This window comes from Falco rusticolus, chromosome 3 (genome assembly GCF_015220075.1).
Source record: "Falco rusticolus isolate bFalRus1 chromosome 3, bFalRus1.pri, whole genome shotgun sequence".
In the NCBI taxonomy this organism is placed as follows: domain Eukaryota; kingdom Metazoa; phylum Chordata; class Aves; order Falconiformes; family Falconidae; genus Falco; species Falco rusticolus.
Window position 1 is genome coordinate 26,796,393 of NC_051189.1, and position 55,468 is coordinate 26,851,860.

The window sequence follows — 55,468 nt, forward strand, 5'->3', positions numbered from 1 at the left end:
GGCCCCCACCTTGTGAAGGAGTGTAGTGATACATCCAGCCGACTTTGTAAAACAGCTAGTAAACAATAATGGTTCCCTAAACCAGTTGGGAAAATTTATGGAATGATGTAAATCTTTAATTATAACAATTGCTTCTGTGACAGCCTCAGTGAGCATCCACGAATATGCACACGCAGATGCTTCACTGTGTAATTGTGTGCTGCTGTCAGCGAAACCCCTCCTGCCTCGGGTCCAGGTTGGGGGCAATACTGAGAGATGGTAATGTCTGAATTCTGTGTAACATGCATGTTCAGAGAGGCATCATTACCAAGTGGCTGGGGTAATAAAAATACCAACAGCATCAGCACGGGCTGTTGCTAAGGCTCGTCCCTTCCCACATTGCCAGACTCCTGTATTATAGAATTAACTTCTTCAGGCAAGGCGCCACAGCTGCAGCACACAGCACAGCAGCACTGTACACCTTCCTGATACTCGGTATTTTAGCTAACAATTTGCACAGACTTCCGTATGCATTTTTCTGCCTGGGTTTGCTCACCATTAGAGTTCGGGTCTGAGTGAGAAGCTTTTAAATCCCAAACGGCTGGCTTTGCCAGCCGAAGCAAGCTAAGGAACGCTGTAAGAGAAGGTCTTAGCAAATAATGGTGGGACATCTGCTTTGAGCTCTAGTAAGTGTATTGTGCCGTTCCCAATGCTCATTTGACCTGCAGCCTGGAAAACAGAAATATCAACATCGTCCTTAGCCTGCTTTGGTCCGAGCAAGCCTTGCCACCTGCTAGGCTTATGCTCGGTGGGCTTCTGATGTATTTAAATGCTTCTGAGGACAGCACCCATTGCTGAATGCTGGTGAGACATTCGAACTGAATCAGAACTACTGACCTACTTTGCCCTAAATATTTCCCAGACAAAAGGAGCTGCTGTAATAAGCCTGCCTGAGCATCTTCAGGATCTGTACTACATCAGCTAGTGGATTCCTTCATCTTACCCATACTACCATATGATATAGAATTTATCTTTTATGGGTGGCAAACATATCAGCACAGATGTTGAGGTACACACATCCGTCCTTTAAATGACACTACAATCTTCCACATGTCCAGTCTGCTGCTGCACAACCTAGGCAGGCTCATGCAAGGTCACTGTGGCGCTGCCACCTGCACCACACGTAGCAGATGCTCACACCATGAGTCTGGTGCCAGAAGCATGTTCTCCCCACAGCCATTTGAGCTGCTTTCTCCCCTCACATTGCCTCTCAGCATCCCAAAAAAAAACCAGCCACACAAGCCTGGAGAAGAGAAAGTGCTCATACACCCATGTCTTTCCATTCGCCTCAGCTATAAAATGTCTAAATTCAAGGGGCTGCCCACTGGGTCGCTGGGTCTCTCCACCTTTCTGGTGAAAACTCTTCCAGTTTATGAATACCGTTTATTAGAGCACTGGTATGAATTCAATCAGTAAGTAATTGCTATTCACTCCTTGGTCTTCACAAAGTGAAACAACTGCGATAGGAAAGATTAGGAGCATTTTATCAAGGGAACCCATGGCTCATGGTTAATGCAGAGCCTGGGAATGAAAGACCCGGTCCATATTCCAAACCTGGCAGAACAGACCCAGGTCTGGTAGAAGAGTCTCCTTATACAGGGAGGAGATGCTTTAACTGCTCAGAAACAGATTCTTCTCAGATGGGAACTACATTACTTGCAGCTTTTCACAACCAGGAAAACCAGACTTTGTCTAAATATTGCAGAAGGTTCAGGGCTGAGCATCCTGAGCCAAAAGAGGCCCAGTAACGTGAGTGCCAAGACCTGGACTTTTCAACTGCTGTTAACTCTTATCGCTTTGTACGTCTCTCTGTTCTGGTGACGCCTGGGGATTTTGACTGTGATTGGCAGTCCTACCTGCCGTGCGCTGGGGGATGCGTGCACGCCCCAGGGTAAGCAGCAGAGCGCTCAGGGTTAGCCCTGCCGTGCTCAGCATCGCAACGCTCGGGATCTTTGCTGATCTACCCTTGGTGCTTTTAATGGTGGAGTTCATCGTTTAGCTCTTGCTCACTTTAATTACTGATATTTTAGGGTAGGCTGCAAGTCAGTGTAAAAGGCTGAGATCAGAGGAGACTGCTGAATTTCTCAAATGGCTCTTTGCAGCCTGCCTGTCTGACGGAGGGGACAAAAGAGCCGTCTGTACTGCTGCAGGAGAAAACCAAAGTAAGAGCTCGCAAGGAAATTTATCACAGGTTTAAGAAACAGATTTCATTTTCTTCCACAAAATAAACTTTGGAACTGCATAAAAATCGATGGGATCGTGGCCTTGATCTCTTCTAATATCTTTTAATTTAAATATTTATATGGCATGCTTAATATTTTAAAATAATCCAAAACTTCTCTCCCTCTGTTTTGTTACTTTACTAGCACAGATATACCTGCTTAAGAAAAGCTTCCAGTAGCTTCTACATAAAATGATAAGGATGGCATTATAGTCACAGCAGTGCTTTGCAGGTACATATATGAACATTTGAATCTTAAAAACCACTTTGGGGCAGACTTTTTAGTGGATTATAATACCTAGTGATGTCTCTGCCTTTGAGGAAAGCTTAAAAGCGTAAGTCGTATCAATATTCTACTTGCTGAGGCTCTGCACCTCCAGGCGACAGCCCAGTCATGCTGACAGTTCACTACACAAGCCATGAAAAAAAATACATGTAGAATCTGAATGACAGCCCGAAAGGACTGGCAGAGGTCAGAGCATAACAACTGAGTCCATCACATTGAAGAAAGGCAAGAGGGGCACAGCTGTTAGGAAAGCATAAGCTAACCTGTCAGAGGCTTGTCTGCGGGAGAAGATTCCTGTGGCCGTATACAGGAGGGTGGCATTTTTTGAGTGTGCAAGAAAAATCCGGCAGCTAAGTGTTAATTCTTTACTTCTGAATAAGCCCGTGGCGGTTCTTAATGTTACTGTAGGTAACATTGTGGTTTTGCACAGTAGAAAACACTAGAGAAAGGATTAACACTTTTTTACTACTCAGATTAACCAAGTTTTCTATGGAGATAAATCTCTTAACATTGCTACCAACAAGTCAAGACCGGGACATACCTTGGACACCTCTTGTGGGAACAGCTCCTTTCACAGCCTGCTGGGGTTTCCAGGCATATATATTTTTTTTTTTCTGTCCGAGCCATCAGTTCATTTATAGTCACATTTCCCTATAGCTGTGGCTTTTACAATAATAATGGAAGCATCGAGTATCTGAAACTAAACGCCACTCGCCAATTGTCAGGCAGAGTTAGATAAACTTAATAAAACCATTTGGGAGAATTGCCTGCTTCACCAATAAAGGATAACTCGGGATACCCGGACGTTTCCTTAGTGTAAGCTTTATGATGAAAATCCCCCGCTGAGACCTGTTTTCCTTGACTGCTGGCTGCAGCCTTCTGACTCCGGAGGTGTCTGGTCTGTACCTCTGCAAGACTGTCTCCTGGGGTGGCCAGTGCAATCCTGGCTGCAGTCACGGAAACCTTTGGGTTGGAAGGGGCATCTGGAGCACATCTGGCCAAAGCGGGTCCAGTTAGATCGGATGGTTCAAGGACTCATGCACATGGTGGAATGGGAAAATTAATTCAGTCCAGCTTTAAGTGAAATTCACCAGGCCTCCGGTGAATCATCATGTGCAAGGGGAGAGCGGAGGCTTGGGAGAAACAATTGCTCATTAGAATGGCTGTGAATTAGTCAATGGCAGAAAAATGACTTGGCTGCCTCATTAGTTCTCTATGAATAGAAAGGCCTTTTGCAGAACTGAAAAGCTGACTTCCCTTGAATCCTGCACTAGTAAATAGTTACTAGGAGGTGAAATACAATGCTCCATTCAGATGGGAAAGCTTCTTCAATGAAGGGAACAATCTCGGGTTTTCTACACCATCCGTCACATGCACTGCCACAGGTCTGCCCTCCCAGTTTTGGAAGATAATAACTCAGATTAGTGATAACCCAAAAATTAAAGGAATGGGCTTGGACTTTGAAATTAATATTTTTATTTGTATCCAGCAAGCCCTTTGAAAAGGAGTTCCTCAGGATAAGCAGGGCAGCAATGAGGAGCGGGCTGCAGGCTACGGAAGGGCTGCGTAGCGCTTCAGGGCGGCTCACAGAAACCAGAGGTCGATAGCCACCATAGATAGCACGCACAAAATACACAGAAGCCTGTGGAAGCAAGAGGATTTGGTCACAGATAAAAATGAATTGGCCCAGGACACTCAACAGTTGCACAAAATTTCCTGTCTGAGAGGAGAGGCAGAGCGAGGGGGGCAGAGCCACAGCAGCAGTGATGTATCTGCACATGCATGGTTGCTGTGGCTCTGCCTGGTTGGCATGGTGGTGGAGCCTGCCTGGAGCCCGTGGCACTCCTGAGACCTGGTGCTTCTCACATCCACGCTGTCCCCCTCAGGTGACCTGACCTCAGTGAAGAGGCACCATGGCTTGCTGCAAGCAGGGCTGTGGATCTTCTGGGCAGCATCTGCCTTGTCTGTTTGCTGATAAGCCACTGTCACCAAAAGGCCGATGGATTTACAGGGGCTCCTGGCTCGGGCACAGTGAGGGAGGTTCACCATGAGCAGTTCAGTGGGGTCATCCCATAGTTAGCCCCAACGATACCTCAACAGACAAACTCTTGCATTAAAGTTATTTTATATGCTGAAAGAGAAATCTTATTTGACTTGCGTCAACAACTGACTCGTGCGATGGCGCTGGAAAGGATCAAGCACGACACTGACTCCCTGGCTCACATGGAGATGAAACTGTGTTTGGCCAGAACAGCAGAGGACCTACCAGGTTCCTGTAAAGAAAACTGTCTTTTCAAGTCCTTCTTTGAGTTACATTTTTTTACAGCAGGTGCTTCATCTAACTATGCTTTTGTGAGGCATGACTTCATTTCCAGCGTGGTTTCCTTCTGTCCTTGTGACTTTGCTGTAGTTACAGCACCTCTTGGTTGGTTTACAAATCTCATTCATGAATTCACAATTTCCCATTGCCAAGTAGAAAAACTTTCAGTACGTGGGCCCTAAAAATATCTAATGCTGTTGAGGCTATATGAGTTTAAAAGGCAAAGTCCTCTCTTCTTTTTTATTGGGCGTGCTTTCTTGGGTTTTCCTACTGGCTTGGTGACTTTCCGTTTCTCTCCATAGGGAACATCATCCTGACCATCAGCTTCTCTCACAGTATCCATTCTCAGGATGATCTTGCCTACTACTAACAGATTTTAAGAAAAATAGCTCCGGTTAATTTCCACAGTGAGTCCCAACTTCAGCCAGCCCAAAATATTTGCGTCTCATCCGCCCAGTGGCATGTCACATCTCTGTCAGCGCCAGCTCTTCATGTTTCACGGAATGATACCTGTCTGGACTGTTAAGCCCTGTAGCGCATCCACTCGTTCTTTAGTCGGAAGTCTGGATTGCAGCCCTGCGAATCTGGAAGGACAGCAAGTCCCAGAAAGGACTGTGTCCCGTGGGCAACATCGGTGACTCAAACCCAGTGCCAAGAAACCTGCACAGCTGCTTCAGCATCCTCAAACCCTCTGTCTTTGGCTGGGTCATTCAAGACTCGCATACACTCTCGGATAGTAGGTATGACGCTGCTAGAGTTGGGCCTGTAGAGCATGCAGCTTCCCAGCTAGCTTAAGACATCAACTAATTAGCTAACTTACAAGCCATTTCCTCCAGGACCTTATCTGGCAGTGCCTTATTTTTGTGCCCATTTAATTTCTTGTGATCCAGTTTCATGCGGTCAGGCAGAACATCGGGAAGATAAACTGGGATGCACCTTATCTTCATAAAAATCTAGATACTTTGATCGTCATTCATACATGACCAACACAGAATGTACTTTTTCCTGTTAAGATCCTTTTAGTGGCCACATCTAGTGATCCCATCATCACCTCCATAACTTACAAACCTACTTAATAGGAGTAAAATTCTTCTTGCTGTTTCTCTTCAACTTGTATGTCAAGAGCAAGACCTAAAATATCACTTAAAAGACCCGATGTAGTCTCCTGACTACACTGCCATCCCCAAGGCTACGCTCTCCAGCCTGGAGATCAGTGTCCCTCAGGTTCACCTCTGCCCAGTCCCGAGTGCTCATCCAGCTTCCACAACTGCTTTCTTCCACACCACTCTTCTCCCAGAAACTATTCTCTCCAGCTCCTGTCTGTGCTAAGAAACCAGCAGTGAGCCATTTAATGAAGACAGATCTTTGTATGTCTGAAGACATCTCATGTTTGTCATTATTTTAACTAGGAAGACCTGAAATAAAGCAAATTTTTATTTTATATTTAGTTTCTATAAACAAAGTTGAAATACAGGGAATAAACATTAATAAAGAGCTCAGATATAGATGTCCCGGCATGTTTTTAAGCTTTTAATTATACTTTGCATCTCAAGTGCTTCTTAACAGGAAGTAAAATCTATGAAACTGATTTCACAGATGTACACGAGAAAGATACTCTGAGCTCCACTTCTAGAGATACAAAGCAGAAAGCTCATGAAGGTGTGGTATAGGTTGCCCAACTTCTTCATTTTTAATTACAGTTAAACTCTAGCCCATTAAAAGAAATAATTAAGTATGGTAAGGGACAAAAATAAGAGTGAAAGAATAATCACAAAGAAAAAGGTAATGCACAGAAAATAACATTTATTCCCATGAACCTCTAAAATACCCTTGGTGCCAGCATCTGAATTGCTGCAAATACCAGTGGTTAACACTGGCAGAGATCTGTACCAGTGACCGCAGCCAAACAGAGAGCGCTCAGACACCTTCAAAGCCCGATTCCACAAGTGGCCAGCGTGAAGGGAGGGACATAGCACTTCTCCTTTGATGTGCAGCCTTCTGAAACCACACGTTGAGACTGGGTGGTCAATCTTCAAAGGGAAATACGATTCCTCATGCTATTCAGCTACTGCATTTTTCAGTGCTTTGCAGAATGCTGAACTTACTTTTATTAAAGAAGTTAAACTCTTCGTATTTTAATTTTGCTTCTGAAATTCAACAGGATTTGACCATCTTTAAACCTAGTATATTCTGTATCCTGCAAAGAAAAAGGACATACGGTTCTCTGTAAATCAGTTGAAAATTTGTCATAAAAACTATTCTTTTTCCCAAATACGTGCATAGATCATTTTATACTCTAGGTGACCTTTACCCCAGTTTTCACTAAAAGAATTTAGCAAAATAAGACAGTAAAATACAGTAGACACAACACATACCCTGTAAGTACTCTATTGGTAATTTCAGGTGCTGTTAATATCACCAGTCAAGTATGATTTAGCATGTTTAATCTATCTTGTCCTTCGAAGGGTTTCCTATGCAACATGAAAACTTAGTTTAACGCCTACTCTGAAGTGATTTATGACAGATCCATTAAGAGAAAGAAGAGAAGTAAAAGACCATTTGGCACACATTTTAGGGCTTGGAGAAATTGTCACTATCCTTTATTTTAGCTTTCTGCAAACAAAAGCAGCAAACAACTAAAATAGCTGGATCAATATTCTGAATTGTTGGATTTATAGTGAGTCTTCCAGAAGATAGCCAGTCTCAACTAAATTACTTCAGTTGATGGAGATGTTCCAGTAATAAGTTATTCTTTAAGAAAAGCCATTTTAATACGGATTGTCTATCTTCATTTTGAATTCTGGCCAGGTAAAAGACGAAAGCAAAGAAACCAAACACTTTTTGTTAAGAGAAACTGTTACGAGCTTCTCTATAGTCCATCACTGTAAGGCAGTCTTCCATACTTCAACTCATCTCCGTGTCTCTTCTTTCAGTTTCTTTCCCCCCATCAATTTTGTGGATGTCCAAATAGTTGTGTAACTTTCCAGTTACTGCTTGGGTAGTTCAGGGTTAAAGCATCCAGAGATCACAATCTTTTTAGCTATAAAGGTCACCTTGGGAATTCAGTCTGTACGTTATTTCTGGTACGGCAGGACTGGAACACACATGTGCTACAGTCTCAATCTACCACTGATGCATTTCACTTCCAATGAATGTTATGATTACCGTGGTATTTCACACATTTCTTTGAACACGTACCTATTTTTAAGCCCACAGCAATGCTGTAACTTCAAAATTACTTTGTATTTATCTCCTTTAGACCAGTTACCACGAAAGCATGACTTTTTCTGAACTACCTAAGAAAGGGAATAATATTAAATAAATAAAAAATGAGTATCAATACTTTTAAAGGGTTGCAGCAAGAGCATAGAGTGGAAACACATATTCTATGTAATATAAAGGAGGTCTTTAGAGGTCATGAAAGAAAGAATGCTCTAAATGTTAGGATGAAAGAACTAGTTCAAGTTTTTCACTCCTTCATAACTCTCCATGTTCACGTGAACAATTCTCAGTATTGTTCTGTCTCGGTTTCTCACTTACACAGGTGGGATAAAAACATTGCAATACTTATTACCTTCACACAGCTCTATAAAAAAATACATTAAAGTGTCTTAGGTGCAAAAATACTACAGTGATAAAGCAACTAACACGCTACACCTAGTTAATAAGAAATATCAACTCAGAAGCTCTTACTATACAACCGTGTATTTTATTACCAACAAAGACAGTAATAACAAAACTACTGAACATGTGTATAAAGTCACCCATTTACAAACATGACTACAAGAAAGAAGGGTAGTTAGTGTGCATTTTTCACAGGAGATTTGTCACGTCTTTCTCACTGGCCTTCTCAGCAGCAAGAATTTTGTGCATTTGTAATGGGGAAAATATAAAGGAAATTGCATCCTATTGAAGGCAGTAGTTTACAAATGCTAAAATGCAGATGCCACAATATAAAGGTAAATACATTCTATTTTTAACACATGATGGATAAAACAAGTAACTTCGGTTTATCAGAACTGTAGTTCCTGTTGATTCAGCATTTACACAACCTCTGTATTATGCAATTTTGCTTGACTGTTCAAAGCATCACCACAAATGCTGCCTAAATGGAACACAATAATTTCTCTGCATATCAAAATATTGAGAAATATTCTCATTAGTAATCAAATGCAGGGCAGTGCGCAGTCTTAAAAATGCATTAACATTTAGGTTTAGAAAACAGCGAAACCCTGGCTCCAAATTATCCCAAGTAATAAATCACATCGACTTCATTGGAGCCAGGATTTCTGAAGAGCCAAACAAAGAAATTCTTATCCACATCAGTAGTACTTGCTCTTGAGACCCACATTATCATAAGAAAAGCTATATGTATTAAGACCTTTTTAATTTAAAGAAAATATATTGCTGTAGCATATAGAAAATTAAGCTTTGTAGAAAAAGTATTAAAGTCTTCTTTTAAGTAAATATATTGTTAAACAACCCTGTATATTAATAACTCTGTTTTCTGCAAGCTGTTTCTCTACAGAATTAAAAAAAAATTAAATTACTTGCATAGAAACGAAGTGAAACATACACTTTCACCGCAGCTCAGTAAAGAAAAAAAAAAAAAAAAAAAAGCCTCAATATATACTTTAGATTCTGGCCCCCAAGCCGCCAGGGATCTGAAGCACGTTCTTCTTTGGCACAATGCACTGGAACACCACACCAGGAGGGGCTCCAAGAAGCATTTTTCTCAAGTAGTGCTGCCTCTAACATATTATCCCTGTAACAGGATGCACAGATGTCTGACCAGTCTTGCCCCAAATGCGCAGTGTATGGCGCACATTGCATATATATCTAAGGTACAATCTGCTTTACTCAGAACTAAGTAACATTATCTGATCACCACAGGACTGCTGACTTTAGTAACAACCTAACAGAAACATGTTAACTTTACCAAGTTTGTACAATACATACAAAACAGTAGTTCTAAACACTGACCTTATGCAGTCAGTTATTTACAAAATTCATTTTTATGTACAAAATAAATCACTGTAATCCCAGATTCCCTTTCATATTCGGTGTACAAGCTACCATAAACCAGTGCTATAATTGATACATCATGACACATAATTTAGAAAGTATTTATAATTTTGTGTATCGCTTATTCAAGTGATACTGCTGTTTAAGACACAGTAAACTAAGAGAAAAAAATGAACAAGTTTCGAAAAGCATCAAAAATGCAGATGGAACTTTTATGCCTTGAAAAGTAACAGTGCTTTCTAAACATTACTTTAATGCAATTCATTACAAAGTGTTCTTTATACTGGGCATAATACTTGTTTCTCTCATCTTTTTCTTAGATTACTGCTAGTCAATCCAGCTGTGTCCTACAGAGCTTCAATTTCCATTATTCCTGGATCGGATTAAATACAGTACATTATTGCTAGCTGTCCCCACAACAAAAGTTACATTTTTTAAGTGCAAAGCAAGATATGCGTGTTTTTTAATAAGGCACAGAATATCTGTTATTTCCAGTGTAACACAGAACCCATATCAGTTTTATACGTTGCAAGCGTTCATATAAAATTGCAGTCTTTCAAGGGTTTGAACTGTTTCCTGAATCCAACTCTCTTTTGGTGTCTGAAGCTGAGTAGACAAGTAGTGATATGGAAGCTGACTGAGACACATCAGGTATTTGCGAACAGCTGCTTTGTAATGGAGGAGATTCAAGAAAATCATTTTTAGGAGTTATTCTGCAAGTAATTAAAAATAAAACACAGGGAATCAATTTTAAGTACAGTGCATTACACTGGAAGAAAATACCTTTTTAGCAATGAAATTACAATATTTCTTAAGCTATATTCTTTTCAAGAGAACACAATACAGTTCTGTATACTTTTCCAAGTTTAGGGTCACCATTGTTCTTTTTCAGACTTGCCACCCTCAAAATGATTGCATTGCAGCCACAGGTTTCTAGAGGGTCACTGTTCAATGATACAAGAATATCCTACAAGCTGAAGCCCCAGCACTCAGCGCTTAAAAGGAAAAGAAGAATCCTACAAAAAATATAAAATAGCCCATATGCTAAAGATACATGTCCATATGAAATATTTTCTAAGAATTACAGTACTCTTGACAGCTACTGAGGGTTAACAGTATACTGACAGTATACCGATTCCTCAAGAGAGGAGAAACAGAAAACTTAGAAAAATAGTGGTAATACGCATAAACTAGCAAAAGATCAAGTTAAGGAGCCTTACCTTCCTTCACCTACTCTCTTCATGCTCTCAGCCAAGCTACTCATATGACACGTGCTATCTGCTTTGTTTCTTTTTTCCACCTGATCCACAGTCAGTTTAGAACTAGATAACATCTGATCTCCACTGTTTTCACCTTCCTCGACTCTTCGGGCTGATGTTCCGTCTGCCTCTATCTCTTTCTCAGATGTCTCTGGAGAGGTTTTAATTTCTGCAACAGTTTCTTGGCTTAAGTAATCATGATTAGTGATTGCTACCGCAGAAGTTCCATGATTTGTTGTGCCGCCTGTACTAGTCCCCATTGACTTCGAAATTACTTTCAATTTGTGTGAAGTTGATTTGTAGTGCTTCTTTTTATGTTTAACTTTGGAATTGTGCCTCAAGAAAAATTCGCATGATTCTTGCAGCACTCTTCGACTCTCACTGATTGGACTGAAAGAAAATACAAGCATGTAACTGAATGAAGAGGATAACCTTAGATATAATGTAATACAGCTTTGCACACAAAAACGTGAAATAATAGCAACGAGTGATACAATCTGGGCTGGATGTTAATGAACACGAGAAAAAAAATTATATGTAAAAAGAGGAGAAAAAAATCTGGTCATAATGGTTCCAAAGTAATTATGCCTGTGAACAATTAAACAAAGCAGATTTCTACATTTCTTACTTCTGCAAGTAGGTCCAATGACTTCAGTAGATTAATCATCTAAGAGAGGAAAGCAGGATTAGCTGTATTACCAAGTTAACTTTAACGTAAACCTTGTTCAAGTGAAAAAACAGTAAGCATTATAAAATTGACTTCATTATTTTTAAATTCTTATAGCTGAAAGCAGTTAACATCTGAAACACAAGAAAAAATATACAGGAAATGGAAAAAGAGGGGAGAGGGAAAGGAAGCTATAAGCTCACCATCTAGGAATGTAGATGTAAAATAAAAGGAGCTTAAGGTGCTGCCTTGGGAAATCCAAAGAAATAAAAAGATCTAAAACCGTAACAAAATTCGTAAAGTAACACATGTAATCTGAAAAGAAATAATCAAGGAATAAAAAGGAACGGATAAAAGGCAAGTACAAGAAACAGAGATGACATTTATAATCTGTTTAAATCCATAGATATAAAACTTTACTAAAGCTAAGTAATAAAACAGAATTACTCTGTCTCAGAAAAAAATAAGGACCAGTAATTAATACAATAGAAGTGATACTAAGAAGGGTTCAAGGAAAAATAATTTTAAAATAAGACAAGCTTGGTGGTAGCGAAAAACACTGGATGTTATTATTGTATGATAGTAAACACAGCTAAATACTGGGCCAAATGAAGTAGTCAAAACACGTGAAAGGATCTAAATTGGTGGCTGAAAATATCTTTTCTCATGCCACTGGAAACCAGAGATGTAATAGCTGACGCTAAACACAACAGTATGTCTTCTGCTCTACGGAAAAGAACAAGTCAGCAGAGAAAAATATTTTCTATCTTTTGAAAATGTTATCAAAAAGTCACTGCATATGTAAAACTTCCATAGACTCCAAAGGAATTTTGCAGACACCCACAGACAGCATGTAGAGTACAAAAAAGAAAGGGTCTAAGGACAACATTTTGATTACCTGACTTATATTTAGAGAAACACGTTTGAAATCCAACTTTTTTTGAAGTATACACTTTAAAAAACAGGAATTAAAAAAAAGTTGTTCTTACTCTCTTTTGCGGTTTCTGTTGAAGAAATTGGCCCATTCAGAACAGGTCTTTTTACTTCCCACCCAGAAGACTGGAGATATGCCAACAATTAACGTCAGCAAATATTTCATCAGAAATAAAAATATTTCTGGTCTTGCCAATGCCTTTGCCTAGAAGATAATAAAGTATAATAAATGCAAAGAAGAAAATATACTTTATTTATTTTTTAAACACAGAAAAACAAATGATGTAAAAAAGACTTTCTCCTTTATGGCTGTTGTTCTTTGTTGAGGCTTGTACTGTGGACAAATGTTAGGACTTGTACAGTCAAGTCAGAGCTGGTTAACGTTTACAGCTGAATACACAGAGGAGATTAGTCAGAAGGAAATATTTTTCTTTTAAATTGAAAGGAAAGGTAATTTGGGGGATAACAGTATTAGAAACCATGTTCTTCAGAGATAGATTGTATGTGTAAGATTTATCCCTTCAACTTAAAAGAAACTGTAAGTGGATGAGTTGGGAGTTAATCAGATTAGACAGCATCTTCAAGGAGCTGCAGGGAACTACACGGTACTTTTCTGTTTATTGCAAAATTAATCCACCTATCTGCAGAACTGGATCATAGGAGCAGAGACATTTAACTCAGTAAGAGATTATTATCTTCTGCTGCCATGCTGCAAATTTAATTTACATTACCTGGCTTATCTGTCAGTCCCATCTACGAAACTCACTATTTTTGTTAGCCAGGCAAGATTAGCTACTTAAAATGAAGTTTGGTTTTATTTGGCTTTGATCTGGCCAATGTAATAAAAGTCCACCAGTTAGCTCAGGTAAGCCGAGGCCAAGCATACCACTTCAAGCTACTCCAGTTAGCCCATGCTGTTTATTACAGGGACAGATCCCATTAAGTATGCCTTTATGCAGCATTCCCTGTTGCTGTTTACTCTTTCCAATAGGTTAATTAAAAGGCTGAGAATATATGTTCTTTCTGTGTTATTACGCCAAGCTGCTATATTTAAGCCCAACAAAATGATTTTATTTTCTTTTTTTAAAGTATAAAAGCCTTGTTTTCCACCTCGTGTATTTTGGACTGTTTAGGCTGATACAGAGCTCTGTGTAAAACCCACTAAAAACAAAGTGTACTTGTTAAGAATGGTAATGGAAGCAAAAATAACCAAGAAGTCCGTGAGCTGTGCTACTCTCCGTTTAGACTGTTCAATCCTCTGTTCAATACAGAGGATACAGAGGATGTTTAAGAATGCACAAAGATCAATCTGTATCATTCCATAATGCCTGTGTTTATGTGCCTCTTTTTAATGAAAGTTTATTGCAGTAAAAACATAGATGGTAAGTGCAAAGCAATGAAAGATGACATGAGACACTTGCATTTCTCTTTGTGATGGTGTCATCTTTTATATTTGTTCTTAAATGGAAAGAAACAAACCACAAATTACTTGCAATTGCAGGGAGTTTTATGTACTTACAAATCCACAGCGTACTGAACGTGGGCAGATTTACTTTAAAAGCCTTTCCAAGGAAGTTGGTTTTTAAAGAGTCAAATGTTAAATACAAACACCTCTGCAATTTAAAGTGTTGTTGGGTTGTTTGTTTTTTTCTATTTGCTTTTTGTTTCGTTGGGTTTTTTAAACGATTTCTTCATCTTAATGAAAATAGCTTGCAAATGACAGCTACTGTAGAAAAACATACTGGAAATCTGTTTTATAATTTCAAGTGTTTCACACTTCTACACTTTGAAGAAAAAAAGATGAAAGTGATTTTAAATCTGTGGTTATAAGCAACATTTTAAATCCAATTTAGACTCAATTTTCAAGAATCATTATTTCAGCTTCAACTGAAAATGATGAAAATTCACCTTCGGTACTTTGATACTGAGCTAGGCACCCAAATTTAGGAACAGATACTGTGAAGAATGATCCTCCCCCCAAAGCAATTTGTAAAATGAAGTTCAAATACTGTAAAGATTTTATATTCCCTTTAGAGCTGTGAGTTGGAATTCAGTTGCTGAGTGGTATCAACTGGATTAGTGAAAATTTTCAAAGCAAAATTATCATACCACCGATTTTGACTTAAAAAGCAACTAATCACTGCATGTTCTTTAACTGATGACTTAATGCGAGCATAGTTTAAGAACTGCACGGCAGATATGGTGATGCGTAAGGGTTTCTGTCAATTAACTTTCTGATATTATTTATAAAGGAAACTGCTACTTGCCTGATAAGGACAAGGAATATGGTACTGGTCACAGTGGTCAAACACCCAAGTTGTTTCCCAGATTTTCCGGTTCACCAGTTCATAGACATAACATCCAAGAAGTGCTACAAGTGGCACCAAGTATAAACCACTAAAAACTCCAATTCGGATCATAAATTTCTTTAGCTTCTCCTGGTTTCTGCCATCATGCTGTATGACTTGCCGCACATGATTTAAAGAAATAATACCAGCTAAAAGAAGAGAGAGACCGAAAAAAACACAAAGGCACAACGGCAAAAGCACAAAGTACAGGGAGGCATCCAGATCATACAGACCCACAAAACAAACTCCACTGATATTGTCCCCTTCAACTTTGTTCATTGCAAGGAGCATAATGGTTAGAAAACCAGGTATTCCCCACGCGACTGCATGGAACCACATGGCCTTTTGTGCAATAGCTTCACAGCTCCATTTTCTTCCTGCTGCAAGGAACCAAGTGATTGTAAGAATCACCCACCATATAGTTCCTGCCATAGTGAAAAAATACAAAACCATGAAAAGGACAGTACAGGCTTTGTTTTGGGAGCCAAGAACAACTGTTTCACCAATCTCTAACTTATCGTCTGCCTCGTTGCAGGCAGTTCTGTTCCCAAGTAAAAATCCGATGAAGTACATTAGAGAGACTATGCTGTAACAGACAGAGTAATATATGATAGGCCTCTCTGGATACCTAAACCTTTTAACATCAATCAGGAAAGTCAGGAATGTGAAAAGCGTAGCACAGAGACAAAAGATTGAAACTATTCCGATGAAGCTTTTTGCAACATCCAATTCATAATTTTTGAAGTACATATTGGGACATGGGGGTGCACACTGATCAATTCCTAGAAACTTGTAGCCTTGTCCATTGGTAGTGTGTAGGTGTCGTGGACACCAGAATCCATAATCCCTCCGGGTCTGGCCTGGGGTCTTCTGAGTTCCATGTACATTTGCAGTTACAGCAGCAGTGGCAGGAAAAGCCTCATCACAATTGACTAGTCTACATAAATAAGCAGAAGAAGACATATCTTAATACCCTCATTTTCAAGTATTATTACTTCTTAGAAAGAAGAAAAAATCTGATTCCAAGCACTGTTAAATTTTTTAGATAATGCAAAATGTACATTATACGAAAAAAAAATCAGGTGGCATTTTAAAAGACAGACTTCAAGTATTTTCAGTTTAGAAGACTATTCAAACATAGCTATTTAACCGTTGTTCTCTAGCTGTCATTCTATTGCTTATGAAACGCTACTCAAAATTGTAATTGTTTTTTCAGAATCTTAAATGCTACTAAACTTTTACATATGTACATGAAAATATTTATAATAATTGGGGTTTTTAAATCTGGCTAACAACAGACAGACAACAAGCAATCTTTTCAAAGTGCAAGCTTCAGTCAAGGAACAAAGAAAGAAGGCTGACAGTATCCAGAACTAACTGGTGACTATACATCATTATTATAATTTTTTGTGTTACAGTAGTATTTGTCAAGAACAATAAAACTACCTAACTGAAAAAGACAAAAGCAGAAAATAGAAGCATTGTAAAAATTTATCACTATTTCACCAGGTTTTTTTTCTAGCTTCATAATGTTAATTTAAAAATTGCCCATGACCCAACTGCTCAAGGGTTTATTTGGACACAGTATGTGACTTTCATGTGAATTAGCAGTGTTGGACATATCTTCAAACTAGATTATGCAAGTATAAGTCAAACAGGCAAGCATTTACTCAAAATGGGATTTATATTTATATGCATTCCAAGTTTAAGCATATATTTACAAAGAACAAGTTTTGCATTCTAGCTTTTAACAAACACTATTATAAGTGTCCCTCAATGTCAGTTTACAAGCTCAGCTTGAGCTAAAAAAAAATTCAGTTCTTTTTTTCTCTGCATTATCATGCCATCCAAATAAATCCAGACTAATCCCTAAGAAAACTGATTCTGTAGCAGATTCTTTCATTAACCACCATGGGGCCAAGACCAGTAGGCATGGGAACAGTGGGAACTTTATTCACCCGTGTCTTAATAGGCATGATGTATGTCTGTAAGAATACAAGAGTGAATCTCAGGATTCCAGTTACTGCCCAACGTCACGCTAGCTCCTCTTCCATGGGCTCCAGCAGCAGGATCTCTGCTGTTGTAAGAACATCCTGCGTTACGCGGACTTCTCCGTATCAGCTGTTGGGGAGACATCATTTCACACAGGAACACAGCAGGTTCCTTTTCAATAAATGCTAGCAGTAACAGAACAACTTAGAGCTGCAGTAGTTCCTGCAAAACTGTAATTTGATTTAAAATGTCATTTGAAAGATATATGGAATAACTGGATTCACTTGTTTTCTGAATTTTTCATAATAATTCTTGAAGACATTTGCTGTGCTGAGCGGCACTACTGTCACACAGAAGCTCACACTGGACAGGAAAAGTGCATGTCTTCTTGTTTTAAAACCCCACAACCTCAATTTCTCTGCAGAGCTAAGGGAAATGGCATTAATGCCATCTGTCATATTCACCCCAATACAGATTTCTATCAGAGATCATGGCACAGGACTACTGTCCCAGCTCTCCTCAAGCCCTATCACAGATTAGCAGCTGCATGGGGGTTAGAAAAATGATTTGAATTTCTACTCTCTGCTCTTTTCCTGTACTTCTTGCTCTGATGTGTGTTAACAAAAACCATCTGGCCTTAATCATTTATAAATATCTGCAGCTGAAGGTCAGAATTTCAAGAAGATTACACTAGAGTGTTTTCAGCAGTTTCCATTTAATATATATAGACTCATCTTTTCCCCAAATGTAATATTAACTGTCTTCTCTCTGGAACAGACACATGAACATCTTTGAGAAAAAGGTGACGTTTAAAAAAAAAAAAGATACTTTTGGCAGGCAGTACAAGAAAAGCAACACAATATTGAACTTGCACATTTAAACAGTTAAGAGTAAGATAAGGTATCTACTATTTAATGCTCTGTGTCCATTCTAATACAGAGTATTTTGTATTTCATTAGTCTATGAGCAATTTCTTACAAAACCCCCATGAAGGAAGTATGACTATCCCTAGTTCAGATATCAGAAACCAAAGCGAAATCCATGCTGTAACATTTAACATTTTAATTTTTACAAAACTTACAGCAAAAAGTTTATTTTTTTCCAGGGATCTGAATACTGGAAAGAACTGCTGCAGAACTTGTTGCAAGAAAGTCACAAGCAGAAAATGCAGGGGAACATTTGAAAAATGAAAAAGCTTTAATAAAAAAATAGTCCTATGCCTAAGTACTGAAGAGTCACTAGTGATGAGGAAGCTACAGCAAGGTGGTATTTAACGTTCTGCCCCAGATTTTCAACTCGGTCTAGGCCAAATACGAAGTATCACCCTCACCGCTTGCCAACATGAAAAATACCCCACCTGGTACACTCCAGCTCTTCAGGCCATGTGATTCCAAAAGTGTCCATCAGCTGCTTACAGTCAGAATACACTTTCTCACAGAGACTCCGACAAGGGTGAATCACGTGAACTTGCTCTAGGCAGGCAGGGACAAAGGCTCTGCACAGAAATGTGTGGACGTCTGGTGAACAGTGGAGATTCATAAGCGTAAGAAAAGGCTATGGGGAAGAAAAAGGCCTTGGTTACTAACTTTAAAAAGGCAATTCAAGGCATCAAAACTAACTTTCGTCACTAGGGCTCACATTTGTTCCCCTGTAGGTTAGAAATAAAAAAACACACTAGAAAATAGTGTTCATTCAGCAGCTATGAAAGAGCAAAACCTGGTGGCCCCAGCAGTGAGAAGCTCCCTTAGCACTTCTAGCACAGCCTCTCCCCCAGAATCTTGGCCAATCTGCAACTATTCAAACCTGGTTTTTCCTATTTGACAATATTAGAAATCTGAACAGTATTATGAAGGCCCAAGATTTTTAAAAATTAGGGCAAGACATTAAATTCCTATGTTCACCAGTCAGCTTCTAAATAAGTGCCCTGAGATTTTCAAAGCTGTGTCTGACTCTGTAGTTCCTGTTAAATTACATTTTCAATCCTAAATGGTGTGTTGCACTCATCTCTCATGCTAGAGAGGTTTGGGTTTGTTTGATTAATGAGATCCAAATATCATTATTCCCCACTTCTGAAACATTGCATTTCAAACTACACGACTGAGAATTTCTCCACCTGCATTACCAAGCACCAGGCAGTGAGCTGACTGTTCTTACTAGAGAATTCATAGAATTAAGTTTAATGCATCTTTTGTCCCCCCAATTAATTCAATCTATTACTTACTGTTAGACAGGCTTTAAAAAAAAAAAAAACCACCTACTTTCCTTCTCTACATTTTATCAGCTTTATTATTAGGGAAAATTATTTTAGCTGAAATACTCCTGTGTGTGCATACTTCAGACAAACCAGTTGTTGTTGGTCATTTTTGCAACTGCTACATCGTTATAAGGGCAGCTTATTGAAGGAAACAAGCAATGACACACTGACAGCATCACCTGGCGCACTCCTGTACCAAGTGGGCTGTTTGTCTAAAGCAGCGGGGCCAACAGAAGGGAGCAGAGGTGCTGGGGGGCTGCGCGAGCAGGCCCTCATGTTAGCAAGCACGTGCAGAAATCAAATTGAAGAAGCCAACCATGCATTAGTGACCTGTTGGTGGCTCTGGGCACGTGGATACCGGATCAGAGATGAGCTAGGGCCGTGAGGTGCCAGGCATGGCCATGACACAGAGCACTCCACGGTGTGCCAACATCTGACCCAGGTAAAAGCGCTGGGGCAGCAGGCCGGTGGGATGTGCACAACGGATGGGCTCCTCCATCCCGCTCACCCAGCCTGCAGAGACCGCCCAGCAAAAAGGAAGCACAGAGTGACTGGTGGGGCATACGTGTGTTGAAAGGCTCTGACCCTGCTGGTTCTTGAACAAGCCCCAGCCTTTGGATCCATTGCAGGCTGCCGTTCACCATCCTGTCTGCCATGCCAGGTACACATTCCTGATCCAGTTCATGAGAGTAAAACAAGCTAATTTAAACACCATTCTGAGGTAACTAACCCACAGTTGAGGGTGAAATCCACCTGCAGGACCACATCAGCCTGTATCTTTTTCAAGTAGGCTTTTTGACAAAACACTTCTTGTATTTCAGGAGGAAGGAATCTCCATATCCTACATAAATAGTCAAATTCACACATCACAAGCTAGAACAATTTTTAACACACTTTGAAATGTATGGATAAATAGGAACACTGCGTGAAATTTTTGAAGTAGGTAAAGCTTTTATTAAGATTTTTCTTTAGGAATAATTTTATTTAATTCTTTGCCATTAACAGCTATGTCTCTCAAATATTCAACCAGTGACTGGTAAAGGAAGGATTAACTTCTGAGTCCAGAATAGCATCCTTACTTTCGTCAGCTTTTAAGTATCCCAAATATATATACATCCATACCCAAAGACCAAGTCTTGCTACTGAGCATGCAGTTTAAAAGAGAAGACATGGAAAAATTTTCCCCTTCAAAATGGAATACCTACAGATCCTCAAAGGACCTTTGTAATAAACACAGGAATCCACAGGGCGGAGGGGGAAAAAAGAGAAGATAAGGCAGAACAAGAATAACATAAAAATGCTTTATGAAAAACCAAAAATATGTTGGCACTATCCTTCAGAGCACTCTGGCTGCGTGCTGCATCTGCAGATGCCATTACAGAAGGCACACAGAAGTCTGATCCCCACTCTGCTCTGGAGCTGCCTTTGCAGGAACCCAAGACTTGAGTATTTTATGACAAGGGGAGAAGTATAGCTCTGGTATAATGTGCCCGAGTTCCATAAGTTTCCTAAATACTATGTGGTTTCAGCTTAGAAAAAAACCCAGAAACAGTCAGGAGTTAACTCTAAATGAATTAAATTCCCATTGCATAATTATGAGCCTTACTTTCTTTTCAATTAAATTGTATTTGCTCCGGTGTTTAATTTATGTTAGCTCTGTTCTTCCTGGCACTTGGGATAAAACAAAGATAATAGCCTGGGTAGTCATATACAACTCCCATAAAAAATGAGTTTACTTTTGAAATTAAGTGTTGTAGAAATTGTTTTGCTTGTTATGAAACCTTCCTTTTTGTCACTTACAGTTCATCTCAGTTGATAAAAATAAAATTCATTTTCTAAAGCAAGTTTAGGGATGCCAGTCAAGAACTTTTGCAGACTTAGGTAAAACAGCAATATTTCTCTAGAAAGTAACAATTAAACCCCCAAAATTCATATCTATGAAACCAACTTTATCTACAGAGATATTTTACTAGCTATTTTGGTAAGTAAACAACAATTTTTAAATAGCATTTTCCAACATAGCTAAGAAGACTACAAATTGTAAGCTTGCTCCAGTGATACAGAAAATTAGTATAAACAAAGTAACGTCTGGTGAAGAAAGTCAGGATATATACCCAACCTTTATCATTTTAACAGAGTTTCTGTTACATGAAGATACTTAAAAGCTAAAATATCACAAGAAACACTACGCAATAATGCTATGTTAAAGGCTGATAATCACAAGCAAAAATCAAGTGTTTGCAAGAGTTCTACTACAGCATGTTGTCATCGCTAAACACTGTTGTTCTAAGAACATGTTTTATTTAAATGCAAAACTGCCTTAACAGATAAATACAAAACCTGCAAATTTTTAGGAAGAAAGCTATGCTCAGCCTGTAACATAATCACAGTAGAAAACCAAGAACTTGGCTGCCAAGAGTAATTGTTACAACATTTCCTTCGGCTTGCTAAAAGGATTTACCTTTTGATACCTGAAAATATGAAGACAAGTTAAAAGCAGGAAGTGTGATGTTATGAAAACACAAGCAGACCTTCTGAGTCAGACCAAATGTCCATTTAGCTGGCCACTCCATTCTTACCCCAGCTGGTAGCAAGAGCAGGGTGTTTAAGACAAGCTGACATCCCTCCCCATTTCCTACAATCAACAGTTTAGGAAACGAGCTGCAGGTTGTAATACCACCACCATGTTGAAAAGATACCAACAGATCTCTTTTCTGCCTAGAACACATCTAATCCCTTTTTCAATCATTGACACGTATACCCTTTGTAAAATACTAGAGCAGTAAGTTATATTGCATAATTTAATTAGGCACTGCTGAGAAAATACTGCGTTTAATTTGTTTATTGTAGCTCCTTGTTTTGCAGCCTAGTTTGTGTTTGGACAAACAGCTAACAGATTACTCACTACTTTTTCCATGTCATTTTGGCATCTTACTATTATTTACATATTATATTTACACATTAGCATAATAATGTTTTAAATTTTGATTTCTACTCCTTTCATAATATACTTTGCCTTCTATTTGCCTTAACTACTTTTGCACACTGACCTCACATTTCCACAGTGACAAAGACACTTTTCTGAGTGACAGTAACTAACGTAATACTATGCTCATCTACTTGTATGGATGATGGGGGTTATTTTTCCCCATATTCATTATTCTGCATTTACCAACCCTAAATCTCACCTACCATTTTATTGTTCAATTTTATCTATCACAAGACCTTTCTGCAATCCTTTAGTCAATTTTGTTTCCTCAGCAAATTCACTATCCTTCCCTCTTCCACATCATTCATGAATTAGTTGTATATCAGAAATTTTGGTATCGATGAGTAGGGGGAGCCACTGTTGTCATTTATTTGGAATGAAACTATCAGCTAATGATTTCATACTCTTCACTGTGAAAAAAAAAAAATGTATTCCTAATTTTCTTCTTGTTCTTTAGGCAGGCATTGGAAAAGAAAGTCCCCATTCCCATTGGGTTACCAGCATAGCTTCTTTAAAAAACATAGGTTATAACCATGTGAAAGCCTTTTTGAAAATGGAAGTATAATATACTGGCTAAATCATCCCTTTCAACAAAGGTATTGAGTCCCTCAAAAAACTGCAAGAGATTTTACAGGCAAAAAAACTCAACAAAAAAATTGCAGGGGGGAGGGGGGGGGGGTGGGCATAAAACTTCACTTCAAGCAAACACAAATGGGGTTTGTAAAGTACAGATTTACTTTCAGAAACTGCTTACTTTCACCATTTAAGAACAGCAAAAGAGGTTGTGAATTGTGCCTGGAACTCCGCAAACAATTAGGTACCTTTAAATGTGGGCTTTGCTTCCAGCTAGCCAATTTGGAAATGTTTCATTATGGAAAATAGTATGTCTGCATTTCCTGACAGTCCATGGAAGCAAAATCTTATGAAAAACAAAGTATTTGCTCCTTCAGCTGCATGGCCTGTAAGTAAAGAGTGTAAAGCCAAGATCACAAGCTCACTGACAGTAAGAATCGGTTGCTTCAAGGCTGTGTTATCTGACCATGGGTGTCAAACTACCAACCATTTTTTACTCAAGTGGTTAGCTGGGTAAACTGCATGCACACACTAGTGTCTTGAGCATCCAAGTCTGGGATTAAGCTCAGAATTTAGTACCATAGCCCTCTCCTCTTCAGGAAGTTCAGGAAGTGCAGGTAACACAGTCACACAAAACAAGCTTTTCCAGGAAACTTAAGCACTAGGCATTTTTAGCATTAGCAACCACTGCTCTATCTCATAAAGAACAGAGATGAAAACCTGCAGATTTGGTAATGGAATTGCTAAAAATAGAGTGAAAACAGACTCTTTTAAAACCAAGAATGAAGCCTCACAAAAAAAAAAAGCCAACAAAAGTTCTAAAATATAAATTTTCTTCTTGTTGCCAATGGGAAACAAAACCCAGTAAATATGAGGCAAACTAGAATACACTAACAATCTACCAAAAAAAACCCAACAAACTCATGGCAGCTGTCAAGCCAAAAATGACATAGTCTGTAACAACAGCAGAGGCACTGCCTTAAGCAATAGCAGTGAAGAACTGAGGACTGTGAGATGCAAACTCTCCACTGCAATGTCACTGCAGAGCACGAGGGGCATGTGCCCTGTACAGAAACCTCCCCATCCAAACAGTCTGAACTGAACCCCTTGAAGCAATCATGAACCCACGACGGACCGTGAATATAAGTTGGACAGTCAAAGCAAGCAGAACATCACTAGCCAGTGAGAGGAACATCTTCTGCACTGAACAATGCACCAACACCTTAGTTTGGCTTCGCCTCTGGAGAAAATGTAACATAGACATACTTCATAGAGAATGTAGGATTTACTATCTTAGAAATCCAGTTATGGTGTGGTCCTACAAACAACTGAGACAAGTGAAAACAAATGGTGCAGAGTACAGAACAAACAGCTATGTGCAAACATGCTCTTAAAAGAGGCTTTGCCAACAAGTAAACTGCAACCTAGACCTGTACATGAATCTCATGCTCAGCATGCTTCTCTGTTTTGGGCTTAGCAGGTTTACAAGCCCAAGACACAACAGAAACAAGCTCATTATGCCAGGCAGACAGTGCAGATGCTCTGTCCTACCTCATCTCAGTTTTATCGCAGAGAAAAGTACTACCAGAAATGATCAGACATCTCTTGGGTTGGGATATACAATAACTACTAACTTATGTCAAAACAAGAAAGTGAAAATGTTCTCTTGTACTCTGCTTATTAATGTCACAGAAATATTTAAAATAACATACAAAGCCATGTATCCAAATATCAAGGTCTTTGTTAATACCAGCTATGGTAAACCTTGATTGTAAGAGACAGGAAATACCTTGAACTGCTGAGATACACAGAGGATTGGAGCCGTTGTTCAGCCATTGGAGCCAGTTATTTAGGAGTAACAACCTACTCTCCTGACCACTGAGGTCTAACAACCAAGTTAAAACATGGAGCTTAGCTAATCTACTTAACACTGACGTTAAATAAGTTAAACAATGAGAGACACCAACTGTCTCAACGTTATTCATGAAACTATTTACCTGCTTCACAGGAAATAGCACAGACCCTAAATGATTAATAATTAGTATCACAGAGTATCTCAGATTGGAAGGGACCCATAAGGATCATCAAGTCCAACTCCTTTGCTTCTCACAGGACACTTTAATGATACTAATTAATTAACAATTAATGATTAATAATTTACAGTGCCAGACTTAAATACAACTACTATCCAGTAAGTGTCTCTACAGAATTAGAGTACAACCTCAAAACCTAAGCACAATATATTTTACATATACACTTTCATATGTGATATTTAGGAAATACAGCCACTGTCACTCATGGTGTATATAAATAGTCTCAAAAGAACAGGCAGTAATTACTCTTCATACTCACAGAGCTATGCTAACAACTAATCTTCACAGTATCTTTAGCCATTTTTATAATGATAATAAGTTTCAATTAAAAACATCGAACAAGTATGGCACAGCTGATTTAATCCTACACTATATTTTCAATAGTTATTCTCGACTGGATGCAAATGAGATCACCATCATACTCAGAGAGATGAATGCCTTCACACAAGTCCTAGATGGGCTGGCAAGAGTGGTAATTTGCTGATGGCCACAGTGAATCAGCTGCCAAGAATCTCCAATTTCTAATTCGTGCACAATTAATTACATTATGAGAAATAAATGCACTAACACATGAAACAAAATGAAGGATGAAATTTTCAAGATCGATTAGACTCAAAGCAATGTTGAGAAAAGACTAGGTTCTTCCTACTGGAAGTTACATGGGTGGATTTAGATCAAATGCAAGTTAAAGACAGTTTAAAATTGGTATGTAAGGATTTAGAAACTATTTTGCAGGAGGCTAAGGCAGTTTAAGTGTCAGCATCTTGTTGCTACATGTCTGCTAGAAGTTGATACTTAACAGCAGAGCTGCAGAACAGAAATGTGGGTGCAGCTTTCAAGCATTAGTGCAATGTCAACCATCCTTTAAACTACTAATGACGATGGTATGAACTATTTTGGGGGCCCACATACTCCGTGTTACTACCTGAACGGTGGGTAATCATCAACTTTTGCTGCCAGCAGCAATTATCAGTCAATCTGCATTTTCTAAACTGACTTAAAATTACATGGGTAACTCCTCTACAACTCTAAATTTCCTCTAAAATTCACTGATAAGAATAAAATATTTTATATATGAATACCTATAATTTTAATATGCATCATTAGTGCATCCTGATTTGACAGAGGTAAAAAAAAAAAAAAAAAAAAAATCAATCATCAAAAGCACATTAATTTGGCTTTCAGTCAGCTGCTTTTGAACAAAGCAACGTTACTTCCCGCAGCTTTCACAGCAGAATTGAGGCAAATGCAGTCATGTTTAATTTAAGAGCTTATCCAACTACCTTTTTTTTTTTTTTTTTTTTTTTACAGAGATAAAAATGAAATCTTTCATCAGAGTAGAAAGGAGGTTATCCCCGTAATTTGAAAGACAAAATAGTTTAAGTCGCCTACTCAAGGACTATCTGGAGGTCAAGGCACTGAGAAGAGGAAAAAAAAAAAAGGAATGAGAAACATAGCAAACAAGCCAGCAGACCAAACAATGCTGTTCTGCCGTGAAAGATGCTAGCAAAGATACAAGCTTTCATCTTTATCCTTCAACTGAACAGCAAAGGCAACACACGCCCTTGAACTTTCAAAAGGCTCAGAACAAAGCATGGGGACAGCTTCACTTGCAACAGTTGACAGGCTGAACTGTTCCCAGCAGCCTGCTCCTCCCACAGTAGTACAAAGCACCTGGAGCATCATCATTTGTTTACAAGGCAAAGTCAGATGGCAGCTGTGGAACACCCGAGGTGTTGGTACCAATGTCAGAAGTTACCATGAGTAGTCACCGGAGTGACACGGTTACCTCACAACAGATGTGATGGGTGCAGTCTAACACTCAAATCGACTGAGTGACACCCGGGATGAGGTGGGGGGGCCTCACAGCCTGATGTTGCTTCATTAAAAGCCAGAAAGACCCCCATACATCTGTACTGAATCCCCCACCCCGTGCTGAACCATTGGGCCCCACTGGCCTTCCAGAATTGACAAACCTTGCCAAGGGCCAATGGGCACACAATAACTGTCCTAGTCTCACCATGCCATGACTTTAAATATGGCATTTAGAATCCTCCATTTTGAGGATGAAAACTCCAACTACCAGATGGGTTGATGGGCCTAGACCACTCTCCTACCCAAGCAGGGACACCTCTTTGGTAAGGCCTGTGCCTCTGACTACATCAGATGTTACCTGGGAAAGTATTGTTAACAAAAAGCACTAAGCTCTGAACTCGAGCTTGATTTTTGCAGTAAGTGTATTTATCAACAGCAATTCAGATTTTTTTTGTATCTATCACCTTAACAAATAATTATTTTTTTCAACTTTGCAAAACCGTTTCACTGAAAGTCCCTGAGAGGGCTCTGACAGGCAAACGTTGACTCTGATGAGCAACTGTACATGTAATCCTTTAGACCTAAACTGTTGACCAAGTCTGAGACTAGGATTGGATCTAGTCACACCTAGACAACTCCTCTCTGAGGAGTTTAGAAAACAAGGGGATCCTTTCTGAACCTTGTGACTCAACAGGAGCACTTTTTCTGCCCTGGCCATGAATCAGACTCATACCCATAATGCAACTGCAGTCAATCTTATAAAATGCTGTGCCGTAAACTCCCGTGGTTGGGGGACTAACCAGCAAGCAGGCAGATGCCTATGCAGTGCAGACTTGGTAGCCCAGAACTGCATCACCTGTCTCCAGGTAAACTACCCAGGCATCAGTTCAGATCCCAGGCTGTACAGCTGCTCAGTGAGCTGAATTACTCATCATCTAAACATTCAATATACTTGTGATTTTGTTACAAATATATTTGCAAACTCTTCACCATCATTCACCCCTACACATGCAATATATTGTGATACATATATTCAGATCTGAACCTTCACACTAGCTCTTCAAACTTGATGGGAATATTAATCAGAAATCCAACCAGGGTAAGGACAAAGCACATGGGGGAAGGTTTTCAAAGGACAGTAGGGCAGCAAAGCTCTCATGCACTTAAAACCAACCCAAACAACTTTAAAAACCTATTCCAACACCACAACTGGGTGCTAAACTTGCCATTGCCAGTATACACAGACACTTACACAGATAAAGGAAACCATTCTGCTTTTTACTTCTATGGGCTCCAGACCATTCTGCATTAACTAGCAACTACAGAATTTCCTTTTGTAGTTAAATAACTCAGTTCCGTGTTTTCCCTTTAACTATCTTTAAGTACAAAATGAAAATACATATATCCCTGTATTTTTTAACTATAGCAAAGCTTAGAAACAATATAAACAGGGATGTTACATCCCACCAAGAAGTTATTCTGAAGCAAACTAAAAAACAAGTATTCCAATACTTTCCAAAATAGCTTATTAGCAAAATTCACTGCATTTTGTGGTTCTAACCTAAATTATAGCTTAACCTAAATTATAGATATTTCAGCCTCTGCAATTTACAGTCCAAAACAAACATGAGAGTTTTCCCAGGCATTATGGAATTGAACTATTTATACAGAGTTTTCAATTACATATGGTTTTATCTCCATATATACTATACAAAGCATGAAAGACAGACAAATACATATTAACTGAAGGAAAGTACACTGCTGGCCCTCAAATGTGAAGTCTAGACAGAGCTTCATTACATCTGGACCATGGTAGCAGAAGAACCTCAAAATAATCTTAAAATTCTTCTTGTATTTGCCATGTATTACCAGTGATACTGTTGATAGACTGCCCGTTATCTATAAAAAAGCTCATTTGAAGGGAATTCCAGTAGAAGTCATTATTGCTCTGGTTCCAAAAAAAAGTCAGACCGGATTCATGTTTCCTCCTGTCTTTCGGAATGTGGAGACACACTTAGCGGAACAGCACCACCCAAGTTACCAGAGCAGTAACCCTGCACCATACTCTTTTCCTTGCCTACTTCATGTGTAAACTAAATCAGGAAAATCTCAGTCACGACAGGACTGATCTTCTGTCAAGTCTTCTGGGACATGCAGTAAAGCAATCAACAGTCAGATCCACAAAGGGGACTGGGTATTGCAACAGAAACTTTCGATGCCTAACTTCCAGACACCTGACAAAACCCACACAGCAGTTTCCCTCTCCAATGTCTACACAGAAAGGCACCCCACAACACCACTCACAGAACTGAGGAAGCAGAGAGAACCTCACAGCCAGAAGAAAATGCTCAAGAGGAGCAGTAATCAAACAGTACGTATCTCCAAAAGGTAGCAACTAACACCAAGCTCCAAGGCAGAGTTTATGCAACAGACTACTCAGAATGCTCACAGATCCATGTTCACACATTTCCTTTGCCAGTCTGCAAAATAAAAATTTAAGCAGTCTTGTAGAGCTTAAGGCAATAGCTCAGTGACTGGTATGCTCATGGGAGAGCAAGTGGGGATCCTTACTATTTAAGTATTTTAAATAAGGTGATACAGGTTCAACAGAGAAAAGCAAGAGACCCTTCTGTGCCAGAAAGCCATACATCTGCAGTTCAGAGATTTACCTGTCACTGCCAACTCAGCCTGGAAGGGACAACCAGTCCTCCTCCCCACTAATGCAGTACAGTATCAAACACTTTCCCGAACTTCAAATAGAATGGCTTCTAGTCCCTAGAAAATCTGCACAAGTTCTTTCTGTCATGTACATGGGTTGACAAGAAAGACAGGATCTTCTGAATGAATTCTCTGTAACACAGGAGCACAGACCAACACAAGTCAGACACAGCATTAGAAACAGATGACCTGAGAGTCTGAGCCACAAACCAGAGAAAGTTCAAAAGAACAATGGAAAAGTGGATGGCAGCCTCAGTCTGTTTGTGTTTGGGAAGCTTCCACCATGTAGCCAACTTTCTATATACTTAGCATCCACCATGTGCCGTAATTTTTGATTCAGAGTAATTTTCTGTAAAGTCACTGCTTCTGGGAAGATCAGAGTGCACGCAAAATGGAAAACCAGGTCTTCCACTTTAAAATCACGTCTATAGCTATCATCTTCACTACAGCTTCAAAAAAATTTATAAATAAATATTATTATTATCCAGAGTCGATAATTATTGTAATAGGAAAAGCAGTACTTAAGATTTTTAAAAAGATATGCATAAAATCTCTTTTTGAAAAAAATATGATGCTTCATTCCTAAGTGTTTGTGAGGAAACAGTTCTTATCTTCCACAAAGGTGTATTTCTCCTGTGGCAATTTTGTTGTTATTTATTTTTATGAAGATAAAATGTCTAAAACAATTATAACCTGGGCAGTTATAGATTTTTGCTCTGTAGACATACGTAAACATCTTATTTAAATTACTTTAACTTCTATTTACTCTTAATTTGTACTTATTCTGAGACACAACCAGAGAGGTAAAAAAACCAACTTGCTTTTAAATAATATTTTTTAAAGAAATCCAAATTCTAAAGGATCAATGAGGCAGCCGTTAAGGAAGGAAACTAATTCCTTTACCCCATTACTTTATGATTACCTCCTCCTTCCTCCAAACGCAAGATATCCAAATACAAAAAAGGGTTCTCAAAGCTAATGATGTTACTACAGGAACCTCTTTCTGCACACACTGCCTCATGCAGTCTCTCCTCTATCCCTCCAAAATCACCACCCAAATCCTTGACACCTTAAACACTCTGCTTCCTCCTGCTAGTGAGATCAAAGAGAGTTTCCCAACAGCTCATTGCTTGCTCTAACACAGAAATAACTTACCTCTACTCAGTGTGACAACCTGGTGTGAGCTTTCACCCATCCCTCACAGAAGCCAGTCTAGTAAGAAAAAGGTACATCCCCAGCACCTCCATCACACTGCAGAAATCTTCACCCCTGAGAAGCCAGGGGTTGTAGGGAGCTCACAAGCCACGTTACTATACCATAACCTCACAGGCAAAGACTCACATTTGCTTTTCTTCTTCACAGATGCCTCTGATAAAGAGGAGGATGCATCCACCTTCTAACAGGCATATGCAATGGCAACTCTTCCTTCCACGCAACCCCTTCCCCCGGCATCTCATTCCTAGACTGCTGCAGGCAAAAGGCAGCATGCAGCCTGGGGAGTCACCCCTGAGGCGATGCTGCAGCACCTCATGGCTGAGGTAGCACTGGGGAAGGCAAAGAAACAATACTGTGCGGCTAGTCACCGACAGGCCCACCAATGACATGGAAAAGGATCAGGGCAGCTCTTGGCCCACCCTGCTGTGCAACTGCTAAATGATCAGGAGGCTTTAGACACATTGACAGGCGTGGCAATTTCCACAGGAGACTCCCATTTTCTTCCAGAACTGCCAAACTATTGACTGTAGCGTCAACCAGTAGAGCAGATGCATGAAGGCCTGTAAGATGTCAGCCCAATCCTTGAGAATACCAACATCGTTACCAATAACAGCTATTCACCCCCACCCACAGGCACCTAAGCACCCCAAGGGAGGGTGGCAGGCAGCATGCTCAACACAGCAAGGTAGCTGCTGGGACACCTCCTGTTCTCCCCAGCTCTGAGTGCCTGTACTAGCCAGTGTTTCCTTACTGCTAGCCCACAGTACTCATTTTGTTGGCCATTGTGCCTTGCTCCCCATTATCTTCCCTATTTCTCCTGTTATAAAACCTTGAAGGCCACCTTTTCTTCTGCCCTTTCATTTTATGATCTGTGGTCCACGTTAATCTTCAGCATATAACAATTTGTCTGTAGCTCCAGACATACTCTCCAGAGAGACCCCCCACCCAGCTGGATTCTTAAGCTTTGCTTAAAACGGTGCACCTTATACCTCCTACCAAGACCATTAGCTCATGTGAAACAGTATGGATCTGGGACACAGAGTTTGGGCAACCAGCTATTGCTAGCCCATCATGAGGCTGGATAGGTACGGTCTCTCTCTGAAAAGCTAAGCTGCTTTTAATTTTTGTATGCAGGATAACCGTGTGGAGAGTTTGGCCACTAAGGGCTTTGTGGCAGTAGTTACTGAGACTGAAGAAATCTGGTTGTGCAGGCCCTCCTGGGAATACAGCGTGGGCCAAACTGGGAAGGATGTGGTTATTCTCTGAAAGAACTTGATTTACCAGAAGTTTAAGCACAGGAGAGATGGCTGGTTGTTGGTTGTTTTTTTTTTTCCTCCCCAGGAAGCTCTTGTCTGACTCATACAGGGACAGAAAGGAGCAGATATCTTTGGTAAGAGGTCATCCTTTCTGTGCTGCAAAGCTTGATTATACAGGCCTGTCTCCTGTGCCTCTATATCATAGCAAGTTTCTCTCCCTCCATTTACAGTAGCTGCTTACACAGCTCTTACGATTCTCTGCTCACCTCCCCTTCTTCTAATAGCGAAGTGGAAAGCAAGTCTCCACTTATCTCCACTATGCAGTTCAGGAGAAGAGGGCACACATGCATCTTTTCCTCTGGCAACCTAACTACTACTGTGATGCAGCAATCACAGCTGCACACAACACACAGAGAACGTTCAAAAAGGCAGTGGGAGACAAAGCAACCATCTTTGCCCTAAAGGACTGGTGACAGAGAAAAAGGCAGCAAGCTTTGTGGTGCAGACACTCCCACCCCCTTAATCATTGCATTGTCAAATTGGAAAAGAAAGCACTGACATTTGGCCACATGCCCTATCCCACGTACTCCTTTCCTGGACAATTTGCTTTTTGTGGTCTTTATCAACAAAGGCATAGCATCCTGCATCCAAGCTGTCATCCTGAACTTCACATCCATTTCACAAATGTGAAACTAAACTTGCACTCTACCTCCATGCAACAAGGGCCTGGGCTCCATACAGCCTTATGACCCATGCAGCGCTATGGACAAACAGCATCTCCCAGTTGCAGGAAGGCACACAAACATCACAAAGCTCTCTTCAGAAAGAAAGCATCAGAATCCTCTTCCATTCTTAGGCTAGATTTGTAGAAGACATAAGCATCATGAGCCTTACAAAGATGTCCACAAATGTATCTTGGTGGTTCACCAAGGCTTGCAAGACAATAAAGTTGCAGTTGCCGGAGCTGCCAGGGGCCAATGCAGCGGATGTGAGCTGTTAATGAGATGCTTGATCCCACACATGTTGGTAGCTCACAGACAGCAGAGGGAAAACAGCATGGGGGCCACCTGCACACAACGGTATACCATTTTGTCCACCTGTCTGCTATTCAAAGGAAGATAGTCTGAAGAATGACCTTTGAAATCATGGCCGCCACATCGCCCTCAGCAGACTTGTCCTCCCTAATCTGAATTGTTACTGACCAGGTGAAGCAAGGCTCCACAGGGCAACAGCCACTTCCGTAAACATGGAGATGATGTTGAAATTGCACCTTTCTATGTCTGAAAGCTTTATACCCACTACTGGCTTTCCCCACCTCCAAGGATGATGTGTTCCCACCCAAGCCCTAACTGCCCCCTGTCAATGAAGGCAAAGCAGTTCCAAACTCAGTAGCTCATCCAGGTTTTGCTCCTCTACATAAACAGCTTTAGGAAAGCTTGTACAACTCTGTTCATTCACAGGCGTCCTGGAGTAGGCTACAGCCACAGGACTAAGCCCATCACTCTACATTTATGGTGCCTTGGTTTAGCCAGTGAGCACACTTCACACATGAACATGGAGAAGACCGTGTCCGAGATGGAGGCTGCACAATGAGACTTGGAAAACACCAGGGCTTGCAGCTACACTTGAACACTAGACAGGACACTGCAGAAGGGACAGTAATCTGCAGGACACCAACAGGAGTGTACTACAATGTTTTCCAGAAAGGTCTGCTGTTGAGAAAGATCTGGAAGACAGCCTTCCATAGGCCAACTTCAGACTGCATGCACAGTAGGACTGGTGTAAATCTAGTCCAGATTGAAACCTCTCAGTCTCATGCAGCGGACAGGTAAGAAATGTGCTAACAACCTCACCTAGCGATCCATTCCTCTAACACCAGGTTACTTGGTAGCGTAAACATAGCCTCCGAACATGGATAAAGATGAGGCTCTGGGAATCACGCTGTCAGCAGTCTCAATGAACCCCAGTTACCAGAGGCTGAATACCCTCTCTTCATGAAGCATGTGTTACTTTGGACCTCCGTGCATTCTAAGCAGCATCCTTTCAGAACAAGGAGCAAGGCAGTACTACTTACATTATCAATTAGACAAGGAATGCTGTTCAGACAAAGCAGCGTTAGATTTTGCAGATGACTGATATGCTTGAAGCCACTGTAATAGGATTACACTATATGTACACTAGTACAATAGGATTACACACATTTGCCGGCCTTGTTGAAATAGACAATCTGCACTAACTAATGACACTAGATGAAGGGCCTCAGTACTACAGCTAACAAACACTCTTTTTTAGTGGCTGTAATTTAGCATACCCACAGGAATCAGCAAAGATGGTTTATGAATGTATTACTGCAAGAGCTAAAGACAACTTAAATTTCTTTGGAACACCTGAGCGCAAGAGAGCACAAAACCAAAAATACATGTCTCAAATTTCCACCGTATTGTACAAATGACACAGATGTGTCTAATTTATGTATTTTTGACCCCTTAGCCAAAGCTTTTCTACAAGTGACATGGTGATGCTCAAAACAGAATTATTCATGTCCAACTGTTCTGTATTTCTACAGACTTACCCAGCACAGCAGTCATACTGCTTTGTATTTCCCCTGATCCATATGAAGTGTCCATAAAAAAACCCAAAACTTTGGCATTTGCCAGCCTTCATTTAACAAGCAGCAATTTAGCTGTTGCACCACCAAAATCTTTTGTGACCATCACTTTGTTCAGACAACCCAGAAAAGTTACCTCAGTTTGTAACTAAGTGACGTACATCAGGCTACATTTTCCACTTTTTCCACGTCTTTCCTGCCTGTTAGTACCGGCAATATATGGTAAACAAACAGCAAAATCATTTAAAGCAAAGCATGAATTAAAAAGCCCCCTGTGCTTGTTCCATGGGATCAGAGTCCACACCTTTGCACTCTTTCTCCAACATAGGCTCTGAGGCAGCATCAGGGACAAAACATAACTCCAAGCAGATAGATAATATTGTTTTCCTAATTGAACCCGAGCTACCAAAATTTGAAGATTTTAAACTTCAAGTTTTAAGTACTAGTGGTTCACATATTACACGAAGCACTGCTCATATGGGGTAAGAGGGAGAGGCAAGATGCCTGTCTGCAGAGGTTTCAGTAAATTCACAACTGTGTTATTTTGCAGAACATCCCAGTAACAACCTTCTGCAAGAATAGCACGCACTTCCCCAAAACTCCCAGCCTACAAAAGGTGGACAGCTTCCTCCTCTCTGTGTGTATACATACACATATATACACACTGATTTAAGCTTGCCAGACACCAGGTTTCCAGTTTTTGCAAGTACTTTCATATTGAATTAATTGTAAATTTGTATTTAGTGGAAGGAAATTAAGCGATTACATTAAAAAAAATTAACTCACAGAACTTCAGTATTAAGCTTTTAAAGGTACTCCTTGACCCACTTTAAACTGGTTTTGTTAGTTTAAACCAACCCTATTTCTCATACAATTTCTCCTCCTGCTGCAGCCAGTTGCACTGAACTCTCCATAGACATACACACACATTCTGGCACGTGGTCATGAACTCAGAAGTGAACGGAAAACTCACTACAGAATCATTTTTCCAGTCTCTCTCAGGTACTTTATTTTTCTCTGTCGGACATGTTCCAGGGTTTTGTATAGTCTGCTTCAAAAACTCGCTGGCAAGCCTTTTGCCTTTGCACTTCTACAGACCCATAGATCTTACCAGTGTCAGGAAGTGTTAAGGGCCTGCCAATGGTGGACACATTCCAGAACAGCCGAACACGTTAAGAAATAGGAACAAAAAGTTATGACACAGTAATATTCTCTGCCTTGCTGGAATAATGCCTTATGTTGACAACCTATTCCAGGATAGTTAAAGCAGGAATTAGTTCGGAATTAGAAGTGACTTGGTTTTGTGGATGACCACGAGGGGGAGTTACACCTATTCAACTACAGCTGTAATGAACCAACTATTTATTCTGTGTTCATCTGTTTTCCTCAACAGACAAACCCCAGACCTTCGGTCTCCCAATCTGAGCTAGTAGTAACACAAGCAGCGTTACTGTTAACCTGCTCTGAGATGGAGATACCGTAATCATCTGCAAATAATCACATTCCACTGTCACGCTGCTGTTTAGCTAACGTACACAAAGCTTCACACCACAAAGTCACGCAGTTTTACTTTCCTAAAATCATTATTTGTTGTATAAACAAAACTAACCCAAATATAAAGTAAAACTCAAGTAGCCTAAACTCAATCTGCCAGGTTGAAAGCTCAGAATAAAAAAATAAAGTAGGGGGGATGGAGGGAGGAACTGGAAATTATGAATTTTCTATTGCAGAAAAAACCCCAGAGGGACTATAATCACTAGCCAGAACACCCATAGCAGAGGCTGTAAGACTGAGTTAAGTCTTTTTTCCTGCTCTAATCAGTTCAGTGTTCCGGTTTATAGCACATCACTATGAAGAGCTGACACATGAAGCAGAAATGCAAAACCACAGATTAGTTTACTTCCTGGAGAACAACCACCACCTGAGACAGTGGCTCCACATCAACTTCTCCTGGAGGATTACTACGAGGACACCACTCAGAAATGCCAATTTAACACCTTTCCAGAAAGCAGAGAAACTATACAGAAGCCTTTGCACTCCAGCAGACTGAAAGCACAGCTCTTCTAGTTATACAAACCTTCCCACAGCAGAACTCACCTGCAGAGCCTTGAGAGTAAGACATAGAGGGCTACCAGTTTTGGAGTGTGAACTTCACCTTCAGGTGAGACTTGTCCCCTTGACAAATATTTGTTCCTTCTGGGAGTAAACATTTGAAATAAGTAACAGGAAGAATTTTCCAGAGGGGACTGTAGCAGAAACCAGGACTAACATCAAGGCCCTTTCTGCACAAAATGCTTGTATTGGTTGAAGAAGTCTCTACCATGTGCCCTGGGATTGCACAATTAAGCAGCTTGCTCAAAGTCAGTTAAGATAACGTGAGGAAAATATTACGAGGCTCAACCTCAAAACCCAGTGTTTACATCCTAAGACCATGCCCAGTCTTGAGAACAGGCTGTGGGGAGGGGAGGGGAAAGAGTGAGATGAAATTAAAAACCAAAGCCTTTAAGCATTCCTACTGATGATCAAAAGAAAAAAGTTTCAACCTACATGCTATTAAAATTCTTGCTTTGGTATGAATGAAGTCTGGACTACCAATTACAGAAAAATTCAAGCTCTTAAAACTATAGAAGTCTCCTCCACCTCCCAACCTGCTGCCTCTTGATGGCTGCAGAGTGAAATCAAACAATATTCCAGGAGTCACAGAATGGTCAGGGTTGAAGGGTCCTCTGAAGATCATGTAGTCCAACACCCTGCTCAGGCAGGTTCACTCAGAGCAGGTTGCAGAGTTGCATCCAGGTGGGTTTTGAATGTCTCCAGAGAAGGAGACCCCACACCCTCTCTGGGCAGCCTGTCCCAGTGCTGTCACCCTCAGAGCAAAGAGGTTTTTCCTCCTGTTCAGGTGGAACCTCCTGTGTTGCAGTTTGTGCCCGTTGCCCCTTATCCTGTCACTGGGCACCACTGAAAAGAGCACGGCCGTCCTGACACTCGTCCTTCAGGTATTTGTATGCATTGATAAGTCTTCCCTTCTCCAGACTAAACAGGCCCAGCTCCCTCAGCCTTTCATTATCAGGGAGATGCTTCAGTCCCCTCACCATCTTCATAGCCCCCCGCTGGGCCCTCTCCAGTAGTTTCCTGGCTCTGCTGAACTGGGGAGCCCAGAATTTGACACAGCACTCCAGATGTGGCCTCACTGGGGCAGAGCAGGAGAGGATCACCTCCCTCAACCTGCTGGCCATGCTCCTCCTGATGCACCGCAGGATCACTTTGGGTTTTTTGGCCACCAAGGCACACTGCTGGCTCATGGGCAACCTGTATCCACCAGAACTCACAGGTCCCTCTCTGCAGAGCTGCCTTCCAGCAGGTCAGCCCCCAGCCTGTGCTGGTACAGCGGCTGTTGCTCCCTAAGCGCAGGATCTTACACAGTTGCCTTTGCTGAACTTCATTAGGTTCCTCTCTGCCCAACTCCCAATTCTCAATAGCTCCTCTTCCCCTGCTGCAACAGTAAGTTCCCCGAAAAGCAGAACCCTTTGACAATCCGGAGACAGTTCCCTGTATGCAATCAACTATGGGCAAACTATACTGGTGTCATTACTGAATACCACGTAGAATCACATGAAAATGCATAAATGACATTAGTACATCCTGGCCTCCTCCCTCAGAAAAAAGGCCCAGCCATGAAGCACCATAAGCTTACCTTATTAACTCCCATCTAACCACCAGCAACAGATTAAACAGTAGCTACATACAGAATGGCAGGAAATTTCCTTACCCTTTCACCAGTAAAGCAGCCGTCTGAAAAACTCAGTTTGGCCAAGGAGTCAATCAGCACTGCTGAATCACAAATAAAAGGCAGGCAGATAGCACACACACATTAGGTAGTTTAGAAATGTCTGCGCAACACTAGAGTAGTGAGGTATACCAAATTAGAGGCCAGACAGTGGCAATGACAGGACACAAGGAATCAAATGAAACAGGGTAGGGAAATCAAATCCTAATAGACACTGTTGCTCTGCATAGCCACTCAGTCAGTTGGCTGAGTACTGATCAACCACTGCCCTGATCAGAGGTGGTTATAAGGGCCACAGGATGGAAAAAGAGGGGAAACAACAAAACTTCTCACTACCATGCAGTTTTTATGAAATAGTTCTATGAGAACAGGTAAGTACCGAATCCTTTCTGGACAGAACTCCCTCCACGCAGAAGGCATGAACTAGGCACAAGCTACTGACAGTTCAGAAAAGTCAGTCATGGCAACCTAATAAAACATCTCTGTGGTCTCTCTGTCATAACAGCATCATGACTGGAAGGCATGAATACTGACAAAAGGTGGCTCAACAGTTGTAGTTAAGACACACCAAGTAAGAACCAGCAGCATACCTGACAAGATAAAAGTGACAGACGCTGTAGAAAGCATTCCTGACAAACAGTGACTGGAGAATTCACTGTACAGGTTACAACTGAAGCCCATAGCCTGCCTTTCAATTTAAAAGACCACAATTTATATGAAATCTCCAGCTGAATTCAGTTGCTTGCATACAAGTCTCTTAACATTGGATACCAGAATTCTGCCATACATCTACACTGGGCTGGCAAACACGATGCAACACCAAAGCCTGTGCCCTTCCAGACTAGCAGCTAGAGGCCAAACAGGGAATCCTGACTATCCCAAGCAACACTAAAAAAAAAAAAAAATAAAAAATTTTGGCTACTGAACCAAGCTCCTCCTCCAAGCTCTGTAAAGAATATGCAAATAAGATTTCAGTAATAGTAGCCACCTCCAATACCACCTATAAATTTTTCTTAAACCAGATACCACTTAATTTTCAACTCACTTCTGTTTCACTCTCTCCACAGCACAAGACGGTAAAAAAGCTTTTCAAGACCTGTGTTAAGATGTTCCCCCTCCTCTTACCACTGAAAAGCCATTATTAAAACAGGTTTAAAACTTGTTTTACAAGCCTCTCACCCAGAGAGGCTCTAGCCCTTTACAGCTATTGCTATCGGCAAAGCCTTTCCACAAGGTGGCATATTCTCAAGGGAGCCATATGTTACAGTCAGTTCAGGTAAGAAGAGTGTTTGTTTTCAGTTTAAAAGAAAAAAAAAAAAAAAAAAAAGGACGACAAAAGAAAGAAAAAAGAGGAAAGTTGTTCTTTCAATCACAAGTTTCAGCATCCAGTCAGAAGACAACAGAATACAAAAGCCACGATGGAGAGCTGTGCTAAGAATAAGTTTAGGTACCTCTCCTTAGTAAACATAAGCTAAAAGAAGAAAAAAGAGCAATTTCTAAACATTAATTCTGCACTACCTGAGTTCAGGTGGGCCAGGATATCGTAAGCTATATTCTCTGAGAAATTCAGGAATTCCTGTGTGTATCAGTCAGGTGCCTCTGCTGTATGTGATCAGCTCTGCCACAGAGCTCTGAAGAGCTACACCCATTCCTCTCACAGGATTCAAAGCAGGGGTGGGGAGGGGGACGGTGCCTATAGCCCCTTTACAGAGTGCTTATACAACCAAGCAGCTGTAACACACTCCAACAAGTTAAAAGAAACATCTAATCGCTAAACATTATGTGCTTTGTCATTCAGTGCGACAGATGTCAAAAACCATTTCTCAACGACAAAAAAATGTTGTTCCATACTACAGCAGGGGTGGGAGAACTTACCTCCATTTGGAGAGCAGCCGTGTCCTGATCATAGTGTCCCATAATGTTTGGGAAAAAAGTCATATTGTATGGCATTCCTGAACATCTAGAAATAGTAATTGGCTCACACGTGAATAAACTGTGCCCTTGCACCAGAGTTAGAAGTAAACTGCAAGTCGCAGAGAATGCAAGTACTCCCATTTTGTCAGGACCTCCAACTTCAGCAGGTAGCTCCGTGCAGCAGGTAGGCAGACCGGCTTTGCACAGGGATAAAAACACACATCTTCCTCTGCCGGCTCCGGTGCAAGGCAAGGGCCGGGCAGTAAGGCAGACGATCAGACTCCTCACCGCCGCTGCAGGTATCTCCCCATTCTGGCTGACCGCGATTTTACTAAATCCCTTCTTCCTCGAGCCCGCACCTGCCGAACCGGGAAAGGACAGAGCAGAGGCATCAACAGCAGAAACCCGGCCGCGACCAGCCGCCCCACGGCCGAGCTCGGCCTCCCCAGACGCCTGCAGGAAGGCGGGCGGCTCCTGCCGGGCCCACGCCGCACCGCACCGCTCCCCGCTCCACCGGCGCAGCGCCCGCGTCCCCCCCGGCTCCCACATACCCGGCAGGGGCCGGGGCACGGTCCCGCTGCGCCCAGTCCCGGGGAGCACCGCCTCGCCCACGGGGAGCAGCGCGTTCGGCCACGGCCACCGCTCCCGCCCGGGCCCCGGAGCCACCGCTGCTCCCCACGCCCCGCTGCCGGCGCTCGGTTCCCAGCCCCGCCCTGCCAAGCGGCGCCCGCGGGGCCGGGCGGGGAGCCGGCCGAGAAGTCGGCCCAGGAGCCGGGGCTCGCCGGGCGCGGCCTCGGCGCCGCATCCCCGCCACGCCCGGGCCGCGCCCCCGCCGCCCCCTCACCGGGGACCCGCCTCCCGGCGGACGCTTCCCCCGAGGCGGCCGCCCCGGGGCGCCGCGCGCCGCACTGAGGGGCGGCCGCCGCTCCCTGGGACGGGACTGGGGAGGGAACCCGGGACCCGCCCCCCGCCGCCGCCGCCACCGCCACCGCCGTCCTCACCCGTGCGCGCCCGGCAGCGGCCCGCTCCCCGCCGCGGCTGCTAATGGCCGCGGCCGCCCCGCGCCACCGACAGGATGTGGCGTGCGGCAGCGGGCGGCGGGCGGCGGGGGGGCGGGGGGGGCACTCGCGCGATACTTGGCGGGGGGGCGGGGCGGCCGCACCTTTCCGCCACGCCCCTCGGCACGGGCCGGGGTCCGCTCGCGGCCGCGCCGTCCCGCGGGGGGGAGCGGTGCTGGGGCCGTCACCCGCCCGGCCACCGCCACCCGCCCGGCCACCGCCACCGCCGAGCGGGCCGGGGTCCCGCGGCGCGCAGGGCTGCCCACGCCCCGGCAGCGCGCCTCGGGGCAGACAGCCCCCGCTGGGAAAGCCCCCGGGGCTGGGCGCACGGATGCAGGCGGCGTGCAAAGTCCGGCCGAGCGATGCCTGGCGCTTGGATGGCTGTCCGTAAAAATACTCGATGTTAACTCTGCGATACGCTGTACAAATGCTACGGCTGCCGGGGGGCGAGAGCTGTGCCGGTGCCACCGCGGTCCTGCAAACTAGTGCCCCTGCTATGAGGCGTGCGGCACCTGTTAGGGGAGGATGGGGAGGAGGCGGGTGCTGGGAGTCGACGTGGAGCGACTGGATTTATTGAAGGGAAGCGATCTGAGGTGGGGGTGCTGCGGTGGGAACAAAGGGAAATGAGGATGGAGGAGCTCCTCCAGAGCCCGGGCCCCAGGACGTGTGCAGGAGCTGCCCTCCTGCTGCTCCTGTGCCTGCGGCTGCCTGAGACCCCCCACACTGGGTGGGTGCACAAACACAGGCCCCAGCTAGTGAGACCCAACTACAGAATTGCAGAACATTCCAGGCAGAGGTGACCACATGTCTCTGCGCGGAGCCGCCCGAGGTCTCATCAGGCCGCTGTTCAGCCACACAACTTGCTCCGCGCTCCAGGACTGGAACAGGAAACTCCAGATGCCGAGACATGCAAACCAGATCTAGAAATGGTTTGGCGGCGTTCAGGCAGCGCTGCCTTTCTGCTAATGAGCCCCGAGATAGCCTGTGCAGTCAGAGAATCCATCCATGAATGGTGGTGAGCGTGAAGCTGCACATAGTTATTCAGAGGACCACAAGCATCTCGAACTCTCTCCATGCAAATATTTTGTGTATCGTTCCCTGTGTCACCCTACAGAAACGCAAAACCCCTCCAGATTCCTTTATGTGAAATCCTTTTATCACCTCTGTGAATCATGAGGAAGATTATACCTACCTGCCACCGATCCACATAGCTCTGCCATTTGAGCAAATGGAGTAACTTGATAGCTGGAATTAAAATTGCTGTACAAACGAGCAACTGATGTTAGATGAAATGTTGTTTGCAGGCTGTGGAAACTACTGTATGACAACACTCACCTACATTATCCTCTGTCTTTGCTCCACTTTTCAGCTTTCAGCTGGCTGTCCTAGTCTCTCTCAGGAGCTTTTCTCATCCTAGAAATACTGTGGTTTTCTTTCCATGAGCCCTGAGAGGCCACACTGCAGGTCCGGCAGCGAGAGCACCAGGAGCATGCAAGGGGGACTCTCCCTGCTCCGCATCTGCAGAAGCTGTTCCAGGGAAGTTCCTGTCAGCCCTTGCTGAAGTTGCTGAGGTGCTCTCCGCTCCAGGAACGGTCAGGCACACCGAAACCTTGCAGAGATAGGATGTGTTCTGTGCGAATTCACTCTCCAGCAGACTTCTACTGAATTCTCTTTCCTTTCTAGTTCATTCACTAAGCCTATAGGCATTTTCACGGAAACAACAGCAGAACTAAGTAGATCATCTATACCATGTGGAAAGTCTCTGTTTCCCAGTACGTAGGGTTGACAAATTTTCAGACAAGCTTCTGTTATAGGTTTATTATGGGAAAACCAGCATGGCTTACAGGATTTTTATGAAAACAATATAAAATTTTGCTGAAACAACTAGACAAAAATCCAAGGTGTGGAAATTTCAGCCAAACCGCAGAAATTTGTCAAAGTAACAAACACCTGAAAACAGGGTATTGTGAGGAGTTTAACAGCCTTAGTGGTAAGCTCAGCTAGCATCATACTGTATAAATATGGCATTATATAACATGAAGGCTTAGTTCCATCGGAATGGATTTCATACATAAATTAAGTCTCTGAAAAAGAGATATGGCCAAATAAGATTGTTTTCCTTCCTTAAAGACTCATGGTTTTGTTAGATGATAGGAAAAGGCAGAGAAAAGGAAGGATGAGCCCTTTCTTATATAAAATTATTAATTTATTTTCTTTGCATACAGCCTAGTTGCTAAGCAAGTTATTCCAGAGGTTGGTTCTCAAAGCTGTGATCTAAATACATGTGTTTCTAGCTCTGTAAAGGTCTTGACTAACCAGAGTGAGGAATGTGAGCACTCTCACTGGTATCTAGCAAAGTACCTTTAAGTATGATTAAGTATTTTAAGCATGTGCTCAAATATACTGCTGATTAGGGATGCAACTACTTGGATGTGTAAGTGCTTTGCTCACCTGGCACTGGAGATATGGTTAACATTTCAGTTAATGTAATATTAATTTGCTGACCTTTCTCTGGCACTGCTTCAAACAATTATAGTTCAGCAATTTTTACTACAAAGACTTCTAAGTGTTTTAAAGCCTTGTTTAAATCCTAGGTCATCTTCCAATGCCTTTTGACAAATGTAGCAGAGGGGGGTTCAGCAGTGGCCGGTGGCAGCTCTCTTCCAAGCTCTGCTGGCTCCTACCACCAGTGTGGTGGAACAGATCGTGTGCCATCCCCTCCACGCCCACGCTCCATCAGAGCAGCTTAAACCCATGCTTGGCAGCTTGCCTGGGCTGTGAACTGAAGCACCATTTTCTCCTTCAAATTTTTGTGGGGACATCCCACCTGGGAAAGGCAAATGGCAACGTGACCACATTTACCTTCTGTGTGAACATGTTAGTGCCCCACGTGCTCATGCACTAGGCAGAAGGGATCTAAAATGGTCAGCAGCTGTGAGGAAGAAGCCCACCTCTCAGACACAAGGGGTGTGCATGTGGCTGTAGTGCTTGGAGCCTGCACGTGAGCAGTTGTACACTGGCTCGAGCTTTCTCCTGTTGGCACATCTAACATAACTGAATTGCAGTGTTGGAACATTGTACCGAAGTTTGACTTAATGTAATTTAAATATTACAGATTTACCAATTACATAGTTTGATGTTGGCTGTTTTAGTTATAAGGTTCATAATGTTCTTATTATTCTACATTTAAAACGCATTATTCATAATTTGGTGAAATTTAAAAGGACTAAATAGCCAGTAGATGGCACCAATAAATCCTGCTGTGAGACTTGAAAGTATAATTCTTGTACTTTCTCCCAAATGCATTTTGTAAATGAAAAAACCTAGACAAAACAGCATCACTGATATAATTTATACTTACTAGTTTACAATAATAATCAGGGAAAACATTTCCGTTTACAAGCAGAATGTGTTTCCTAAGTCAAAATTCTACCATTTAATTGAACACATAAACTTGTGAGAAAAGCTTAATAGGAACACACAGTTTACTGAGGAACACAGTAATTTCCTAGTTATTCAGAAAATCCAGTCTTTGACGAGTTAGTGCCTTCCGAGCACCTCTGTAATCTCATGCAGCTGTGTCAGCTTAAACCTTTCTTCATCATATGGTTTTTTCTATCAAGACTTTAAACTGTAACACCTCCCCAACCCCCAACAGCCATGAAAACAGGAGAAGGAAGCACACTGAGAAAGCCAGAAGGCTTGTGCATTGCTGTGTGCTACCTGCATTACTGGGTACTCGGAACCCGTGTCACCTTCTTCCCTGAACAAAGTATGACCTCTTTAGACTTCAGTCCTTCAAAATATTATGGCTGTGTGGTTTGTGGCACCCACACATAAGAAGATGTTGATTTCCTTTATGCTAGAAGGATCTCATCTTTCATTTGTCTGTAAATGACAACACTGTGCCTTCATAGCGCTGCTTTAATAAAACAGTGATTATGCTAATAGTATTCCTTTCCCAACAGGTTACCTCACCTAACCTCGGCTATAAAGCACAGTGTAAACTAAACAGAAAATGAGGCTTGTAAAGAGTAAACTTGCCTAAGAACGATCAAGGATATTTCATTCCTTATGGACTTTTCACAGCCACCTTCACTCTTGATCAATCTGCAGCCTGTCTTCTTGGGTGACAGCAGCAGCAGCAGCAGCACCAGCAGCAGCAGCAGCAGCAGCAAAGGAAAGCATTTTTCCCAGAGGAGCCCCTCTTATCTCGTTTCTGCAGCTGGGGCACTACTTACTTGGGACAAAGTCACAAAGGCTGAGGGAAAGGAAGTCTGTGCTACAGGGCATGAGTCATTTCCAAAGGGAAAGACTGATACAAACCCAGCACTCTGTTAGAGCGAGCGAGCAAGGCACAGGTGTCGCCAACAGCAAGTCCTGACTGAACAAGCTGTGATGTAGCTTATTTCTTCGCTCCCTCCAAAACACTGATGTGTTAACTTGAGTTGAACCGTCCCTATCAATACGGTGTGCAACTGGCAAAGTGGGATTGACTACACACACATTTCAAATGCTTTTTTTTCAGTTGGTAGTTCAAGACATTTTGAAACGTGAGGATGCCAGGGACACAAGAAAACAATAGTTTTGGAAGCTGAAGTGCTAACTACCACAGGGTGATTGCAAAGGTACTAATCAACATGTTAAAGGCAGACTAATGAGCATCCACAGCGCTGTTCCAGGATATTGGTAATTATACCCATCCCATACCCAGCTGATGCATACTATCTATCGTAACAGTCCTGTGCTGGGGGGACTTCCCAGGTTCTGGGGAACTATGTAACAGAGTGCCTTGTACAAAAAACACAGGTCTGTCTCTAAGTTCATCCTCCCAACATCTCCTCCCAGTGGGATTTCTGGAGAGGCAGATTCAACATTTGATAAACTTCAGATAAGAAGTACAAATTTTTGGTTTTCATTCCTTCACAATTTCATATTTACCTTTAATAGCATTAGTTTGAAATTCTATGGAGTAAAGTTATGTTAATGTGCAAGAATTAAGGAGAAAGTATCATGATCACAGTATCCATCATCTTTACAAATAGGGCAGCAAGTTGTTTTCTGTCAGATTTTTTGTCACTGTTTATGATACCAGTAAAATTATTTGAATCTTAGTGGCTTAATACTCAGAAATAATGAATGGATCTACCTTTCCTAAGCTTCTTCACAGGTGTTCCCAAGCTATTACAAATGAAAACATCATGTAGAATACTAAATATGTTTTCAGCTGAGAAATACAGTTCTGCCCAAGATCAATGCAAAATACAAAAGTGAGTCACACTTTAGATCTTAGGGTAACTGTAATCACATAACTCATTTCTCAGGTTAATAAAATCTGCTGCACTCTAGGACTTGTGTCAGCATTACTGTTTTAAACCAGGATTTGCAAAATATGCTTATGGAACCAGTTACACCATGTCCTGGGAGATAGTGCTGACCACTGTTAAGACTTACAGATTATATAAACCTCATTTTTTCAGTCTCCTTCCATGTCTTTTAACCCTTACTGTTTAGGATCAACCACTGTATCATCAGTCAATGTCTGGAAATGAAGCCTTTCCACCTAGGAATCTGTAGTTAGAAAGATTGTGGAGCCGTCTGTGTGAGTGTGAAAGCATCTCAAATACAGATTATGGCAGAAAAATGAAGTGTGAAATAGTTAGACAAAACCAATAAGGAATGAGAAAGAAAAGGCTTTAGGATGTGTCAGTAGTAATCTCAGTAGGTCATCAACAGAAAACAATTCTTCATTAGCAGGGAATTGATTCTAAGCACAAAAATAAATTTTCTTGGCTACATCTAATTAACATTCAATTTTGTCTTCCCACGTGGCATAGCATAATTTTGGTAATTCACATATATCATCAGCTATGTCTGACAGATGGTTTGAGAGAAGGAGAGTCAGGGAAGGAACTAACCACTGCTCCGTTACGTATTTTTACACAATTTTTGTAACAAAGTGTACTGGTTCCGTGTTTGTGCCTTCATCTTCTTTCTTGGATTTTCTGTCATGTAACTGGATGTGTTCAACTTGAAGGGGAAGAGGAGGCCAGAAGCCAAAAAGTAACACTCCAAATAGGGAAGGCCAGGAGGCAAGGGGGAAGGGACAGAAGGACAGGCTTCTCCTGGGCAGTGGGATGAGAGGCAGAGAAGAAAGACCAAGAGGCTCTTTGCTTCTCTGAGCAGGGCAGGCAGGAGGCTGGGTGAGACTTTACTTGCTGGATAGGGATGGGACTTACAAAGCTCAGCCCTGGGCAGTTGCTGAGGGTCTTACGAAGCATCCAGAATGGCAAAGCAAAGCAAACATGTGGCACATAAGCAATAAGAAAAGAGAACACTGAGATGTGAGATGGGATTTATGCGTCTGTGACACAGGAATCCTAACCCGCGCTTCTCAGGGCACTGGTTTGTGAAGGCCTGTGGTCTTAGTTTCCAAACTGGAAATATGGCTGAGAAGTATCCATAAAGCATTCCCTTTTACAAAGGGAAAGGGGAAGGCACTCATACCATCAGCTCCTGGATCCTTGAGAGCTTCTGGAAGACCAAGAGACCTTACAGTTCATGGGAAACTTCTCTGACCTTCCTTGCCAACAGCAGCCTGGTCATTATGGTTGGCTTTGTCCTCAGAGGACCCAAACTGTCCCTGAATGATAGAGATGCCCATGTCTCTTTCCACAGAGGCACTCATGTGCATTGGTGTGATGCCCCTGTTCCACAACAGAACACAGTTCAGATCCTCACAGTAGCAGAGCACACTGACTTGGCAATGGCTAAGTGTTCATTATCTGTTTTAACTGTCTTGCAAGTCTGCCTCGGGGCCTTAATTTTAGTCCTGCACTGCTGTAAGTTGCATTCATGCCTGTGCTGGGCCACCTGGGCACAAACTACCATGGTGAGTCACCCTGTGCCACCAGTGGTCACTCCATGCACTGATGATCCTTTACTCAAACTTTCAGGCAGTTTAAGGACCATCTGAGAGGTTCCATTGGGATCGATACGCTAGAAGTACACATTCCTCTGGAGCATTGTTTTTAATGGTTGCATTATGGATAAGTTTGCAATGAGGTGCTATGTCTGGTCCAACTCTGCAGTGGTACCATGCTGTAGGAGCAATGACGTCCATGGTGAAAACTAAAGACAAGCAAAATCATCCCAGCACAGTAGTAGAAGCCAGAGGTCTACTGAGCATCTAGGTGAAGAGACTGATCATGACTAGTAGCTGATACAGACCTAAAAACACTGACAGCACTTCAGCAACCAGGCCAACTGAACAGTCCAAGTCTCTAAAAAGGGGAGCAAATACATCCAGAGATGGCAGCACTGTTTGCAGAGGTCAGAAAGAGAAGGGTAATTCCATGCCAAAAGCACTGGAATGCAGCTCCTGAGACCTTTTCAAAATGTCAGTAGAGCAAAATGGATAGACAAGACCAAAATCAGTTTAACTCGCCCAGCTCAATTTCTGCTGGAGATGCAATTGGAGTAATGTAGCTAGGATTTTTCAGTCTGGGCCTTGGAGTCATAAATCCAATTTTACTGTATCTTTGTGCATCAAATGTCATAACAACTAGCATAAAGTAAGAACAGAAAATAAGCGTCTAGGAACTTCACCACTCAAGAGCAGTTATTTGGTCCTGTGCAAAGGGACTGAAAATAAATTAAAATCAGTAATCACAGACAAAGATAGTGGTTTGTTTCTTTTCTCCTCTTTGCATTTGCATTATGCTACCACGTGCCTCATTATATTTTGTACCAAATTAATTCAACTTCCTTTGCAAAACTCAGGTGAAGGTGTTTAAGCAAGTGTTGTTGCAAAATTTATACTAAAAGCAGGTACTAACATTTTTAATAGAAAACAAAGAACAAAATCTGTTATCATATAAATTTTTTTAATGTATTCATTGATTGACATTGATATAACTAGAATCAGGATTTAATCCAATGGACCGACATTTCCGTAATTCCATGATTCATATGTTTCCCTCATTCCATTCTCCTCTCTGCGCCTGTTTTGGCAGGATATGCATGTTTCCACATCTCTGCCAATTGCATTGTCTTTTCTCCAGCCACTAGCAAATGCAAGGTTTCTACACTCCTGGAAGTAAAGAGAATAACTCAGCTAAGCTTTTGTTTGAGCTCTACATGAACTGTGTGGGTGAAACTGTCAAATGCCAGGAAAGAATTCTCAAATTTCTACCAATTTGGAAGAATCTAAAGCTGCTTTATATTCAAGAGCTGTAGCCGTGTCAGTTCAAGTGCTGGTTTTAACCTGTTTCTGAATTTGAAAGGCATAAAAAGGGATGAAAATCAAACTTGCATTACTGGAGCTTTCTGCTTTCACACTAATTTGTGGTAAAGGTTTATGGGCTATTGTGAGAGAACAGCAGCAGCTTAATACATGTTGAATGAATAAAGAAAGAGGCTGTTTTCACTTGTGAAAACACAGAAAAGCATTTTTTTTTATCTTGTATAAAATTACATAAACAAAAACCTTGCAAAAAATACAAACCCACTGATTTTCGCCCACAGTTAAGTCACCTTATACCACATTGGCAGCATAAAGAGATTCATGAGAATGTCCAGATATGCTCATTTTAAAGCCTTTATGCTAACAAAGTAGACAGCGTAGTATGCAATGGTCTTAGTAGAAGTGAAAATCTGTTACTCGAACAAAACTTATCGTCAGTAGGTGCAGCCGAAGCAGTCAGTCAATGGAGGAAGAAAGATGTCGCGTAGACCTATCCCCACAGAGTTTTAAATTGCTATTTCAATTATATGGAAGAAAATAATAGAGTAGAAACAATTTATACTAAATTGCACTGGTGTGGCTAAGCAAAGCTTGAACTTGTCTGTCATATGAAGAAGGAAGTAATAAATTCGTTTGACCTCAAAGACATCCCAAATGGCCAGCAGAAGTGGAAGGTGCTATTACCTTTCTAAGAGTCTAAAAGGCAGTCTGAGAGCAATGTCAAGATATATTTATTTATTGTACTACTCATGTCAAAAAAGTGGTCACCTGGGTTTGCTCAAGCAAACCTCCAAAAAATTTTTGAGGGGATAGAAATATAACTAAGAATTCAGTAGCACTGCCTGTTCAAGTATGAGGGATAAATGCCACTTGAGTTTGAAAAGAAACAGTTCAATGAACTGAGCAGACATAAATCAGATATCCTGACCTAGTAAGAACAGATCGTTGTTTCACCACTGGAGAGATCCATAAGGTGATGATCAATGTGGTGAATAAGAACCAGCAGTACCTCCTTTTAGAGAGCAGCCTTCCAGTTGCCTCCAAGGCATCCAACATAAAAGCTCTCAGTTATTTGTACCCATGACAGTGGAATTCCAGGCCACAATGTGCTTGATACAGTAAGAAAGTCCTATCTGTTAATCTAAGTGGATAACTACAAGAAATCAAATGCATTTGAGAAGTTACCACTCCTTGGTTCTGAATGACCAACCTCCCACCTGAGACAGGGTGACTGACCATCCCTGGGGTAACTTGTCATTTTTTTGCAATGTAACTCGTGTGCTTAAATCAGCCGGGGAAGGTTCTCTGGTGTATGAAAAAGGCAAATTTTGAATCACTGCAGGATCTTCCAAGGAGGACGTAGAGGCTGTGAGCATGGATCACTTGCTTCTGTCATGAGATGTGCTTAACTTGAAGGGTGTTGAGTCAGAGAAGCAGTGCTGATGTGGCCGGGAGAAATTGCTGAGACAAAACTCAGCAAATGTTGGTCACAAAAGTGCTTGGAGACATGAGAGAATTTATTTCTCATCACTGCATCCTGCCATGGCCAGGGCAACCTGACTTTGTATCCTGTCTATAAATAAACAGGAATGTATCAGAGATACCTGTATCTGTCATCAAAACGTCCTTCTAAATCAAATGACGTAAATTGTACTAGTCACTTAGCTCAAAAAGGGGTAACACATGGTCTGTTCTGGAAAGATCAGTTTATTTGTTTTCCCAGGTATATAATTAAAAGTAACCCAGACTTCACAAATTTATGAGAGGAGAGAAATGAAAAACTTTGCCTTTCAGGTGAGGAGTATCGTATGGACTGTCCTTAGTCCCCATTCTGTCCCGATCCAAAATGTGCTATGGGCAGCTGGCAGCTATACTTCTGAAGGCATCAGCCCTATTGTAGCTTATCTTCAAAATGTCAAGGTTAGTCCCTTCTAGAGCAGGCTGGCTGCATCCACACTGCATACCCATGGAGCTACCCAAGCCCTCCAGCATCAGTCATACCCCTCCTGGAGAAGATGAGGTGAAAAACCATGAATATTAACATCATATTCCTTGCAGCCCACCCCACCCCCCTTCCTTTCCCCACCTTCCTTCTTGGAGAAGACCAGTGCCATTGGTCCTAGGACACAGAGGGGCCTGATGGGATGAGGACGGCCCCAGGCAGCGTGATCGGGTGCTGAGCAACGGGAATCATTCCTGGGAATGGGCTGTAATTACTGGACAATTTGGACCATCAGTATTAGTATATCACTGTATAACTGCACTGATAGTAATTAATTTATTGGACTGTTAACATTTTTATTAGACTAATAATAAATTCTTAGCTGTGTATATACAATGTGTTTCTTTAGCCCCTATAAATTGTACTGACTGTCTCAGAGAACTGGCAGTTACAATTCAGTACAGCCACCGACACAGAGAGCCCTTCTGAGAGCCCTGTGGCATTTTTCTGAACAGCCCATTGTATGCCCGAGCCTGCAGTAATGACACAAGATAACAACTGGGTTTTCCCAGGCTGTAGTTGCTGATGCAATGGGGTAGTTCTTGTAGGGTGAGCAGAGTGACTGTATAGCCGAGGGGGGAGCATCCGTGGACATAAGGTGGACAGAAATGTGTGATGAATAGAAGCCTAGAAAGAATGGTGTATTGCTGTGCAATGTGTGTGAACAAATGCAAGATTCCAGGAAGGCTGAGCTAGGGAAGAAACAAGGCATGTGTGTGGTCTTTCTGCCTGGAGAAGGAAGATGGAGACATAAACACGAAGGGTTTGGAAAGCTGTTGGTGGCATTCCCCAGGAAGCTGGAAAGGAGGAGCCGATAGGAACTGGCTTTCACAATGTGTGAGAACAAATTTCCTAGAGTAATTAAGGGATTGCTCTGCAGCTTGCAGAAGCTGTTTATATCCTGCTGCCGATACTCTGGGAGACGTGCCCCGGGGCATCATGCAAGGGCATCCGTGGGTGTGCCAGGCTGGGACACCTGTGGGGTGGTAGAGGTCTCTGTAAGGCAGAAGGCAAGGGACACAGCATAACCCATGCTGCCTGCAAGGAGCAGCTTCTGGGGCAGCCAGGTTCTGTCATGGAGGGAACTGGCTGGTTTGTTCCCATGTTCCCTGGGCAGGAACATGCACATGTGCATATGTGAAGAGCAGGTGCTCTGGGACTAGCATCCAGGAGCAAGTATTGGAGCTAGGTGATTTGGCAGTGTAGATTCACCCCGTGATAAAAATGCATCTGTAACATGAAATGTCAGTGAGAGCTTGTTAGAAGGAATTGAAAAATACCTATATAGCGCAGGCTTAAGAAGCTGCTCTCTTACCATGGATGCAAGTAATTAATGTGTTGTAAGAAAACACAGCATGCAGAGATAAGCAGTGATAACAGCAATTTCCTGCTGGAAGATGTGGCCCAGTATGTATTCTGGAAGTTATTCTCTTGTATTTATTAATCGTTCTTCTAAATTGTCAAAAGATTGCCATGATATCAAGCACAGACAAGGGACAGAAGATCCTCATTTGCTAGGTGTGAAATCCCAGCTAGAGCAGCAAAGCACTGCATTCCAGGAGGGGGTGTAAAATACTTGCCTCAGCAATGATTTTAAACATGTTAGTTCATCTGAAAGATGGTTTTGAATCAGAAACATGAATAACGATATCATTTGCATAGAACGCTATACCTGTTCATTAATAGCAAACTCCCTACATCCCAGCAGTTCCCAGAGGTAATGATACTGCTTGGGTGGGGTTGTGGCTGAGGTTGTACGATCAGAGAGAGCTAACTTGGCTCCTCTGTGTGGCGGGTTTGATCGTGAGCTTTAGCTTCCCCAGGTCCATGTCTGAATATTATGCTCTCCCTAATACAATAATGTGTCTAATGACGTGCTGCAAAAATTATGTCATATTACTACTCTGAAGGAAGTGGGAAAAAATGTTCTGGGGGGAGGGAACTAATGTGACGGTAAGGTAGATACCACAGCACTGCAGAAGGGCTGGTTTAGGGACATGGGCAAGACTCAGCACCTCATGTTTTAGGTTCAAATCAGCCTTTCAGCCCTTGAGTCAGGCAAACCGAACATTTAGCTGCTTACTAAGCGTGACCTGGAAAGTTCTGTCTGCCTTGCATGAACAAGTACAATAGATTTATTTCCTGGTAAGAGCAGATACAAATGACCACAAATATTTTCCTGCCTTTTATATTTGACAGCTTCTCATAGCTGATGAAGAATAGCCGGATGATTAGCTATGGTGCCTTTTCTTAAGCTGCTTTTTGACTGTGAGCAAATTGTTCTTTCTGTCCACGCAGTAACGCCCCAGACATATTTCCATGTATCCAAACATGTGGGTGTTTTGCAAAGGTTAATGGAAATTAAATTAAAGCTGAATAATCCTGATTATAAAGCAAGCAAGAGTGTGCAAGCAAGGCTAATTAATGCAACTGGCAGCACAGCTCAGTCCTGACCTATGGCACCACTCTCTTTCTTGGTCCCTCAGCCCTGACCTGTGGCACCACTCTCTTTCTTTGTCCCTCAGCCCTGTTTTGTTCCTAAGCAGGTACCTATAGCAGTCTAAAACTGCTTGTTTCAAACTGCCTAGCAAGGACAGATTTATAGATGTATCCCACTTTTCTCAGTCAGGACTTAAATGGTCAATTCTCCAAAAAGAAAAGCCAAGGTATTACATTCTATTTTCTTCCTTCTTGCTTATGAACATCCTAGTTCTACCATTAAGATTAGAGTTTTTTCCTGTGTTTTAGTGTTTGCTGAGTTTTTCTGTGCAAGGAGCTTTTGCAAATAACCTTACAGTTTATCTTGTTAAAATGGCATATGTCAACAAATGTCTTTTCTGGTGATTCAGCTCACTTTTTGTCCTACATTAATGATCCAACTTTGCCGTTAGTTTACTCATGGGCAGGAGAATGGCTTTTAACTCTGGATAATACGCATAGGGAACCTGAAAAAAAATCTGAAAATCAGACTGGAGGACTTGAAAACCCCAGGATGATAACAGGACAGAACAAGAGGTCTTGTATCCCCACATCTTAGACCACCACATCTTATTTCTTTCTGGCACCTATTCCACATCCTTCACTGAGAAAATCTGGAAAGGAGGCACCTGAGAAGGCACGAGTGGAATGGGGGATGCTAAGCCTGAGGACACTGAATGTTTAATTCTCAAACATTGCAGTGTATCGAGTTCTTCAAAATATGAGGCCAAATTCGCCTCTCTGTGGAATGCAAATGTACTGTGTACATGGTTTTGTGGATCACATAACACCTCCTAAGCTTTAATTTTAGAAATGGCACCTTGGCATATATTCCCCAGAGGCATGAGAGAAATAGAATCCATTAAACCCCACCTGCTTTTGGAGCTTTGCTTCCAACAAGCTCCCCCTTTCTCAAAGAGGGCTCTGCTTGCAAGGCACAGTCTGACCCCCAAATTCAAAGCAAGCTGCTCGCCAAGTTCCCTTGGGGTCTTACGTGCCTGACTGGTCTACAGCTTCCTCGCATCCCAAAATACTTTTTCTTCCTGGCACATCTGAAAGCCATTCCTTTGATACTATTCTTTCTTTTCCACAGGAAACAAACCACTTGCTGTGTCAGCATCTTGGCCAGGAATCAAAGAGAACAAACTACTTGTCAGACAACACCCTAGGCATAGGCAATTGGGACGGGGATGATATTTCAGCAAGAGTAACCCTTTCTGGCACTAAGGGAAAATATCTTAAAACTTCAGTGTAACTTGGGGAGAGGAAGTGCTATCTGTAAATGTTACTAGTTTATTTCCATGAAACAGGTTAAACAACACAGCAGTTACTTTTTCCACCCTGTGCTTTCCAGCTCAGGCAGGAGCAGGGGC

At 41.9% G+C, this 55,468-nt stretch overlaps 1 protein-coding gene across 2 annotated transcripts; it reads right to left on the minus strand.

The window, feature by feature from the left end:
• Nucleotides 1–8,553: 8,553 nt before the first annotated feature.
• FZD6 (frizzled class receptor 6) lies at nt 8,554–41,415 on the minus strand. 2 transcript variants are annotated; one of them, XM_037380661.1, is made up of 7 exons: nt 41,314–41,415; nt 40,274–40,671; nt 18,448–18,644; nt 15,018–16,035; nt 12,807–12,955; nt 11,112–11,540; nt 8,554–10,604 (listed from the first exon to the last, which is right to left on the minus strand). In XM_037380661.1, exons 2-7 carry the CDS (start codon nt 40,451–40,453, stop codon nt 10,448–10,450), a joined length of 2,130 nt encoding a protein of 709 aa, XP_037236558.1. In that variant the 5' UTR covers nt 40,454–40,671; nt 41,314–41,415; the 3' UTR covers nt 8,554–10,447. The 2 variants fall into 2 exon arrangements, with proteins under 2 accessions (XP_037236558.1, XP_037236559.1); XM_037380662.1 differs by lacking the exon at nt 41,314–41,415 and adding an exon at nt 40,864–40,972.
• Nucleotides 41,416–55,468: the final 14,053 nt, after the last annotated feature.

What these genes read in the sequence shown, in the direction of transcription:
- FZD6 (XM_037380661.1), bottom strand. Translation starts at nt 40,453, where the DNA reads ATGGGAGTACTTGCATTCTCTGCGACTTGCAGTTTACTTCTAACTCTG. An exon ending in CGGCTGCTCTCCAAATGGAG is followed by an intron (nt 18,645 to 40,273) that starts GTAAGTTCTCCC and finishes TCTTCCCCATAG; the next exon opens with CCTTTTCTTACGCTTATGAA. An exon ending in ATATTCCTTGTCCTTATCAG is followed by an intron (nt 12,956 to 15,017) that starts GCAAGTAGCAGT and finishes ATTATCTTCTAG; the next exon opens with GCAAAGGCATTGGCAAGACC.